The 72089-nt window shown below is 40.3% G+C and overlaps 1 long non-coding RNA gene across 1 annotated transcript; it reads left to right on the top strand.

Moving 5' to 3' along the window:
• The first annotated feature begins 27554 nt into the window (after window positions 1–27554).
• Window positions 27555–33815, top strand: LOC138826284 (uncharacterized). Its single transcript, XR_011371634.1, has 3 exons — window positions 27555–27837; window positions 31436–31546; window positions 33687–33815. It is a non-coding gene; the product is annotated as an uncharacterized lncRNA (long non-coding RNA).
• Window positions 33816–72089: the final 38274 nt, after the last annotated feature.

Raw genomic sequence — 72089 nt, forward strand, 5'->3', positions numbered from 1 at the left:
GCAGGCTGGGGATGGTGAGGTCACAATGTCTGCTCCCCACAATGTCCTCGATTGGGGTCATCACCCTGGTGAGATGCAACAGCTGCCAGAGAAAGGCAGTCAAGGCACAACGTTCAAAGCAGGAGACAATCTGGCTTGGGAACTCTGCCTGTGCTGCTTTGAACATCATTGTTTGTTGGCTGAAATCATCCATCTAATTTGATCCATAATCCCAGGTATTAGTGGAAATTGCCAGCTTAAATTAAAAAAAAAACCCTGGAGAATGTGGTATTTAATTTGTCCCAATCAAACTTAAAGGGTTCCAAAATCAGTGGTCCCCTTTTCCTTCCAGACTGCCTATAACACGTTACAGAAACTGGCATTCAGCCAGCCCTAACTAACTGCCACCTCCTGATACCGAGCGGGCTCCAGCAGGGTAAATGGACTTGCCTACCACTGCCCAGCTGGAAACAGCCCAGGTGGGACACAGACTGGATTCTGCAGGACTCCAGGGAGGATTGACACTGAGCACTGCCCCAGGAGGGTATCCTCACCAACAGTGGGGGCCCACAACGCTGTGCCAGAAATGCCCACAGAGACCGTTAATGCCCTAGATATGGTTCCCCTCTCATCCATTGTCATGGTGAACCATCTGCCATGTCACACCATACGCCAGTCCCTAAAACCTCATAGCTTCACACCCCCTGCCTTATCATTTCCCTCATCTCGTTCCCTAATTATGTTGGGCAAACACATTCCAAACCCTTGAATTACCTCCAACTAAACACACAAGAGCAGAGTGTCTGGCTTGAAGAATGTGGCTGTGATCTCATTCGCCTCATGAAACTTCTGGCTGGGGATAGAAGGACAGGTGACCACTCCAGTCCAGGGTTCACACAGTTCTAGAGGAGGCCCACTCTGGCCCAGCAGCTACTGTGGGCTACAGGAAAGGGGGAAGAGAGAGGTGGAAAGGGGAGGAAAGTAATGCCTACTGAAATCTTCCATAAAGGAGCCATGAAACTGTGAAGGAGAAAACAAAAAGTGTGGCTGGGCTTGTACTTGGTATTGATGAAGAACAACAACAACAAATACACACACACACAGAGAAATAAAATGTTTTTGCTGTTTTTAGACTTGGTGACTTAAATATATTTTCATTGTTCTCATCTCCCTGCTCTCCCAACACACACACACACACACACACACACACACACACACACACACACACACACACACACACACACACACACACACACACACCTCCAGAATGGTGACATATGACACTTCCATGCAGCACCTGCAATTTGCCAACTGATCACTCACCTGAGGACAGTCAGGCTGTACAAGGAGAAAGATTCTCTCTCTCTCTCTCTCACACACACACACACACACAGACTCAGAGTAGTACTTCTCCTAAGTTTGTTGATTACTCATCAGAGCACGCGGGTTCCCATTCTCCGTTCCCTGGTCAGAACCAAGAGCTCCCATACAAGGGGAGCACCACTCTAATGACACAGCACGACCCCACCTCTCCCCTTCTCCAGGGCCAGACCCTTCCCCTTGGGAACAACCAGCCTTAACTCCCCATTCACCAAAACCCTACACCAGGATGCTGGGTGAAGGAATCCCCAGACAGGTGGGTCCTCAGAGCAGGACTGTGAAACAAGCAGTGGGTCATGGAGTACCAAGGGGGGTGTCTGACCCAGGGTGGGGGCGGTGTTGAGGAAATGGATGGGGTCCTAAAGGCTACATACATGCACAGACTCCTACTTCCAGCCTAGATACTTCTGGGCAACTGGGCAGATTCTTGGGGAGGACAAGGAGACCAGATGGACAGGGAACACCAGCAGACTCTGGCAGAGCTGGGAAATGTGATCACCCTGTGAGTACTGTTGACAGCTGGGGTGGGGGGATAGGCCGGTTATATGTGTCTGAGGGTGTGTGTTCCTCCCATATATTCACCTAGTATCTGACCCCCGTGCCCTCAACTCCCTAGTGGGCTTTTCTGGGACCCTCCTCAGATGAAAGGGTGACTGAGCACAGAGGACAAGGGCTCACATAGCAAGGGAGGCCTATCTTCTGCATCCAACATCCTCCACTCCCAGAAAAAAAGGAAAAGACCCAATAAGGCAGGTGCAGAGGTGATGTTCCTCACCTCTGACTAAAGCCACCAGGTTCCCACCAGGTAGAGGAAGGGTGCAGATGTGGGACTGTGTGGCTCCCACTGCTCCAGCCAGGGGCTCAGTGGTGACCCCTTCTCACCCATTCCTGCATCTCCCCATTTCCAGGGATACTGGCCACTAGGGATGGGGGTGAGTCCCCAGAGTCAACACTCACTCCCCAACCCCCAACTCCTGGGGCGCATTTGTGGCAGAGTCAGGGCTGGCCTGCCTGGTGCTGGGGAGGCATGGTTGGGACACAAGAGGAAGGCGGGATTTGCGGGGGGGGGGGAGTGGGAGTGGTAGGGGGAGGTCGCAAGGTGCTGACCTGCGATCGGCCACTCACTTGTGCTGCTGGGAGAATCTGTAGGCTGTAGTTCTGTGTGCAGTGTGCAGCAATGGTGTGAGGGATATGCCTGATGTGCTGGCTTTCTGTGCTCTGTACTCCTGGCCCAGCCCAATGCTCCCACAGCAGCAGGTTTTGAGGCCGCCACCCCTGGTGCATGTGCCTGCTCTTCTCTCTGCTCTCTCTCTGCCCCCACTTCTCTCCAGGGCTGACCTGCCCCTGTTGCACAAGTGCTGCAGTCCATGTGTGCCCCTGGCTGCAGCAGATATGTGTCCCCTCAGCCACGCCCTGTCCTCCCCTGGGTCACGCCTCCTCCCTCCCTCAGCCATGCCTCCATCCCTGGCTTTGTGCTGTCCTGACTCTGCCCTAAGTCTACCAGGCCATGGCAGAAGCAGCCTCACCTCAGGTCAGGGCTTCCCCCCAACCTCAGCAGCTGCCAGGGGGGAGGGATCGAATCTCCACTCAGCCCAACAGAGGACTCTTCCCCATCCACCCCACACACCAAGCTGGTGCACGGTGTCTCTTTATGTTTGTGTGTGTGTGTGTGTGTGTGTGTGTGTGTGTGTGTGTGTGTGTGTGATTTTTGGGGATATCAACCTTGCAAGGACTCAGAACGATTTTAAAAAATAGCAAAAAGAATCCTGTGTAATGGACTCAGCACAATAGCAACCTTTGGGATCCTCATGGTAATCTAATGACTAGTAAGATAAGACATGCCATTTTAACATCACTAAACTTACATATCATAGTATTATGACATCATATGTCATAGTGACATTATAGACATATTGTGAATGCCTATAATGTGATTTCATTCTATTTCAAGTGAGCAATATTGGTGGATTTCAGAAATCCATTGTGACCTCAAAGCCATTGTGCTGTGAAAATCCCTTTGTGACATCACAGTGCCATTGAGATAGTAACCTGTTGTGACATCACAAACTGGTCCTGTCCATTGTGACCTCATCACCAAGGTGACATCACAAAGCCATTATGATATCACATTGCTGTTGTGACAGTACAATCACCTTGAGACCTCCCAAATCCATTATGATGTCTTTAGCACCTTTAAAAAAACACATGGCCTTTGTGACATGACAGTCCCTTTGTGTACCCATATCCTCATTGTGAAATGTCAATTGAGATCAGATATGCCAAAGAAATATCACAAAGTATTTACAATATAATCATAGGTGTGACATCACATTGTCATTGTGACGAAATCAGCTCATTGTGACATCACAAATCTGTAATGACATCATACCTCTATGACATCACATTGTCATTGTGACATCATATATACATTATGAATGCCTATTAGGTGATTTCATTACATTTCCAATGTGGCATGTGGATTCATATCAAAAACACATTTTGACTTCATAACCATTGTCACATCACAAACCCTTTGTGATATAACATTGAAATTGTGATATCTCTAAACAACTGTGACAACTCAAACATGTCCTGTCCTCAAAAGTTTTGTGACATATTGCCACTGTGTTATGTTAGGCCCTTTGATAGCTCAATCTATTTTCGACCTCAAATTATTTCAGGAATGACATGAAATATTAGAAATATACTTTGACATCATGAGCATAGTGACATCACACTGCTAGATGTAATGACCATTGTGTCATATTGTCACATCACAAATCTGTTTTGACTTCATTACATTTGTGTCAACAAATGCTTTGGAAGCCTCACAAGCCCATTCTAAATTTATATACTCATTGTGAGTTAATTACAATTGAGGTCTGGAATGCCATTGTCACATCATCAATCTACTGCAACATCACAAAACAATTTTGAACTCATCATTATTATAGAATCACCAATTAATTAGAATTTGACATCATATTGCAATTGTGATATTACTGTACCATCATGCTTTCACAAACCTATTATGACTTAATCACATCTTAGAAAATGCATGGCCTTTGGGACATCAAGATCCTTCTGTGAACTTGTATCATGGGGAACTTGTAGCAATTGAAATTTGACATAATATGTGATATTACAAACTAGTTTTGACATCATTAACCCATTTTTATATCATTACCATTTTGACAACCAAAACCTGTTAGGAACTTTAGCACTTTTGACAAAAAACATGGCGTTTGTGTCATCACAGTTCATTTGTATATGTCATGGTGACTTCATTCTCATGTCCTCACTGTAAACTAATGGCAATTAAGATCTGACATACCATTGTGACATCACAAACCATTTGTGCCATCATCACCAGTGTGATATCAGTCATTATGACACCATCAGCACATTGTGACATTAACAAGCTACAGTGACCTCATAGCATTATGACACCACATTGCCATTTTGCTGTCTTAGACACATTGTGAATGTATATCCTGTGATTTCATTCTATTTAAAATGTGGCATGTCAGTTGATATCAGTAACACATTGTGACCTCATAACCATTGTAACATTATAAACCCTGTGTGACGTCATAACTTGTGTAACATCATATTGTTGTTATGACATCTTTAGCTTATGGTGACATCACAAAATGGCAATGACATTATAACATTTGCCATTATGTCATTGTGATATCATAGTCACATTATGAATGCCTAATCTGTGATTTCATTTTATTTGAAATGTGGCATGTGAATTGATATCAGAAACTCATTCTGATTTCACAACCATTGTCACATCAAAATTCCTTTGTGACATTAATTTGGCAACGTAACATCACAATGGCAATGTGATGGAATTAAGACATCATGATATCAAAATGGTCATCAACACACAATGGGTTTCTGATAACCGACATGCCACATTAAAAATAGAATCAATAACATAATAGGCAAACACAACGTGTCTATGACATCAGAATAACGATGTGATGTGGAAATGCTATGATGTCATTGTAGTTCAAAATGAGCTGATGGTGTCATAATGGCAACATGGTGTCACAATTATGATGTCAGAAAGGATTTGTTATGTTTCCTTGGTATGTGTGATGTCAGTTGTCATTAGTTCCCCATGAAGTTATGGATACAAAAAATGTTCTGTGATGTCACAGAGGCCATGTGTGTTTTCAAAGGTGATTATAAGTCATAATAGTTTTGGAATGGCACAATGTGATCCATAATGTCACAATGGAATGAGATGTCCCTTTCGGTTTTTATGTCACCATGGTGATGAGGTCACAATGGCTTTGTGATGTCACAGTTTGTTTGTAATATCAGAATGATCCAATTTCAATTACTCATAATTCAATATGAGGATACCATTTGATAGAAGAAGCTTCATAGTGTGAGGTCATACTATGTGAAAACCCAACGGGACAGTGATTTCACAATGAGAATGTGATGTCTCAACATCATGTTATAATAATGTTCTGATGTCACAATTCGCGATGCCATACTGATGAGGAGGTCATAAATTAGTCATAAATTGTGTGAAATGCTGCCATTAGGATATTTTGGCTTTTAGTAAGCTTATAATCTGTTTTGAAACATAATAATTCAGGTATGACATATGATATCAGAAATTGACTCTGACATCATGAACACTGTGACATCATGAACATTGTGACATCACACTGATAGACATCAAGATCATAGTGGCACATTATGAACTCACAAATCTGTTAGGACTTCATCATATTTGTGAAACACATGACTTTAGAGACAACACAGTCCCTTTGTAAACTCATATCTTCATTGTGAATTAATGACATTTGAGATCTGGCATGCCATTGTGACATTTCCAACCAATTGTGACAGCACAAGCCTATTATACTAGAAACACATTGTGATCTAATAGTCATTGTGACATCACAATCCCTTTGTGACCCCACATTTCCATAGTGATAATACTAGCCCACTGTGAAATTCCAATCCTCTCAAGCCCAATCCAGGTATGAAATGTGATACTCGAATCCAGTGTGACATCTAGATCATGGTGACATCACACTGATAGATGTTATGAGCATTTTGTCACATTCTGACAACACACACCTGTTAAGACTTCATCACTTTTGTGAAAATACATGCCTTAGGAGACATCAGAGTCCCTTTTTGAGCTCATGTACTTATTGTGAGTTAATGAAAATTGAAATCACATGTGTCATTTTGATTTCACCAACCCATTGGGACATCAGACACTTCTTGTGAACTCATCAGTGTGGCATCACAAATTATGATATCAAAACATTTTTAAGTCATCATATTGCAACATCACATTGCCATCATGATATCACTATCCCATTGTGTTTTCAAAAACCTAGTATGTCTTCATAGCATTTTAGAAAATTCATGGCCATTTATACGTGTCTTCTTCTGTGAACTCATATCCTCATTGGACATGTGAAATTGGACATGTGATTATGACATGTGACTTCACAAGACTATTTGATATCATCACCAATGTGTAATCACAAAACCATTGTGAGCTTTCATTGCCATTTGACATCACTATAACATTTTGACATCACAAACCTATTAAGACCTCTTATCACCTTTGAAAAAACACATGTCAGGCTGGGAAGGTGGCTCAGTGGTAGAGCACTTGCCTTGCATGCACCACATAAGCAAAAAGAAAAAAGCCGGAAGTGGCGCTGTGGCTCAAGTGGTAGAGTGCTAGCCTTGAGCTGAAGAGCTGAGGGACAGCACCCAGGCCCAGACTTTAGGCCCCACGACCGGACCCAAAAAAAAAAAAAAAAGAAATCCCCGGTGACATCAAACTGCCAGATGACATGACCATTTTGTCATATTGTGACCTCACATTTCTAACAAAACATGCCTTTGGAGACATTACAGTCCCTTTTTGAACTCACATATTCATTGCCAATTAATTACAGTTGAGATCCCCCATGCCACTCTGACATCATGAACCCATTGTGACATCACAAACTTATTGTGACCTCATCACGAGAATAGCATCAACAACTAATTGTTGTATCAAATCATTATTTTGACATGATATTGTGGTATTACTGTTGTGATATCACTATCCCATTGTGTTTTTACAAACCTGTTATGGCCTCATCAGATCTTAGAAAATTCATGGACTTTGAGACTTCAAGCTCTTTCTGTGTACTCATGTACATATGACCTCTAAGGCAAGGAGAAAATCCATCGAGTCACATTTAATATAATAAACCATTTTTCACTAGAAAGGGGACTGTGATGAACTTATCCAGGACTAGATACCCAGGTTCAAGAGCAGCCTTTGACCACCAAACCTCAGACCTCCAATGGGCAGCTCCACCCTTTCTTAATTGTTCTGCAAACCACCAACCACAAAATTATGATCTCCAAAGCTCCAAAGCTCATTGGACAAGGCTTTTTTCTTTTCCATTCTTCCCTCCTTCTCTACAGACGTGTCATTCCTTCCTCATCTTTCCCTTTTTCCCTTCCACCACTTCCTTCTTCTCTTTAGGCCTCTCCACTCTCCTCAGGCCTGCCCTACTCTGCCCCAGTGACCAATTGCCAACCTTCTGCTCTCCCTCAGCTTCCCCCCTTCTCAGGTTTTTCCTTTCCTGCTGTCTGACAACTTTCTTCCATCCAGGTAACTCCCATTTTTATCTCCCCTTACAATGCCCTGAAAATGCAACATATATATAGGTTGTACCCCTCCTCCCTCCAACGGATCTCAATACTAACAGATTTCAGCCATCACTTCCAAAACTGCCCAATGCTCAATCACTTCTTGACAGCTCACCGTGTGAGGCTTGACACCTCCACCTTTGGCAGCATTCCCCACACTCTCCGGTGGGCCAAGCCAAGAATTTACAATGAATATCAGCTCCCACAGATAATTCTGGCCCCACTGGTTATTTTAGTATCCTCATAGTGAATTAGAAGAAATTGAAATTGTCTATGTCACTGTTATATTACAAACTTGATGAGACATCTTTAACTCTTTGTGACCTCATCACCTCGGAGACATCACAAACTCTTTGTGTTATCACGTTGCCATTGTACCAACATGATCACATTGTGAAATCCCAAAACTATTATGACTTCAGAAGCTTTGAAAGAAAGCATGTCCTTTGTGACATGACAGGCCTTTTGTATACTCCTATCCTCATGTTGAGCTAATGACAATTGAGATCAGCCATGCCAATTAACATCGCAAAACCTTTGTGACATAATCACCAGTGTAACATCACATTGTCATTATGATAACATCAGCCCATCATGACCATAAAACAACAATGACATCAAATCACATGTAATTGTGATGTCACAGATACATTGGAATGCCTATTGTGTGATCTCATTCTATTTCAAATATTGCTGGTGGGTTGATATCAGAAATACATTGTGACCACATAAGCATTATAATATCACCATACCTTGATGACACCACGTTGCCATTATTGTATCACTAATGCACTGTGACATCACAAAACAGTCTTATCCACATAATTTTTTTGACATGCTGCCAGTGTGATCTCTTTGGCCTCCCTGAGTTCATAAGTTGTTTAACTCATAATACTTCAGGCATGATATGTGATATCAAAAATCCACTGTGATATCATGACCACTGTGACATCACACTGCCAGATTTCTTGACACTGAGTCACATGAGACAACACAAACATGTTAAGACTCATTACACTTGTGCCAACATATGCCTTTGGATACATGATTATCCATTGTGAACTTATATAGTCATTGACAATTAGAGATCTGGCATGAGATTGTGACATCACCAACCCACTGTCAAATCACAAACCTATGTGACATCATCACGTGTATGGCATCACCATTTGTAACTTCAAAACCATACTATCTCATGTAATGGTAGCATCACATTGCCAATGGGATATCTCTATCTCATTGCATTTTCACCAGCCTATTATGTCCTCATAATATTTTACAAAATTCATGGCCTTTCTGACTTCTAGCTCCTTACCTGAACTCGTATCTTCATTGTGACTTAGTAGAATGAAATTGGACATGTAATGGTGATATTACACATTCATTGTGACATCACTATCCAAGTGTGACCTTATTATCACTTGACATCACAAACCCATTGTGACATCATATTGCCACAGTGATATCATGATCACCGTGTGACATCCCAAAACTGTTGTGACCGCTTAGCACCTTTGAAAAAGCACATGGTGTTTGTGATATCATGGTCCCTTTGGGTAACCATGTCATTATGAACAAAGACAACTGACATCAGACATGCCAAATTACCATTACAAATGCATTGTGACATCACCTCCAGAGTGAGCTCACATTGTTGTTATAATACCATCAGCCCATTGTTATATTCCAAGATGACAATGACATCATGGCATTATGACATCACATTTTCATTGTGAGGTCCTAGAGAGTATGCGATTGCCTATTCTGTGATTTCATTCTATCACAAATGTGGGATATAGGTTTATTTCAGAAACCCATTGTGACCACACCATCATTGTGACATTACAATCCCTTTTTGACCTCATATTTATATTGTGATATCATTAATGCAATGTAACATCACAAACCTGTCTTGTCCTCATAAGTTTTGTAAGAAGCGACTACCTTGGCCGGGCTAGATGCGGAGATCTAAATTCAGTCTCAACCATGAACCTTCAGACCTCCAAAGAGCAGTTCAGCCATTTGTTAACTGGTCTGCAAACAACCAACTGCCAAAATAATGATCTCCAAAGCTCCACACTTCAAAGGACAAGGCTTTTTTCCTATCTCTTCATTCTCCTTCTCTACAGATCTGTCCTAACTTTCAGCTCTTTTCATTTTTTCCTTCCAGCATTCCATTCTTCGCTTCAGGCTACTCTGCTCTTGACAGGCCTGCCCTGCCTTGTTCAGGTGGCCAGTTGCCATCCTTCACCTCCTTCTCTCTCTCAATTTCCTCTCCTCCCAGGTCTTTGCCCTCCAGCAGTCTCAGCACTTCTTTCCCTCCAGGCCTTTAACCTTTATCTCTCCCCTTCTCTTGCTCTGAAAATGCAGCTTATATATAGGCAGTACCCTTCGCCAACTGCAATAATTTCTTGCCTTCAAGTTTTCAATTATCACTTACCAAATGTCCATGCCCAATCACTTCTTGGCAGCTCACCATGTGGGACTTGACATCCTATCTCCTTCAGCAGCATGTCCTGCCCCCTCCAGTGTCATGCACCCCCGCTTTCAATTGGTCCAGATTAGGAGGCCATGATGACTATCTGTTCCCATGGATTATAGGGGCACTGCTGGTTATTACAGTGTCCTCATGGTCAACTAGTAGCAATTGAAATTGGACAAATAATTGTGATATTACAAACTCGTGACATAACTAACCCATTGTGACCTCATCACCACTGTGACATCACAAACCCATTGTGACTTCACATTGTTGTTTTTGATACCAAGATCACATTGTGACATTTCAAATCTATTATAACGTCTTATAACATTTGAAAAATACATAGCTTTGTGATATCAGAGTCCCTTTGTGTACCCAAAGCCCCACTGTGAAATATTGACAATTGAGAATCAGACATGACATTTTGACATCCAAAACAGTTTGTGAGATCATCATAATTGTGACATCACATTATCATTTTTATACCATCTACTCATTGAGAAATCACAAAACTATAATGATAGAATTATAACTTCACATTGTCATGGTGATATCATAGACACATTATGAATGCCTTTTCCGTGATTTCATTCTATTTCAATTGTGGCATGTAGGTAGATATCATAAAAAATCAGGAACTCATAATCATTGTGAGATCACAATCCCTTTGTATATCATGTTGCCATTGTGATATTACTAAACCACCGTGATATCACAAACCTATCCTCTCATGATAACTTTTGTGACATGCTGCAAGTCTGATACCTTAGGCCTTATTGTCCTCATAATCTGTTGTTGACCTCATTAGTTTTCATATATGACATTTGATATCACAAATTCCCAGTGACATCATGACCATGTTGGCATCATACTGCCAGATGTCATATCCATTTTGTCAAATTCTGACATCACAAAACTTTTAGGATTTCAATATATGTGTGACAACACATACTTTTAGAGAAACCACAGTCCCTTTGGGAACTCATATACTCATTGTAAGTTAGGACAATTGAGAATCATAATGTCATTGTGACATGCCCAACACATCACCAATATTTTGTGACCTCACAACCAATGTGGAATCATCAACTAATAGTGACACCAAAACAATATTTTGACATGATGTAATGAGTTGACATTGTCATGGTGATATCACTCTCCCATTGTTCATTCACAAACCTAAAATGACCTCCTAACATTTTTAAAAATTCATGTCCATTAGTACTTCCAACTCATTCTGTGAACTTGTATGCACATTGTGAAATAGTAACAATTGAAAATGGACTTGTGTTTAGATATTACAAATCATTATGACATCAAAAACCCATTGTTACCTCATCAAAACTGTGTATAATAAAGCTATCATGACCCCTATGTACCTTTGAAAACACACATGGCATATGTGACATCATAGTCCCTTTGTGTACCCATATCTTCATTGTGAATACTTGACAATTGAATTCATATATGCCATTGTAACATCACAAACCTTTGTGACCCCATCACCAGTGGGACAACACATATTCATTATTACACAATTACCTCCTTGCAACATCACCAATTTAAAATGACCTCATAGCGTTATGACATTTATTGTCATTTTGATGTCATAGTCACATTGTAAATGCCTATTCTCTTATTTCATTCTATTTCAAATGTGGCATGTGGGTTGATGTCAGAAATATATTGTGATCTTATAAATATATGGCATCACAATCACTTTGTGACATCACAGTGCCATGGTGATATCACTAACACACTGTGATATCACAAACCTGCCCTGTCCTCATAAGTCTTGTGATGTAGAGCAATTGTGATGTCTTAGGCCCTTTATGAGCTCGTAATCTGTTTTCAACCTTATAATATTGCAGTTATGATATATGCTATAAGAAATCCACTGTGGCATCATGACCATTGTGACATCACACTGACAGACATCATAAACATTGTGTCACACAGTGACATCACAATCCTCCTCTGACTTCATAAAGTTTGTGAAAACACATGACTTTGGAGATACCACAGTCTGTTTTGAACTCATATTCTCTGTGATTTCATGACAAATGAGATCCGTTATGCCATTTGGATATCACTAATCAATTGTGACATCATAGACCCCTTACCGTATGGCATCACCAATTAATTGTGACATCAAAACCTTTTGTAATGTCACAATGTGACAAGATGATCATGACATCTGTCAGTGTGATGTCACAATGGTCATGATGTCACAGTTGATTTCTGTTATCTCAAGTCATACATGAAATATGAGGTTGATAACAAATTATGAGGGCAAAAAGGTCTAAGATATCACAATGTCAGCATATCACAAAAGTTATGAGGACAGGAGAGCTTTGTGATGTCACATTGTGTTAGTGATATCACAATGGTACTGTGATGTCACAAAGTGATGATGATGTCAAAATGGTTTGTAGGCACAAAATTGCGTTTCTGATATCAACTCTCATGCCACATTTGAAATACAATGAAATCACAGAATAGGCATTCACAATGTATCTATGATGTCACAATGAGAATTGTTGTCATAATGCGATTCTGTCATTGAGTTTGGTGATGTCACAATGAGCTGATGCTCTCATAATGAAAATGTGATGTCACACTGTTGAGAATGTCACAAACACTTTTTGATGTTATAATGGCATGTCTGATCTCAATTGTCATTACTTAACAACAAGGATATGGATACACAAAGGGACTGTGATGTTGAAAAGGGCATGTGATTTTCAAAGGAGCTAAGAGGTCATAATAGATTTGAGATGTAACAATAGAATCATCATGTAACAATGACAATGTTGTCACAATGGCTTTGTGATGTCGTGGCGGTGATGATGTCAAAATGGGTTTGTGATGTCACAACGAGTTTGTAATACCACAATCAAATTTCCAATTCCAATTGCTACTAGTTCACAAGGAGGATACTGTAATAATTAGCAGTGCCCGATAATCTATAGGGTCTGATAATCAGCATGGGCCCATCTCCTGGCCAGCTGGGGAGGACAAAGAATGCCACCAAAGAAGGTGAGACATCCTGTGGGAGGGACTGGTGCATTAATCACCATATGTTGAGCTGTTAAGAAGTGATTGGGTTGTGGGCAGTTTGGGTTGTGATAGTCGAAAACAGGCAGTTGGAGTGGAGAAGGGGTACAGACTTTACAAAGGCTGCTTGTTCAGGGCAATAGGTGAGAGAAAAAGGAAAAAGTCCTGGAAGGAAAGAACTGGTGTGATAGCATAAGGGGAAAGACCTGGGTGGAGAGGAAGTTGAGAGAGGGTAGAAGGTGAAAAGGATGGCAACTGACGAGCCCTGCAAAGCAGTTCAGGTCTGTGGAGAGTGGAGAGCCCTAAAGAGAAGAAGGAACTGGTAGAAGGGAAAAAGGAAAAGACCTCGAACGAAGTATAGGTCTGTAGCAAAGGAGAGATAAAGAGAAGAAGAAAAGAGGCTGTCCCTTTAATGTTTGGAACTTTGGATATCATAATTTTGGGGGTTGCTGGTTTGGAGAACATTTATTATATAAAACGTGTCTCAATGGATTTTCTTGAACTACAGAGGTCTTAATTTTTGAAGACTCCATGGAGATAATCCATTTGGATTGCATCAGGCCTTGGCCCCAGGGAAAAATCCCCATAGGTGTGAGTGTCAGCCTTCAGGGTTGAGAGTCTACCTCGAGTGTTTGTCTCCGGAGGTCCAACATGGACAAAAGACATTTATGTACCTCTAGAGGTGCATGTTGGCAAGCTTGCCAGCTTGTTTAGGACCCCTCTGGAAGCAATTAGTGGCTTCCTTGGGACGCCATCTGGAACTTACTTGAGAGATAATGTAGGGCTTCCATGGGAAGCCATCGGGAACCTCATCAATAGTACATCTGCAACTTCCTTGAGAAGCCATCTGAGACCTATGCTGGAGGTCATCTGGGGCCTTCTCCAGGGGCCATCTTGGACTTTCTCCAGAAGTCATCTGGAGCTTCCTCAGGAGGCCACCTGAGACCTCTTCAAAAGTAGTCATTGGGGCTTTCTTAACAGGCAATCTAGGACCACCTCCTGAGGTCATCTGGAGCTTCTTTGGGAGGTCATCTCAGGCTACCATGATGAGAAATCTATAACCGTCTTTGGACATCATCTGGGACTTCCTTGAGAAGCTATATAGGACCTTCCCTGGAGGTCATCTGTTGCTTTCTCAAGAGGGTTATTTGGAACTTCCTCTGGAGTTCATATGTGGCCTCATTTGAGTGGCCATCTGGGAGCTACTTGAGAGGTAATGTCAGCCTCATTGAAAAGACATCTGGAAACTCCTTTGGAGATTATCTGACACTTCCTTGGGAATCAATTTGGAACCTCCATGAGAGGTCATCTAGGGCCTACTAGGGAGGACATATGTGAAATCATCCAGAGGTCATCTGTGGCCTCCTCAAGACACAATCTGGGACATTCTCTCTGTCATCTGGGACCTCTTGTAGAGGTCAACATTGAGAGGTATGACACATATTGGTTAAGTGTCTGTGGCTCTTGGTCTTTGTATATATGCGGATAGTTCTATCTGTGTCCTGCATACACCTGTTTACTTCTTTTCTCAGAATGGGAGAACAAGGCCTTAGGTTGTCATATCCAAAAAAATATTCTCCCCCAGGCTTACAGAATTCCTCAGAGGAAGATGCACTGATGTACTCTCTCTCCTATTCTTTGCCATCAGCACCTCTAATGTTAAGTCTTCCCATACCAAAAGTGGTTACTTGTACTAGTCTGAGGTGGTACAATGTGGTATGTTACCCTTATTACCTTTGAGAAAGGAACATGGAGGAGATGGTGGGCAAGCCCTATTTCTAGTATATGTTCCCTTTACAACTAGTGACCTATATAAGTAGAAACAGCAAAATCCATCCTTTTCAGAAAAAAAGGGGTTCATTACTTCATTAGAGACAGTAATTTTCACACACAAGCACATCTGGGATGAGTGTCAGCAAATTTTACATGCACTTTTCACCTGGTAGAAAAGGGAGTGAATCCTTCTTGGTGACTTGAAGGTGGTCCTTCGACCAGAGAGTAGCCCCACTATTGATACAGAAAGTCTTTCCATAGACTTACCCAAGCTTAGACTAACAGCAATTGAGGTATGGAGGTGCTTACCTATAATTACCAGGTTCTGTTAGCAGGGATACCGCAGTGGCTAAAAAGCCAAATCATCAATCTAAGGTGGGTGAGATGGTACAGTTCCCCAGTGAGTACCCTAATGCTTTTCTGAAACTTCTCCCAGAAGCCTATAGGACATATAGGCCTATAGATCTTGAAGCCCTGGAAAATGAAAGAGCCCTAAATATGGCATTTGTTACCCAGACAGCCCCAAATATTAGAATAAAACTTCAAAAGTCAGAAGGTTTTGAGGGAAAAAGTTTATTCTAATTTGGAAGTAGTCGCCCAGAGGGTGTTTGTTAACAGAGATACCCGGGAAAAAGAGTCTAAGAAGAGGGTTTGAGTTTTGGTAGGAGCACCAGAATAGGGATCAAGAAACTCTTGGAAAAGACAGTACAATTCATTTCCAAATGGCAATAGGGAACCTCTAAGAATACATCAGTGTGCTTATTGCAAACAAAATGGACATTGGGAAAAGGAATGTCCAAGGAGGAGAAAGATAGAAAATGACAGGTTAATTAATCACATTAACCACCTGGAAAATGTCTTCATATCTCTGGAGAAACATGCAAAGGAGCTTGGGGCTCTGAATTCCAACTATGTTCAATTTAAAAACAGCCCTCGCCGGGCACTGGTGGCTCACGCCTGTAATCCTAGCTACTCAGGAGGCTGAGATCTGAGGATCACGGTTCAAAGCCAGCCTGGGCGGGAGAGACCGTGAGACTCCTATCTCCAATAAACCACCAGAAAACCAGAAGTGGTGCTGTAGCTCAAGTGGTAGAGCACTCGCCTTGAGCTGAAGAGCTGAGGGACAGCGCCCAGGCCCAGAGTTCAAGCCCCACGACCGACAAAATAAATAAATAAATAAAAAGCAGCCCTCTGAACTTAAGAAATATGGCAAAGAAAAAATTCCACCCTTCTATCTCAAAACATAGTCTTATAAAAGACTGTGTCTCCAATATGTGCCAGTCAAAACCCACCAAGAGATTAAAAGCACATAGAAAAGCACATTGGAGAAAACAGAGAGAATTATTTGACATGAAGAAAAGATTTGAAGATATAAATTAGGAACTTGTGAGAGTCAAAAATGAGAAGAAAATCCTCAAAAGGAACCTAGAAAACACTCAAAATCAAATGAAATTCAAGTACATTAGCCTGGGTGAGCATGAGGCAAATTAGGGGACCACAGGTCAGAGGCAAACAGAAGCACAGGACAGCAATTTTGCCATCCTTGCTAACCACAAGTGAGGCCAAGAAGAGATCCTTATGCTGCATTAAGAAATCATTGCCATGCAAAAGGAGCTGAACCTCATATAAGAATGTATTTGGCTGAAGTACATGTCAATTATTAGCTTTGAAGTGTGTCACCAGAAATTCAAAGCAAAAGAGAAAGAAGGAAAGGGTAGTTAGCAGAGAAGATGGGGAAGTGCTGTGTCATAGAAGATGAGGCCAAGAAAAGTGAAAAGGAAAATATCAGGCCCAAGTTCTCAATTATTAACTAATGCCCTAGGAATAAATTGGCAGTTACATTCCATTTATAAGCCTCAGAGTTCAAGCACTAAAAAGAATGAATATGACCTTAAAGAAAACTTTAACTAAATTAAAGTACAGAAACTGGCAATGTCTAGGTAAGCCTCCTCCACTTCACTCTCCTTTGAGCAAGATGTAGCCCTTATGTTAATGGATTCAATCCCTTGAAATACTTTAGTGTAGAACACCCCCTTGGGTTCCTAAAATTAGGAAGGCTATATTAACAGAAATGTCTAAATACAAACTGCAGGTTTTACAACGTATTCTTTTATGTACCTCTCCTTTAGTAACTAAGGCCCAACGGCTGGATAAGAAAAAGTCCAACTGAAGGGGAGGGACCAAGAAAGTGATGGAACAGCAGGGAAACACCACAGCTCTCTCCAACCAAATACTGAGTTTGGATTTCAATGCTCTGTTTCTCCAAGTGACCCACAAAAAAGGCAATTACTCAGAGAGATAAAGGAAGTGCAAAAAGAAAAGGGAAAAACCTACAGAGACAGTAAAGTGGGAAGACCCTTCCCCCACCCTTTGTTGGTGATGGCGCTCCATGTTGCGCAGCTTAAGTGATGGGGTTTTGTGCCAAGTTGCTTAAGTGCCCCGGGACTGGACCCTATGAGGACCACACACCCACAAGCATCCCAAGTCTCCCAGGAGACTCCCAAGAGCTGGGCCAACCCAGAATATACAAACAGAAATCTCAGAAGGCAGAGCTGGAACAAAGACTCCCCTCACCCTCCCTGGTACAGCGCCTCTGCCTGGCTGGTACAAGTAGCCCATCCCAGTCAGGAGCAGTAGCAGCTGTCAACAGTGGCAAATGACCCTAGTCTTTCAGGGTGGCACCTCTGTCCTGCTGGTGTAAATAGCCTAGCCTAACCTGGAACAGCAGCAGCAGCTGGCAGTGCTGGCAAAACACCCAGAATTGGGGTACAATGCCTCTTGGCACTTGCCCAGACCAGCCTGGGGCGGCAGCGGAGGCTGAGGTGGGGACAGCTACAGTGAACAAGTCCAGACCTGTGGTAGTTTGTGCCTCTCCATACTGGCCTGCATAAGTGGCCCAGCCTAACCTGAGACAACAGCAGTGGTTAACACCTGACTTGTAGTGGGGTGCCTGGCTTGCATAAGTGGCCCAACTGATCCTGGGGCAGTGGCAGCAGCTGGGGTAGTGACAACAGCTGTGGCAACAGCAGTGGGATCAAGAGTGGCAGCAAACAACTCTGGAAAGGTAGTGGGTGTGGCACCTCTCCATATTGGTTTGCATAAGCAGCCCATGGTGGCAAAGGTGGTGAACAACCCTAGACCTGAAGCAGGGTGTGGTGCTGAGCAACCCCAGAAGAGAATCCCTGGGCTGGCTTTGAACTTGAATACACAGATCTGAGCCTCCTGAGTAGCTAGAATTAAAGGTATTCACACCAGTAGGGTCTTCCTCTTGCAACCCCCCTAACTTTTTCTAAAATAGATAATTTCTTAGTTCAAACATGGAATTTAAGCAAATACAAGAGGATCAACATAATACTCTGTATTTTATCTGAGCATAGTGGAATCTCCCAGACTTTCCTGCCTGGGCTGGATTTGAAACGTGATCCTCACATCTCAGCCTCCTGAGGAGCTAGGAGGACAGGTGTGAGCCACCTGTGCCTGGATGATCTGGCCTTACACCACAGTGGACTAGGAGCCCCTGAAAGCTTTTCTTTAATTTTCCTGTGCTAGTTTTGGGGCTTGAACTCAGGGTCTGGGCTCTGGTCTCTAAAATTTTAACTTCAAGGTTACCACTTTACCATTTGTGCCACAGCTCCATTTCTAGATTTTGGTAGTTAATTGCCAAGAAGTGTCTCATTAACGTCCTCTCCTGAGCTCGCTTGACCCTCGATCTATATCTCAGTCTCCTGAGTAGCTAGGATTTACAGGGGTTGAGCGACTGGTGGAATTGGGCTAGAAGCTTTTCTAAAGCAGGAGTTTTTCCCTGTGTTTGCCCTGACTCCTCCATTCAAAGGAGGCCTGAGGGTCAGGAGTTGTGAAAACAGGTTTCCAGCCACAGGAAATGGCTTTGGGTCCTTGGTGAAAAGAAAAGCTAATCGTCCCCCAGTGTGCTATTCTGGGACCCCACCCTCTGCCCTGTGACTCAAGTCAACTTTGACCCAGACTTGAATATCCTGCCAGACTTTTCTGAAGCCATAACACCTTCATACCATTCACACCACCTGTGCTACAGCACACCTCAGGACCTTTGCCCATTCTACACTTTCTGCCTGAGGCTCTCTGTCCTGTACCCATATATTAGAAATACTGTGAAATTTTGGCACTGGGTATATCACATCCTGGAGAAAGTCTTTCCTTCCCTTCTCCATCTTTTTTTTTTTAATATTGAGTTGCTAGACATGGAATTTGTGCAGGCTGACTGGCAAATGCTCTATATTGTGTGTGTGTGTGTGTGTGTGTGTGTGTGTGTGTGTGTGTGTGTGTGTGTGTGTGTGTGTGTGTGTGTGTGCCAATCCTGGAGTTTTAATTCAGGGCCTGGATGCTATCCTATCCCTGAGGTTTTGTGCTCCAGGCTAGCACTGTACTACTTGAACAACAGCTCTTCTTCTGGATTTTTGGGTGTTTAATTGGAGAAAAGTTTCTTAAATTGACTTTTCCGCTTGCAATTAGGATCCTTCCTCCTGAGTAGCTTACAGGGGTGAGCCACCAGCACTGCCCTCTACCCTACCTCTTACCTATAACCTCGGCCCTCCTCTGAGTCCGAGAAGAATATGTCTCACCAGGATCAATTTTTTTTGCCCAGTCTTGGTGAGTGAACTCAAATCTCATACTTGGGAGAGACTCTAAACATGTGAAGACTGTGACAAATGTTTCCATTTAATTATGTATCATGTTTCAACACTTAATATAATGTTAATGAAAAATGAGTCAATGTCCTAAATTTTTGTGTATAATTTTATAATAGATGTGCAAAATATAATGTGTATAATAATACTAAATACAACAATCAATAAATGAATCAAAGAAAAATACAATACAAAATCAATAATAAAATTATAATCTGAAATTAACATACATATATAAGTATATATCATGTATTACACATGTATAGAAATATTTATTCCATTGCAGGGCCATCATTCAGGCCCTGGGAACTCTATCCTGAATTTGTTTTCCTCAAGGACAATGAGCTTCACATTCACCCATGGTACAAAAGAGTTACCTGGATGGTGAGCTCAAAAACTAGCAATGACAGAAATACTGGCCCCAGTTCCAAGACAGTGACTTAATTTTTTTAATGGAAGCAGTTATGATTATTCAGTTCCATACTGAGCATTAAAAAATAGTGTAGAGTTTTGTACAGCTATTCAAACATCCTGCCCTTACTTCCAAAGTGCTTCTCTGAGAACTACATTGTTTCTCCTTTTTTGTATGTTTTTTATTGTAAAAATGTTCTACAGAGTGGTTACAGTTCCAGGAGCAAGGTAATGAATACATTTCCTAATGAGCATTGTTTACTCCTCCTGTGTTTTTCCCCTATCATCCCTTCCCTCCCATCTCCACAACTACATCCCCCTGCTGAGGTCAGTGACTTAGTTTTTCATTTTTGGTTGGCACAAGGCTTGAACTCAAGTAATGGCAACTCTTTGCTCACATTTCTACAGATTTACCAAGACCCTGAGTTCAAATCCCAGGCTTTAAATTAAAACTTGCAGAAATTCCAAACTAGGGAGCTTTATTTTTTTTTAATTGTATTTTATTTTATTTGAGAACATACTGTACAGAGGGGCTACAATTACATGGGCAGGATAATGCATACATTTCTTACCAAGCATTGCAGTCTCCTCCTTTGTTTACCCTTCACTTCCCTTCCCAGCCTCCCCCCTCCCTCACCCAATTTTACCCCCCTCCCCCCACCCAATTATACCCCCCTCCCCCCCCCCACACCGACATGGTAAAGCTGGTTTTGACATGACATTTTGTACTTCTCATTGTTGCAACAGGTCCACCTGAATCCTTAAACGACTTGTTTGTCCCCATCTCCTCCACATGTTATACTGACATCAAATATAGTGAAAGCGGGGGTTACACTATGGGGGAGGGACATACAAAGCCACAAAGAAATAATCTTATAAATGCGTTAGAAACACATGCATGAAAGAAACAAAAACATTAAAATACATATTTAAGGGTTCATTTTCCTAACATCACATTATCTGACCTTTTCCGCTTGACTCATACCTATACTAGATATTGCAAATAAGGGAAACCCTGGGACCTATGCTTCTTTGGGCCTGGCTTACTTCACTTAATATTAGTTAAATAATTATACATATATATACATATGTATATATATACATGTATATATATATATATATATATATATATATATATATATATATATATATATGTATGTATGTTGATTTTGGCCAAGCATGGGGCTTGAACCCAGGTCGTGGAAATTCTACTTCAGCTTGGATATGCCTTAGCTGGGGTACAGTATCTGGACCCATAGCCGATCCTGGGCCAAGAGGGCTTTCAGGAAGAAAAAATCGTTGGAAAGCACAAAAAGTGGTGAGCTGCAGAGAGCTGGGGTTTTACGATTTTTTTTCTTTGAACAGTGACCATCCTGGGTCTGAATGACAAAGCTGCAAAGTGGACCTGACCTGCCATTGCTGGTGGCTGGCAGGCTATCAATGAAGCCATAGGCCAACCTGTCAACATAGTCCCTGGGTGAAATCGTAGTTCTGACATCAATCACAGGAGATCACAAGAGACTCATTCTTATGCATAGGAATACTGATTGAAAGAGAAGTTTATTCATCGGTCTACTGTAAAGTTGGATGCAATAATCCTAGAATGCTGATTGAGCTTAATTAATAGTTTATTAAGCATGAAAAGAGCAATATTCCTTCAATTGCGGTTTAATAAATACCTAAGAGTTGGTAGGAACATAGTGGGTGTCATTCTATCATACATAGACGGCTATGGAACTCTTTACAAATATGTATATTTATTTGTATACCTCCGTCTGCCTATCCATGTATCCCTGTTTTGGCTAAACCTGGGGGTCGATCTCAGATCCTAGGAACCACTTGACATCTTCATTGGCTAGAGGCTGCCATGCTCAAACTCACCCAATCATGAATTGGGCCTGCTAGGCACTAAGCTCAGATCCTGGCACTGCCAGGCATAATTGAGAACACATCTAACATCTAGATCTTATGTGACATCTAGATCTTATGTAAACAATGTAATAAATGCTATAGGTGTCATCAGAGTCAATAAAATAAATTCTAAATAAATGAATGACACAAGAAATAAAATAAATAACCACACCGAACACAATATGGACTGATCATCTGTAAGGAAGTATAAATACTATCTTTGAAATATACATAAGGAGGGCTGGGAAGGTGGCTCAGTGCTAGAGCTCCTGCCTTGCATGCATGAGACCCTGGGCTCAATTCCTCAGCACCACATAAGCAGAAAAAAAACCCCGGCAGTGGCGCTGTGGCTCAAGTGATAGAGCACTAACCTTGAGATGATGAACTGAGGGACAGCGCCCAAGCCCAGAGTTTAGGCCCAAAAGTGGCCCCCCAAAAAATTATATACAGAGAATCTTTTCTATGACTGAGGCTTGAATTCAGTCCCCCTATGCGGAGGGAATGGCGGGAGATCTTGAGGTACTAGTTTCTGGCCTGGGAAGAGTCATGGATGTGATTGATCTCATCCTTGAATGAGTAGTTTGTGCATGATGCAAGTAGGAAATGATAGGCAAGACTCATGGAGTATCGATTATTTGTAAAGAAGTTGATGAAGCATGACAATAATCATCACAGTCATGAAATGGAGGCATCAGTAAAGATCCAAGAATCTGTATTCACACAGATTGGATTCCACCACAGGTTACCATCTCTCCTACTCTATACATGCATACTACCTTCAGCTTATGAATGGATGACTGCTGTGCTCACCGCTCTCCCCTGGGAGGGGGGCTCAATCGCAGGTTCCAAAGGCTGGTGTGCTCATGTGGACAAAGTCACCACTTGGTCCTGCTAGGCACCGAGTTCAGATTCCCTGCCCTGCCAAAATATTTATCTTGATGTCAGAAGTCAATCATTGCACCTGTTTTCTTTCTGTGCATGTCCTGGATCTCAGCTAGGATGGACAATGCTTGAGCCACCCTGTGGCCATGGGAATAAGTTGTTATCCATGTCAGCCCAGTTATTCCTGTCATCATATACTCAAGAAAATACACAATACACCCATGAATAGCATACAAAATAAAGAGAATAACTACACTCAATGAACGATGCAGTCCACACACGGATGTGAATATACATCCCATGTTTCAATGATCATTGAGGACTATTTTGGCCTCCCTGGGGCTCGATCTCAGTTCCTGGGAACGGCCCAGCTCCTTAGTGGCTCACAGTCTGGTGTGATCACGTGGACCCATTGGGCAGTTTGGCCTCCTAGGCCAAAAGTTTGAGTCCCAGCACTGCCAAAAATTCACCCTGATGTAAGAAACCAGTCGTTGCACTTGTTTTCCTGTACTGGGCAAGTTCTGGGGCTCAGCTAGGAAGGAGAATGTATATGCAACTCTATACTCATGGGAATAGGTTGTCATCCAGTTCACCACAGTTATATTTGTCATCCTATACTCAAGGAAATACACAATACATCAATGAATAAGACACAAAACAAAGAGAATGACTACACCAAACGCAAGATGCCGCCCACCCATGTTTGGAAATATAGATCCTCTATTTAATTATGAATTTATGACTATATTGGCCCCCACCAGAGCTCCATCTCAGGTCCCAGGAATGGCCTAGTTCCTTAGTGGCTCAAAGCCTGGTGTGCTCACCATGACCCATTCACCAATTGGGCCTGCTAGGTTTGAGTTCAAATTCCTGCACTACCAAACTATTTATTCTGATGTGAGAAGCCTAAGGTGGCACAGGTTTTCCTGTCCTGTGAATGTCCTGGGTCTCATTGAGGATGGAGAATGCTATATTGGTAACTCTTAGCCATGGGAATAGGTTGTCATCCATGTCAGCACAGTTATATCTGTCACCCCATACGCAATAAAATACACAATACATCCATGAAAAAGACACAAAATAGAAAGAATAAATACACTGAATGCAAGATGCATACCACACCTGTAAGTAAAGAAAAATCTTATGTTTTAAAAAGGTGGGCTTGTTATTTTGTCCAGTGCTGGGGCTTCAAATCAGGCCCTGCATCAGGCCTGATATTCTATTCTTCAAAGATGGTGAGCTTCCCCTTCTTCCACAGTGCAACAGAATTATCCAGACCTGAGCTAAAAATCCCAGCACTGACAAAAGATTCATATTGATGTCAGAAACTAAAAATCCCAGCACTGACAAAAGATTCATACTGATGTCAGAAGCCAGTCGTTGTGACTTTTATCCTCTCCTGTGAAAGTCCTGGGTCACAAATATGATGGAGAATGCATGGACAACACTGTCACCTTGGTAATGGGTTCTCATCCATGTCAGCACTGTCATAGCAGTCACCATACTTATTAAAATACACAATACCTCCATGAATTAGAGACAAAATAAGGAGAATAATTGCACTGAACCCAAGATGCTAACCAAACATATATGTCAATATAGATCCTTTGTTAAATTATGAATTTCTGACTATAGTGGACCACCCTTGGAATCAATGTCATATTCTGGGATTGGCCACACTCCTTAGTTGCTCACAGGTTCATATGATTACCTTGACTGATTGGCCAATTTGTTTTGTTCTGCCCTGAGTTCACATACCAGCACTATCAACAAGTGGTTCGTGGAGTAAGAAGGAGAGTGTGAAACTTTTTTTCCTTTTCTCTGAGAATCCTGGGGGTAAGGCATGAGAGAGAACATTTCTACAAATCTAGATGTTCTGTGATAGGTTGTCATCAATGTAATAAACACATTGAGTACATAAATGAATAAAACAGAAGATACTAGGAACAACCCCACCAAACATGTATGGACTGAACATCTATAGGTAAGTATAAATCCTATTTTAACAATATATAGAAATAGTATGATTTCCAGGTCTGGGTCTTGAATTCAGGACTAGTGAACAGACCTGACTTTTTTATTTTCATGTAAGGTGATCTTCCCCTTTATGCACATTGCTGCAGATTTACCCAGAGCCTGAGTTACAATCCAAAGCCTGTAAGAATAAACTGTGTGAATTGCAAGCCAGGGAGTTAATTTTTTTCTCAGCATGGGTCTTGAACTCAGGTCGTGGCAACACTGCCTCAGCTTTGATCACACTAGGATGGGGTGCAGCCACTGGACACACAGGTGCTTCTGGGATTCTACACCCCCACGTTTTGCAAGGAAAACAATGCACAGAAAAATGTGGCCTTTTATGTTTTCTTCCTTTGCACAGTGACCCTTCTGGGTCTGAATGACACTGTTGCAAAGGGTACTTCACCTTGCATTTCTGAAGGCTGGCAGACAATCAAAGAAGCCATAGGCCCACGTGGCAACATAGGCCCTCATTTCAAATCCCCATACTGACACCAACCAATGGCAGGAAGTACTAAGAAACTGGTTCCCATCCAAAGGCATAACACTGGAATTTTGTCAATGTCACAGTTGAATGAGTTGATCGTGAATGATGATCCTATAAAATTAAACAGCATCATTTCAGAAGGCTGATTGATTTTATTTAATATTTATGAAGCATTAAAAGAATATTATTACTTACAGGAACACAATAATTTCAGGACACTGAGTGCTTTCATTAATATTTTAAGGATGAAAACAATAACATTAATTACATGGATGCATAATAAATACCCAGGAATTGGTAGGAATATAGTCTATATAACTGAATAATGTATAAACATCTCTGGCACTCTATAAACACACACACACACACACACACACACACACACACACACACACACACACATATGGCATCTACATGTCAATCTGTTCTTCTTTGGTTAACCCCAGGGGTTCTCAGGTCCTTGGAACAACCTGCACCTCAATTTCCCCCAGGATGGCATGTTTGCACTCACCCATTCATGAATTTGGCCTTGTAGGCCATGAGTTCAGATGTCAGTACTCCCAAACAATGAATTGTGGAGTAAGAGGATGATGGTGACACATGGGTTCCTTTACTGTGCATCTTCTGTGTGTCAGGTATGAAGTGGAATACATCTGTAGACCTATATCCTATGTAGTCAATGTTTTATGTGCTATAATAGTCAATACAATAAATGGTCAATACATGAATAAAACAAAAAATAAAATAACTACTCTGAATGCAATACGGAGTCAACATATGTATAAGAATATAAAACATATATGTAAATTGTACATGAATAGGGTGTTTTCTAGTGCTGGTGATCGTTTTCAAGCCTAAGGAACAAACTTGAATTTTTTGACTTTAAGGAAGCAAGCTTCCTCTTCCCACACAGTGCAACAGAGGTACCCAGACTATGAGTTCCAATCCCAGTCCTGGTAGAAAAAACTCACCTTTATAGTATTTGAGGCCCAATTCTTAGGTATTTCATTATGCCTCCATTTGATGACTGTGATTGATTAAATGCTTAATAAACTATTAACTAAAATCAATCAGTGTCATGTAATATAATTGTGTATAATTTTATCCTAGAATCATTCAAGAACTGTTCGTTCAATCATGACTTACATCACATTACAATGGTAATCATATGGATAGGAACAAGTTTCTTAGGATCTCCTACCATTTGGAGGTGGCACGACCAGGATTTGAATTGTGGGCTCCAGCTCCCACCACTTCAACCCGAGGATCGGGAACTCACCAGTCTGCCCAAGAACATCAACAAGGCCAATGATTAGGCAGGCACCAGTGGATCTCAGCAGTCCTTGTTGATACTTACAAGGCTGTGAATAGAGGATCATGGTCAAGTCACCCTAAGCAGGAAAATCCTTGAGACCCCTGTCCAACTTCAGTGCCAACAAAGCCAGAAACCTTGTGGCTCTAGTGTAGAGGACCAGCCTTGAGCAAAAGCAGCTCATGAACTGTGCCCAGATCCTAAGTTCAAAGTCTGGGACTGGCAAAAAACAGAACTATACAGCAATCTGTGTAGCCATCCAGTTAAAGCAGGTCACCCTATTCTCTCCAACTGAATTGGACAGAATTTCCTGGGAAAAAGGCTGGGAGAACCACTGTCATCTTGACTCCGCCCATGCTGCTTGCTTCACAGGATTCTGGCCACACCCCCATTCTTTCATGCTTCTTTCTGACCAATGGGATACAAGAATGGTGGCCATGCCCACATTCCATGCTGCCAGGTAGCACTGGGATTCCCTCTGTTAGTTTACACCACTACCAGCAGTTCAGGAAGGTAGAAGGGGCTGAGTCCTGAGGAAGAAACTCGAGGTGACTTTGGAGTATAGTAGATAATTGATGCTCCCACCCCACCTGACCCCTCCCCTCCCTTCACGCAGTGCCAGGTTTCAAACCTCAATCAATGTGTAGCTGCCAGCCGGCCTAAATCCCAGACCTGGTCCCTGCCCCTAGTCTTCTGCTCTGGGCCCATGTGTCCACAATGCTGGCGCCATCGCTGCTGCCCCAATTGGAGCAGCTGCCAACAGCTTCTCCCTGCAGCACAGGTGAGTTTCTGTCCCAACAACAACCTACCCTGGGTCAAACACCCCTCTGGGGGCACCATGATCCCCCTGCTTGTTTCCTCTCCATGGCGCTGATGAGCCACCTTTCTGTCTTGAGGATTTCTGAGATAGAAACTACAAATATGCTCAGGCTGGGCTGGATCGCGGTCCTCCTGTGAAAGGTATGCTCCACCAGGCCTGGTCCTCTGTAATTGGGATTATAGACATGTGTCATGCTCAGTCATCGGTTAACATGGATTATCCTAAACTCAGTCCATAGCAGCGGATTCTTGACCACACGTGAAGCTCTTGGTAGGGCCTCAACCATTGGACCTCAGTCTCCTCACAGGACAGTTGTGAGGAAACAAGGGATTTATACAGAGCGATCTCTGGAAAAGAGAGGTAATGGCCTTCAGATAAGGTTTTGGCAATTCTGTGAGCATATGACAGGAAGATACCAGAAAGGGCTCAGGTGGGGCCTGTTATTAATAGTGCAACAGGTGTGGGATTATGAACCGAAACATGGCTCTCTTTCATTACTACCCTATCCCAATAAGGAAGGGGATCCTTCACTTTGTTCAGTTTTGCAGCTGGGGAATCCGAGGCAAAGAGAAGCCAGATGACCTACTTATGACCTCAAGTTCACAGGAAACTAGGCCTGACTTCTCTACCATGCTCCCTAGGACAATGGGTGCTATTCAGTCCACTTCTTGTGGTGGGAAGTCCACTTCTTTCAATCGTGGTTCTTGAACTCTAGGATTGGGCATTGTTCCCGAGCTCCTCAGCTCAAGGCTAGCGCTTTATCACTTGATCCCACAGTGCCACTTCCAGTTTTCTGGTGGTTCTTTGGAGATAAGATTCTCAAACACGTTCCTCCAGGGCTGTCTATGAACCATGATCCTCATATCTTAGCCTCCAGTGTAGTTAGGATTAGAGTTTTATGCCACTGGCACCTGATTCAAGTGTAATTCTGATTTTCTCTCGCTCTCTCCCTCTCTCCCTTTCTCCCTCTCTCCCTATCTCCCACTCTCCCTCCCTCCCTCCCTCCCTCCCTCTCTCTCTCTCTCTCTCTCTCTCTCTCTCTCTCTCTCTCTCTCTCTCTCTCTCTCTCTCTCTCTCTCTCTCTCTCTCTCTCTCCTCTCTCTCTCACTGTAGCTCTCAGGAACGGGTAGAATGGGTGCTGTAGGAGGTGGGCCAACGTCCCCAGGTAGCTGGAACCCAAGATGGCCCACTCATTCTGGAGTTGGGCTGTGGGTAGGGAGCTGTCTCGTTCAGCATGTTGATACATCTCCATGAGATCAGCCCTCTGAGCCCTTGCAAGACTGTCAGGGTTATTCATTTTCCATCTAGCCTTACTGGATTTATTATATTGTATTCTTTTCTACATTATTTTCTAGCACCTGGCCAATATTATGGTACATAGTTACTGAATGAAAATGTAAACTTAAGAAAGTCATTTAGGGATCTGGGAATGTGGCTTCATGATATGATGATTGCCTTGCATGCATGAAACCCTGAATTCAATTCCTCAGTACCACATAAACAGAAAAACACTGGAAATGGTGCTGTGCCTCAAGTGGTACAGTGATTGCCTTGAGCAAAAAAGCAAAAAAAAAAAAAAAAAAACCAAAGCAAAAAACATTTAATTAGTAAATGAAAAATAAAGAACCCATACTTGGAATACGTAATTGCTCCTGCCATACTGACACCTGACAATAGTCCATAATTCATGTACTTTTTCTTATATTAGGATATTGTGTTGAAAAAAAGTTTTGTTCATTAGGTCAGAGCAATTAATGTCTTGAATGTGCTTAGATGTCAGGTGAAGATTAATTCTGGAAATTCAAAGATTCCAGGTTTTTGAATGGCCTCTGCTAATCACAATGAGAAGGGTAGTCTAAGTGAGATTTGGAAATCTTTTTGTTTATTCATGGCACCACAACGGCAGAGGCAAATTAACAGTTGTGACAGAAGAGAAGGAATAACTCCAGAATTAATGACTAAATGATAGTTACTAACGTATACCAGAAACGTTATAGAGAACCATTTTTGGTTATTGAACAAATAGTTATCAACTAGTCTTATTCCGCATTACCTTTAGCATTCTAAATCTCTTAGGCTACTTCTTAATCTCTGTGTAATACATGTATCTCCTTCTGTGCTGTTTTTTCATACCTTAAATTCTTTGCTTTCTAAAAATCTTAGTCTTTCTATATTTCTCTATGAACATTTCCTGATACTAAATACACCTACACAGACTGCAGAGAATGCTAACTAAGGGTCCCATAGCTCATGAGTCATTAATGAAACAACATGGAAAAGGAGGACATATTTATTGTTACCTCAAATTTTCTGAAAAGCTGCAATGCCATCATTTGATTCAAATTTCCGTTATTTGTCTACATAGTGTCATTCAGTGCACATAAATGCAAATATGAGCTGGGTGCTGGTGGATCACTCCTGGAATCCTAGCTATTCAGGAAACCAGAGAATTGTGGTTCAAAGACAGCCTGGTCAGGAATGTCCATGAGACACTTATCTTCAATTAACCACCTGAAACCCGGAAGTGGTGCTGTAGCTTAAGCGGTAGAGCACTCAATTTGAGCTGAAGAGCTGTGCGAGTGTGCCCAGGATCAGAGTTCAAGCCCCACAACCAAAAAAAAGTGCAAATATTACCTTAAGTTTCCCCAAAAGGAAGGACAAGATCAATAATCTTCCCAAGCAGAAAAAATAATTTCAAAAGGATTCAGTTCACCTACTTTTGCTGAGTTATTTAAGTTATGGCTTCTTTGCTAGACATATTCTCTTCCTTTAAAAATTGTCAAATACTAGCTTTACAATAAACTTCATCTAATATTTTTTGTTTCAAAAGAGAAGTCTATACAGTTGATGTCACTTAGCTTTCTTACTATCTTAATTCAAAGTCAAACCAGGCAGGAGAGTATGTCAAACTCTTATCGCAAATTGAACACCAAAAAACCAGAAGTGGAGTTTTGGCTCAAACAGTAGATTTCTAGCTTTGGGGGCAGGTGGGCAGGAAAGACAACTGTTCAGGGACAGGATCCAGCCTCTGGGTTCAAGGCTCAGGACTAGCACAAACTAAACAAACAAGCAAATAAAAATCCCAGATTTATCTTTGGGGCCCTCCTTAAAGGTGAACTGGTCAGAGTAGAGGCTTCTTTTGCTGATCATATTGACTGGATCCTGCTTTTTTGGAATCCTTGTTGCTCTGGAGAACTCAGAACCAGACCAAAGGAATTGATAACTGACTCCTGCATCGAGAATCATCTCAGGGGTGAAATATCCATCTATAAGACACTTTAAAACCTCTATGTCTTTGTTACTTTGCAGGAGAACACTTTTAAAACAATGTTATTTCCTTTTGTTTTATACTGGCCTTCAAATGGTACATTATTTCTTTTTGTAACACTATGAACTAGAAGTTTACAGAAAAAAATTATATGAGTAAAGAACACACTCAAAAAGCCAGGGACAGAGTTTCCTTCAAGCCTTCGGATACTTTTTTGTACAGTAAAAAGGAAAGCACAAGGTAACTTGAACTTTGTTTTTCCTCTATGTTCCATTCCTCTCCTGGGGTCAGTTTCCACATCCAGTAACAGTTACTTCCAGTAACAATCGATGGTGCTGCTTGAGGTATACTGAATGTTTTCTGGCTTCACTGCAAGAAGACTAGAACACCTATGGACCTGAGGTAAAACGTATTTCAGAGAAAATTTAGTAAAGAGAAAATATGAAATTTATATTGCTTATAAATATATTATACATGAGTACATTGAGTTCAAACTTTGTAAGTTCTCTGTAAGTTAAGGCGAATTTTAAATAGGAAGAAGGTTTTCAGAACATTCTTTTTGTGACTGTACGTGCTGTTCATTATTTCCCAAGTATGCATGAGCTAACAGTAGGGAAACAATAGCAATAATAGGAGAAAGAGAAGTTCTGTGTTTAAATATAAGGGTTCCATACAGTATAGAAGACTACAAATAAGCAACATTGAAACAATAAAGCCAAGTCCAGTATGTAGATTTATGAGAGTGATATACAGAAAGCAAGACTCCTATGTGGAACATGAAGTATGAGGCCACTCCCATTCTAAATCATGCTTGCTAATCATGCAACTTTGTAGAAAGTACAATGGAAGAATAATTCTGTTTTCAATGCAAGTCAGATATAAAAGCATGGATTTAACTGGAAAAATGTCCATCTTGTGAGAGCAGGGATTATGCTAGCAATAAACTGGTGCCTAAGATCTCATTTCTTTTTTTTCTTTACACACACACACAGACACACAGACACACAGACACACAGACACAAACACACACACATACACACACACACACACACACATATATATATATATATATATATATATATATATTTGTTGGCGGTGATCTTGGGACTTGAACTCTGGGCCTGCGAGCTGTCTCTCTGCTATTCAGCTCAAGCTAATGCTCTACTACTTGATCCACAGTGCCAATTCCAGTTTTCTTTTAGTTAATTTGAGACAAGAGTCTCTGGGAGTTTCCTACCGGGGCTGGCTTTGAACCTCAATCCTCATATCTCACCATGACCCAGCTTACGATCACATTCCTAACAGTGTACACTCAAGATGTGTAATGTGTCTGTTCATCTATCTTTATAAGAATTCTTTAGTTAGGGATGAAAGGTATCTCAGAGGTACAGAGCTTGCCTCGCATGCATGAGGCCCTTGGTTCGATTCCTCAGTACCACTTAAGCAAAAAAGAAAAAAGACAAAATTGGCGCTGTGACTCAAGTGGTAGAGGGCTAGCCGTGAGCTGAATTGCTGAGGGACAGAGCCCAGGACAAGAGTTCAGGCACCATGACCAGACACCCCACCAAAACAACAACAAAAAAAGAATTCTTGAGTTAAAAATATGGGCTACAGCTTAGACATTACTCTCACAAAAATGTTTGTCGTTTAAAAGTTGATACTCCTGGAGAAATAAAACCTAAGAATGTAAAGGAGTCTGGGAAGTTCTATTGGCATCCAGCCTGGGCAGAACACTCTTTGCAACAGTATATAAAATTAAGCAGTCAAAATCTGGATTGGAAGAATGGCTCAATTGATGGAATATCAGTCATGAGCAAGATTGCTGAATAAAAGCTTGAGGCTTTTGCATATATACATACAGACATACACATACACCCAGAGGCACTTATATATGTACACACAAATACACAAATGAAACAACTCTCAGAATGTGTAGAAAAGTTACAAAACAATAAATATATGTCCTGAACAAGACTAGAATCAAGTGATAATTTTTAATATTTGAAAGTCCTCAAATGAACTTCCTTCAAATAAGTTTGAGAATATTACATTGGTAGGGATCAGAGATAGTAAAAATCAATAATCATTATAAAGGGATCAGATCCATGGAGGAATGAATCAGAGATCTGGCAGGTGCATTTGAAAATGTTCATATCCTCTATCAAATGTTAGAACATCTTTGAAAATAGTAGATAAAGTCTAAGCAGTCACTCTGGTGTATAATATCACTGGAGAAGTTCAGAATTGGTAGTCTATATCTAGATTAAATAAACCAAGAAACTATGGCAGGGCAATGTGATACAAGCTTAGAATTCTAGCACTGAGATTAAGACAGGAGATTAGATAATGGAATTTCATAGTGATACCTTCCCTGGACCAAGGTGTATAATTTTGTCTTAATAAAACAAAACAAACAAGAAAGGAATACATAGTTGGACATTTGGGCTAATTTTGTCATTATGTTTTGAGAAGTCAAATTTCCTGTTGAAATGCAACTCATACTTAATCCTCACTTGTGTTTTAAATTCTCTCTTCATTACAGAACATTCCTAGATGCAAAATGACTCATGATTCCCATCCAAAATTTGAAAAAATAAGTTATCATCATTCTGTTGTAACCCAAAGAAATGATGAAGAATTACACAAGCTTAAGCTTGGAAAAATAGCAAAGTTCATCTAATGAAGGATTTTGAAGATCTTGCTAAATTAGAATTTAGATTTAAAATATTTTGGTTTTGTTTGTAATTTTATATTCTATAGGATTCTACAAAATTGTTTTTAAGTAGAGGGTTTAATTGACATTCACAAATGATTTTGCATTCTATGTGCCTAGAATATTCTTTCAAAAACTTAGTAAATAGATAATTCCAACAGTTCATGTATGAAATGATAATGTGAATGTTGTAGACAGAGTTGCCAACAAATTGATGACATTAATTTATAAATTTAGAATAAGAGGAAATTTTTGGAGTCTTTGGTATAACATGGTATGAAGAGCATAATCGTGTGACATCTTCTTTCTTCTACCTGTATGTAACACAGGAAGCAATTTCCTTAATTATTTGCTACTGTATACACTGAGAAAAATGTTACGTTTGGGGTTTGATTTTATTTTTGTTTTTGTTTTATTGGTTTGTCCTAGGGCTTTTACTCTGGGCCTGGACACTGTCTCTGAGCCTGTTTATGCTCAAGGCTCGTGCCCTACCACTTCAACCTCAGTGCCACTTGCATCTGGGTTTTGCTGAGAAGTTTATTGGAGATAAGAATCTAGGGAATATTCTTGCCTGGGTGGGCTTTCAACTATAATCTTCCAATCTTAGCATCCAGAATTTATATGATAGCTAAAAATTATAAATATAAGTAATATTTGCAAATGTTCTGATCTTAAAAATACCAGTGGGGGGAAAATGATGCAACCCAGTTTATTGTGGTGTTCTTACCAGAACATGAATCGCATCACATTAGCAGAGCTGTATTTTTTCACAATAGAGATAAGCTATTCATCATATGAATTAAGGGAAGTTTGAGATGCACCCTAAATGTTGGAGAATTTTGGGCTAGGATGACTCTATATCATAAATATTGGTATTGGTGGTCATAAAAATAATAGCTTATTGTGATAAACAATTGCTTACTCTTGAAGAATTCATTATTACCGATGCTACATAGTTTTATCCTCTACCAGAACATGGTTATTTTTCTGTTGTCTCTCAATCTGTAACACCCAATTGGAAAATGCATCTATTGCAAAATTACATAACATGCAAGCCGGTATTGTTTTGAATCTCTCAGGTATGGAATCTTCAGAATTTGAAAATGAGTAATTACTAGTCATTGGAATGTTGACGAACACATATATTCTGTCTTCTTAACAACTTATTTACTTTTACAAGTTATTTGTTTCCATAGAATTAAACTGTTTTCGATTTTAGTATGAGAAAGTACTATATTTATTCTTTTTTCAAAATATTGGTAAGTATATTGTGAAAATATTGTCTAGTCGGATAGCATTCAAGTTGATGGTCCTCTGATTAAAAAGGGGTAATTAATTCAAATTAGACACCAAAAGTATGAAATTTTAAAAAGTTACTACATAAAGAGTACTATGTACTTTACCAATACAGTGAAATTTTATTTCATGCAGCTTATTTTTTAAATTTAATTTTATTGTCAAAGTGATGTACAGTGTGGTTACAGTAATTTTAAGGTAGTGAATCCATAGCTTTTCAAACTTGTTACCCCTTCCCTCATTTTCTTCACAGTTTTCCTTCACCCCAGTACCCCTCACAAGTTGTAATGTACATTTCCAACATATTGTCTTGTGAGTATTGCTATTGCATTGGTTTGCCTTTGTCCTTTGTCTCACCATTTTGTAGTTCCTCTTCCCTTGCCTAATTAAGGTAAATATATACACAATACACAGGCTACCAAAATCAAATACAGCAGGGAAAAAAGCATAGGGGAAAACCCCAAAAGAAAATGGAAATCACATAGTACATTAAAAACAACAATCGCAAATAATACTCTCTGTTTCCATATCTTGGAGTTCATTTTGCTTATCATAAGATTATAAGGTTATATATATGCATAACAAAGCCACTGGAAAATAGTAGTTTCATGGACACTATATCATGAAAACAACATGTTAACTGTTTTTGATATTAAAGGTGGAGTTAGGATTGATGAACTTGTGGTTCTAATAAAGGAATTTCAAAAGAGTTTTAAAATTATGACAGGTTTGGCTGGCAAGGTGGCTCAGTGGTAAGAGCGCTTGCCTTGCATGCCTGAGGCCCTGGGTTCGATTCCTCAGCACCACATAAGCAAAAAGAAAAAAAAGCCGGAAGTGGTGCTGTGGCTCAGGTGGTAGAGCGCTAGCCTTGAGCTGAAGAGCTGAGCTACAGCGCCCAGGCCCAGAGTTCAGGCCCCACGACTGCACACCCCCCAAAACTGACAGGTAAATTTTAATTTGTTCAAACTTTTTAACAACTTAGCCTATTATGAAAATTTAAAATTTCTTGGGAAAATAGGCTTTCATGCAAAATAATCAATGGAGACTTAACTGAGAGGGAGCAAAGTGGGTGAAGATGGCTCATGTTCATACTAAACAAACAAACCTCAGAACCCTTGTTATAAGTCCTGTAGGTTCCCTTGAGAATTGTCCTTACCCAGGAAAAATACTCACTGTGTGAAACAAGGTTGTAGTGGAATTTAAATTCAATGTTCTTAAAAAAAATCAAAATTTGTGTATTGATTTAATTACAAAACAGTAATTCTCTGAAAAAGATAATTTGGGTCAAAATATTTAGGGAAAAAGTGCACTCAAAAATGTTTGTAATACGTTCTACAATGTCTTTGCATGTGAAGCACTGAACTACAGAAAAAAACCTGATTGGATACTTGAAACCAATGATTTCACATTTCTTAGTAGCTCAAAAATATAATATCCTTATTAACTTGAGATAGTGAAGACTTCTCTTATTACATAAGCCAAAAAGTTTTGGGATCAGAAAAGAATTGAGCAAATTGAAAAGTCAAGAAAACGCGTTCTTAGAAGCCCTAGCTAAGCATATTGGCTTCAGCAGTGGAGGGAGACCAAACTTTTTGATATATTGTCTTAATATTTTTGCTACCTAAAGTGATTTTACAGAGCCTATTTAGCTCACTACAATTTAGAATGGATTGAATGAAGACATGAAAATAAATTCCACATCCAAATAAAAGAGTTTTAAAAGAGAAACAAACCATGAAGATGTAGCAGTGGGGAAGGACTTATAGTCCTTCAATTTCACTAGACTTGAAGCCAAGAATCTGTGATTAGTTGGAAATCAAGCAAGAGCTAAGAGAAGGACAGAGACATAGGACATAGGAGCATTGTCATTTTGTAACAAACACTGTCATAAAAGGTATGGATGATTTAACTCTATTCTTTTCCATACATCCTTCTGAGCAAATGCAAGACCAAGAGAAAGATAATCTATTGAAATAATTTTTGAAAGAATAACTTCACTGATCCTGATATGGTATCTAAAGAGAGTCTTAAGAGAGAAGATAAAAGTGAAGTATTCTTCGGTTTCCTCTAAGCATTTTGTTAGCAAAGTATATCTTTGTGGTTAGAAGTGATTGAACCAAAAAGTGGTGGAGTACCCATGTTTTTTTAAAATTTTTATTTTATTTGTGAACATACTGTACAGAGGGGTTACAATTACATGGGCAAGATAATGCATACATTTCTTACCAAGCATTGCAGCCTCCTCCTTTGTTTACCCTTTACCTCCCTTCACAGCCTCCCACTCACCCCCCACCCAATCCTTCCTCCCATCCCCCCCCACCGACATTGTAAAGCTCATTTTTGACATGACAATTTGTACTTCTCATTGTTATAACAGGTCCACCTGAATCCTTAAACGACTTGTTTTTCCCCATCTCCTCCACAAGTTATACTGACATCAAATATATTGAAAGTAGGGGTTATACTGTGGGGGAGGGACATACAAAGCAACAAAGAAATAATCTTATAAATGCGTTAGAAACACATGCATGAAACAAAAAAAACATTAAAATACCTATCTAAGGATTCATTTTCCTAACATCACATTATCTGACTTTTTCCGCTTGACTCATACATATACTAGATATTGCAAATAAGGGAAACCATGGGACCTGTGTTACTTTGTGCCTGGCTTACTTCACTTACTATAATTTTTTCCAAGTTTTTCCATTTCCTAACAAATGGGGCAATGTCATTCTTTCTGATGGAGGCATAGCATTCCATTGTGTATATATAACATATTTTCTTGATCCATTCATCTACTGAAGGGCATCTGGGTTGGTTCCATATCTTAGCTATGGTAAATAATGCTGCAATATACATAGTTGTGCTGGTAGCTTTAGTGTGGTCTTTGTAAACATTTGGGTAAATGCCCAAAAGTGGGATTGCTGGGTCATAGGGGAGGTCTATGTGAAGTCTTTTGAGGAACCTCCATACTTCTTTCCAAAGTGGTTGAGCAAGTTTACATTCCCACCAACAGTGAAGTAAGGTTCCCTTCTGTCCATATCCCCTCCAGCATCTGTTGTTGTTAGAGTTCTTGATTTTTGCCATTCTAACTGGAGTGAGGTGGTATCTCAATGTTGTTTTGATTTGCATTTCTTTTATGGCTAGGGATGTTGAGCATTTCTTCATGTGTCTATTGGCCATCCTTCTTTCTTCTTCACAGAAGTTTCTCTTTAAGTCTTTAGCCCACTTATTTATTGGGCAGTTGTTTCTTTGAGGATTTGTTGTTGGGGGATTTAATATTTTGAGTGCCAATTATATTTTAGATATGAGACCCTTGTAAATTGTATGGCTAGTGAATATCTTCTCCCAATCCGTGGGCTTTCTAGTGATCTGGCTAGCTATGTCCTTGGCCAGGCAGAAGCTCTGCAATTGCATGCAATCCCATTTGTCCAACCTTTTTTTTTATTTTATTTTTTGTGTTTTTGGGTCTCTATTAAGAAAATTTCAGCCTGTGCCAAGGACACCTAGGGTTTCTCCTATTCCATCCTGTAATATTTTCAGACTGTCTACTTTGACTCTGAGGTCTTTAATCCATTTGGAGTTGATTCTGTTGCAGGGTGATAAATAAGGATCTAGCTTTAGTTTTCTACAAGTAGTTGATGAATTTTGCCAGCACCATTTACTGAAGAGGCTGTCTTTCTTCCATTCTATTTTTTAGCTCCCTTATCGAAAATTAGATGGCTATGGGACTGTAGGTTCATTTCTGTGTTTTCAATTCTATTCCGTTGGTCACCTTTTATGTTTTACTTCATCTTTCACTATTTGGATTCCCTTTAAATTTGCATCTTGTCTTATTGTCCCAGCTAGCATTCTAATACTAAGTAGTTGAAGAGGAGTGGAGAGAGCAGACATCCTTATCTCTTTCCTTAATTAATAAGAAATGGCTTTAACTTTTCACCTTTAAGTATAATGCTGGCTGTAGGTTCATCAATTCTTAGAAGAAAGAAGAGCACTGGAGCAATATCAGTTCCAAATTTCAAACTATACTAAAAAGCCACAATAATAAGAAGAGCTTGGTACTGGCACAAGAACAGTTCTGAGGACCAATGAATAGAACTGAAGACTCAAAAATAAGCACACTGACATATTGCCACCTAATCTTTGACAAGGGAGCAAAAAAAAATAGAACTGAAGAAGAAAGCCTTTTCAGTAAATGGTGCTAGTAAAATTGGTTATACACCTGTTGAAAACTAAAGCTAGATCCATATACATATTTATATATCATATATATAATGCAGGGTGATATATATATATATATATATATATATATATATATATATATATATATATATATATATATCTTAATAGAGAACCACAAACAAAACAAATCAAAGAGAGGTTGGACAAATGGTATTGCATCAAACAGCAGAGCTTCTGTAAGGTAAAGTTCATAGACAGCAAGATCAATAAAAAGCCCACTTACTGGGAGAAGTTCTTCATGAGTCATAAAACAGACAAAGTCTTATATATAAAATATACTTAGGACTCAAAATCATAAATACCCCAACAACACATCCTCAAAGGAACAACTGTCTAATATCTAAATTGGCTGAAGACTTAAAGAGAGACTTCTTTGAAGATGAAATAAAAAAGAAGAAGTATATATATATATATCTGTAATTTGGAGAGAGGAAGGGATATAGCAGAATGCTTAAATGGGGATTCAGGTTGACCATTGTGACAGTGAGATGTACAGGACACTGTGCAGAAAATGAATTGACAATCTCAGGCAGGTGTCGAGGAGGGAGGAGTTGGAGATGTGGGGAAGGAAAGGATGGTAGGAGAAAAACAAAGGAGGAGGTAACAATGCTGTATACGAAATGTACTCATTACCTAGTCCTGTAACTCTGAGCCCTCTGTACAGTATTTTTACAATAAAAATATATTTAAAAAAATCTCTGCCTGCTGTAGATTTCCAGTGCTGCCCTCGGAATTGCATTTTCTGCCTATTCTGGCTGTGGTTAGGTCCACCTGCACAATGGATCAGTAGTCTTCAAGGCATCTTGGTCTTCCAGTGGGACTTGGATTATCCAGTGGTGGTTGCAATCAGGCCAAGGACAGGACAAAACCACTTCCAGGACATGCCTTCGTCATTACACAGGCAACTAGGATTGCAAGCAGAATTTCTCTGAATTTGACTCCAGAAATCTATCAGTGAACCAAAAGGCAAGTCCACCAAACACCTCACTCTTCCCCCCCATTTCCTCCTTTCTCCTTCCCTGGGAAAGTAGAAAATAATTTTGCAGGTTTTGACACACACACAAAATGCACACCATCTCCCCTGGTAAACTTGGTTTCAAGTCACTGAGTCATGTCAACGGATAATGCTGCATTCATTATTCTGGATAACATCTTCAGGTTGTTTGATGCCTTAATTTGTTGTTGTTGTTGTTGATGTTGTTGGTAGGGGTGCCTGAACTCTGGGTCTGGGTGCTGTCCCTGAGCTGTTCAGCTCAAGGCTAGCGCACTACCACTTTAGCCACAGTGCCACTTCCAGTTTTTTCTGCTTATATGGTGCTGAAGAATTGAACCTAAGACCTCATGCATGCAATATACTGACTCTACCACTGAGTCTTCTTCCAGCCCTAATGATTTAATTCTTTAAAATTTATTTTTGTCAATTATGGGCCTTGAACTCAGGGCTTGGGTATTAACATATCCCAGATTTCTTTAGCTCAAGGGGAGCCCACTCCCAATTGAGCTACAGTGCCACTTTCTGTTTGGAGATAACTGACTCACAGACTTTCATGCCAGGATTTGCTTTGAACAGATGAATTTTTAAATTATATTTCTCCTAGGTGTTTATTGGAACATTACAGTTTTTCTGGAATTTAAAGTTTGCTGTAAACCTTTGTCTTCAAGTAATCCAAAAGTATTAAATATTACATTTCGACGCTATCCTTTAGCACATCCATTTTGAAATTATTATCTTAAGATGAAATTCTAATTCTTTGTAGTCACAACGCATTAAAGTCCAAATGGGAAATATGCTAATTTCAGCAGCCTTGGCTCTCTTTCCTCTTTTTTTCTCTCCAGTATCTTTTCTTGTTTTGGAAAAAGTGTCATGGACTGTCCAACCAAGCAAAAGGAAGATTATTCAATTAATTTAATAGAAAAGGAATCCAGCCTACCTGCATCTCAAGGGAACTTTGAGTATAATGTTAATCTAACAGTGGATTTTCAGTCATTTTGATAATTTTTTGTTTAACCACTCATTAAAGAGGTTCCAAAAGTCTAGATTCAAAAATCATGTTCTGCTTTCTAAGAATGTTTAATAAGCTAGTAATTCAACAAAGATTACATGGTGAAGAATTTCTCTTTTATCATAGCCCTTACCACTGATCCCTTCCCTTCAAACTTGTAGCTTTGTTCAGTTTTCTTGTTCCAGCATTCGTTTTGGTATTTGCTTCAGTAATATCCTTGTAGGATTTGACAATGAAATCCCATTAATTATTAGAGAGCTCAATTCATATTGCCAAAGGCAGACTCATGAGCAGTTCATAAAGCATAAACTATTGAGAATCATTAACATGGTCATATGCAAATATTCCATAAATTAATATAAGTACCACATAAATGTGCATCTTCATATACTTTTAAAAATGCAAAGTAGTTACATATATATGTCATAAAATAATTCAGATCACTGGTAGAAGAGATTAAGCTAAAATTTTTATTTATATCATCCCCAATATTTTGTGAAATTTTCTTTTCTCATTAACATTCACCTTAGGACCTGCTTTTCCTAGCAACAAGTTATAAGTTGATATCCTTAGATTTTAGTCCCCTCTGAGTAACGTCTTTTCTTTCCACCACTAGTTAGTCCCTCATGTTAAATACCTGAGGAATAACGTCCCATTGTGCCTGCAAGAGAAGTACCCAAGTCGATTGTCTGTGCCTACTCTTGCTTTGCTTTGTTTGTGAATGTGGAAGCAGAGACAGGGGTGTCAGAGATCAGGTGGCTGGAACCATGGTGTTAAGAATTATGGGTAGCAAAATGAGTAGCAGAAAATAGGATACCAGGGAAAGGGTAATTGTGACTGTAATTGCTGAGTTGTATTGTCAGTAAATTGGGTAGCAGCAACAGCTTTGCAGGGGTTGGGGCAGCTAATACATGTATCCAGAACAATTTAGCAGTGACAAGGAAGCACAGACAAAATGAAAGATAAAAGTTGTGAGGCATTGTGGGAATTCTTTGTCTACCCATTCTAAAAACATAGAAGATGGTATTTTAAACTAAAACTACAAAAGAAAATTTAAGTTCTTGGTGCTAACAAATCTGTCCAGGTGTTATTACATTAAATAGAGAATGCAAAACGGTTTTTCTTCATGAATACGGAGATCAAAGATATTATAATTCTTATTTCAAAATGCAAATTAAAGGGGAAAATTAGTCAGGAGATAAAATTCATATTGAATGTTAATATTTAAGAAGAAAAGAAGATCCTAGATGTCGGACTAAAGACAAAGCAATATTAGAGCATTATATGTTCAATAATAATTAAGAAACTTTAATTGAAAAATTGAGCTAGAATGTTCACATCAGGAAAAGGCAAGCAATCAGAGTCTACCACCAACAAAGAAACATCATAATGTATATCTCAGAAAAAGGAACCAAGTTCCTTATCCTTGATGTCAATGATACACATAACCCCCCTTACAAACACACACACACACACACACACACACACACACACACACACACACACACACACACACAAATTATGCAACAGCTCAAGCTACTCACATCCATTCAACATGAATCAAAGATCTTCTTGTAATACTTGAAACTTTAAACTTTGAAGTCTTACTCTGAAAACATTACAGGAAGGAATAGGAGGAACCCTAGGTCTCCTTGGCACAGGCCGAAATTTTCTTAACAGAAACCCAGAAAAACAAAAAATCAAAGACAAATGTGACAAATTGGATTTCATGAAATTGCAGAGCTTCTGCATGGCAAAGGACATAGCTAGCAAGATCACTAGAAAGCCCATGGATTGGGAGAAGATATGCACTAGTCATTCAAAGGATAAGGGTCTCATATCTAAAATATACCTGGGACTCAAAAAATTAAATCCCTCAACAACAAATCTTCAGAGAAACTACTGCCCATTAAATAAGTGGGCTAAAGACTTAACGAGAAACTTCTCTGAAGGGGAAAGAAGGATGGCCAATAAACACATGAAGTAATACTCAACCTCTCTAGCCAAAAAAGAATAACAAATAAAAACAACATTGAGGTACCACCTCAGCCAATTAGAATGGCTATACTCAAGTACTCTAATAACAACAGATGCTGGAGGGGATGTAGTGAGAAGGGAACCTTACTGCATTGTTGGTGGGAGTGTAAACTTGTTCAAACACTTTGGATAGCAGCATGTAGGTTCATCAAAATACTCCACATAGAGCTCCCCTATGACCCAGCAATCTCACTGTGGGGCATTTAACCACATGATCACAAACAAGATCATAGTAAAACTATCAGCACACCTATGCTTATTGTAGAATTATTTACCATAGCTATGATATGGAACCAACCCAGATGCCCCTCAGTAGATGAATGGATCAAGAAAATGTGGTATATATACACAATGGAATTCTATGCCTCCATCAGAAAGAATGACATTGCCCCATTTGTTAGGAAATGGAAAGACTTGGAAAAATTATATTAAGTGTAGTAAGCCAGACCCAAAGAAACATAGGTCCCATGGCTTCCCTTATTTGCAATAACTAGTATATGTCTGAGGCAAGCAAAAAATTCAGATAAATGGATGTTAGGGAAATGAACCCCAAGATAAGTATTCAATTTTTTTATTTAATGCAGTTGTTTCTAACATATTTTTAAGATGATTTCTATATTACTTTTTATGTCTCTCCCCCTGCTTTCACTGTATTTGATATTGGTACCATTTGTGTAGGGGAAGGGCATAAACAAATCGTTTAACGACGGGTACAGGTGGACACATTGCAACAATGAGATATACAAGTCATTATGTTTAAAAATGAACTTTACAACTTTGGTGGAGGGAGGAGGGGTTTGGCCATCTACTTTCCAGCTGATCTATAGGTGTAGAAGCAAAACATAATACAAAGCAATACAAACCAGTTCTTACTATATATAATTTTTCTTTGAACATCTTAAAAATCAATTCTGACAACATGCAATAAAAAATCCCTAAGTTTAAAGCATTCTTCTAGACAAATTGAAGAAATACTGAGAACATGTATTTTAAGAATAATTTCAGAGAGCTTGAACTCAGGGCCTGGGTTCTGTCTCTGATATTTATTACTAAAGGCTAGTGCTGCCACTTTGAGCCACAGTGCCACAGTAAAGTCTCACCAATTTTCCTCTCCATACTGGCTTTGAACTATGATCTAGATGTTTCAGCTCTCTGCATAACTAGGATTATAGGCATGAGCCCTTGCACCTGGCTAGAATAATTGCTTACCTGAGACAGAGGCCAGTTAGTATTAAATGTCATTCATGTTTAACTTTGTAAAATAAAGTTAACTGAAATGCCTTCCACTAGAAATAAGGAATTAAATGTGTAGGTGGATTACAAAGTTCTTACCAAAAGATACATATTTTCCTTGCTTTGTTTTTCTTTCAAAATTGTTTGCTTTCCAGAATCATACCTTTTCTTTCCTTGATGGTTTCTTTAGTTTATTTCATACATGCCCACAGCTCCTTCAACTATCAATTCTTATGTGAAGACCTTGCAAATATCTATTTTCAGTCCAAACTCCTTGTGTGCACCTCTCATCCATATATTCAACTGACATAAAAACTTGTGAAACAGTAATAATCTCTTATCATTACTGGATATTAAAGTGTAAGTAAAATTTAAGAAAATAAAGAATAACATAAATAAATATAACATGATTTTAATAGTAATGCTAAACATAAATGCAACGTCGATTATTTTCCGGAGCAATTTAATAAAAACCTCAAGGAAAAGAAATCAACTTTTTTGAGGGCTGATATTATGGTTTAAACTTAGGACCTTACCTTGTCACTTAGGCTTTTTCCCTCAAAGGTGGTGCTCTGTATTTGAATGACAGCTCCCCTTCCAACTTTATTTGGGGGATTATATAGAGATAAGAATCTCATGTAATAAAAACATTTGTGTCCCTATCTTGGGGTTCCTTTCACATAGCATCCTCTTATACAGTACCATGTACAATTTACTCCAAGTAAGATTAACCATGGGACCTTAATCACTTAATATAATTGTTTCTGCGTCTTTCCATTTCCTAGCAAATGGGGCGATGCCATTTTTTCTGATTGGACGCATAGAATTCCAGTGTGTGTGTGTGAGTGTGTGTGTGTGTGTGTGTGTGTGTGTGTGTGTGTGTGTGTATCACATTTTCTTGATCCATTCATCTACTGAGGGACATCTGGGTTTGTTCCATATCTTAGCTATGGTAAATAATGCTGCAATAAACATAGTTGTACCGGTAGCTTAGTATGGTCTTGTTTGTGATCATTTGTGTAAATGCGCAAAAATGGGGACTGCTGGATCATAGGGTGGCTCTAAGTGAGGTCTTAGAAAACTTTATATCAAGTGAAGTAAGCCAAAACCAAAGAAACATTGGTCCTATGTTTTCCCTTATTTGCAATAACTATTATATGTCTGGGACAAGCATAAAAGTTCAAAAGCTCTGTCCATATGACCAGATAAGATGCTGTTAAGCAAAATGAACCCAAGATAGGATTTATAATCTACCATGTGTTTTTTATATGTTCCTCCCCCATGGTTTAACCTTTGTTTTCACTGTATTTACTGTCGGTGCCCTGCATCTTGTATACACCCTTCTCTAGCTTCGGGAGGGGAAGGGACAAAACAAAATAGATAAATAGTGATACAGGCTGATGCATTGTAACAATGAGATGCACAAGACACTATGTTGAAAAAGTATATTTACAATATAGGTGGGGAAGAGGGGAAGGGAGTAGAGGGGAGTGTATTTGTGGAGGTGGGAGGGAAGGGGAGCGGAAAAACAAAGGAGGAGGTAACAATGCTTGATAGAAAATGTACTCATTAACTTGCTCATGTAACTATAACCCCTCTACACAGCATTTTTACAATGAAAACCTCTTTTTAAAGATAGAAGTTGTGTCGAGCATCGTTGGCTCAGGCCTGTAATCCTAGCTACTCAGGATGCTGAGTTCTGAGGATCACGGTTCAAAGACAGTTCGAGAAAAAGTCCGTGAGACTCTTATCTCCAATAAAACCACTATAAAACCGATGCTGGTGCTGTGGCTCAAGCGGTAGAGCACTCCTCTTGAGCTGAAGAGTGCAGGGACAATGCTTGTGCCCAGAGTTCAAGCCCCGCGACCGACACACACACACACACAAAACAGAAGTTGTCATGTACACCAAGTATAGTAGCCCCATCTGTAATCCCAGCTGATTGGGAAGCAGAAATGACAAGGATCTTTTTCTCAGGCCAGGCCAAAGAAATAATTGCCAAGACAGCCATCTCAACAAATGAGCTGGCCATATTAGTTCACATCTTTAATCCTAGCTAATTGTGTGGGAGACAAAAGAAGCAATCTAAGATCATTCAGTCAATCTGAGATCAAACCCGGGAAAAAAGTTCAAGACCTCAAGTAAATAAAATGGACCAGAAGTATGGCAAAAGTAATTGAACTGCTTGTTGCTATACAACTAAAGTCCTATCTAGCAAGCAGAGAACACCTGAATAGAACCCTAGTAATACTCCTCTCTTCCACCAAAAAGCCTAAATAACTTTGTCCTATTTGAACATCTAATTTCAAGGCCACTGACAGATCAGAGATGGTGATATCTTAAAAATTGGGTATTCAAAAGAGACAAAGTTCTTTAGGTTTTGAAAAAGTTGAAAAGATAGGAAAATGCATGTGATGTTTGTTAACTCCATAATTCTTGAAAACATAAAATATACTCAAGTATTTAATATATATCAATATGTGTGCATATATCCATGTATGTATATATATGTGTGTGTATATATATAATCATATATATATATACATACATATATATGTATGGTTCATCTCTTTTCTGTGTAGCAAATTGTTCAAATGAATCTGTACAATCACTACTCAAAGGCATGAATAGACAAAGAGAATGAGCAGAGAACTCATACTCAGGAATCAATGGTTAGCCCATAACCTGAAAATCTTTTACATCAGTTTGCATGTGTCAGTTACTGCAGTACAGGGACAATACAATGGCAAATGAGATACCAGGCAGATGAAATGAGAAATGAGAGATACAAATGGTACAGTATTCTTCTGATGGGTAAGTAGAATTTCCAGGGTGTTTATGAGTGTGTGTGTGTGTGTGTGTGTGTGTGTATGAGTGTGTGTGTGTGTGTGTGTGTGGGTGGGTGTATTACATTTACTTGGTTCATTTCTCTCTTGAGGAGTATTTGGGCTGATTCTGTAAGCATGGTTGTGCTGAAAACGTTACTATATCCTGGTTTGTAATCTTTTGGGTAAATGCCCAGGAGTAGAATTCCTGGATCATATGGAAGTGGGTAGTCAATAGAGGAGTGAAGTGGGAAAAGGTAGAAGATTGAATAGGAGAAAAGGGGTAAAATGCAGAGAGGAATCCAGTAAATATCCTACAAAATTAAGAAGAGTGAAGGAAGAGGTGTATAGGGGAGGGATGGATGAGAATGTTGAAAGAGTTGACATTGATCAAGGTATATTGTACGCATAAACTGTTTTGTTTAATGATAACTGCTTTGCTACTTAATAATTAAAAAATCATGTCCCTACAATGTTATGCAATTAGAAGCAAAGCAGGAGAATCTGCTCAGATAATCTCTAGGGTCAATAAATCTTTTTGATTAGGATAAGTTTTAGAACAACACTAATGATACTTATCATCTGAAGAAAATTTAACGATTTCCAACTATTTAAAATAATCACTTTTGAAGATATGGCTCAAGTGGCAGAGTGCTACTTAGTGAGCAAAGCTGTCAGATAATGAATTCAAGTCTCAATCTCGAACACAAGTAAAAACAATAAGTATAATTTGGGCACTTTCCTGGGCATTAGTAGTACCTTATATCAGAAGGCAGAGATCTGGGGATCTCAGTTCAATGTCATCTTAGATTGGAACGTCTGTGAGACTCTCATCTCCAATTCACTGTCAAAGAAAGCTGGAAGGGGAATCATGAGTTAAGTGGTAGAATGCTAGCCTACAGCAAAAAGCTCAGGGGCAGAAACCAAGCCTTGAGTTCAAGCCTTAGAATAGTGCATATATATACACAGAGAAAGTAAGTCACTCAATTTCTCAACCTTCCATTTCCCTAATCCTAACTCTAATCTTGGACAGAACCCTAAGAGTAACCTTGATGATAATAGTAACCTAATCCTAAAATTAATGGAAAACACTCGAGTATCTAACAGATACTCATTGTCTTTGAAATGATTTGCAGTTTGTTCCAAATCCTACAAATTCCCTGACTTGGACCCTGAAATAGTTCCCTATGATGAATCATTAACCTCATATCTTCATATCATGAAAACTATCTCAGTTTCCACTGATCTTAACGTTTACAGAACTCCTATATCTCCAAAAAGGAGTTAAAGGTTTATTTAAAATATACTTCAATACGTAACACTAACTATATATAAATCTTACTAGAAACCTAAATCTAAATTTAACCCAATTCAACCTTAAAAAGTAAAACTCTGTAGTTTTTGTTAAATCTCAAACTTATTTTACTTGAAAATATTAGCAGAAAACTCAGTTTTACCGTAGAGCTTACCCTTCCCTAAGCCTAAGTCTACCCTGACCTAGAACAGTAACCCTAAATCTAGAACTAATAGCCTTTGGATTCTAAAAGCTATACAAATACATTAGTATTTATTCATCTTAATTTTGATTCAACACATTTTTCTAAAAATAGTTTGCAGTTTTACTCAGTATCTTGCCATTGTTTAAATTTAATTTAATTTTATTTGTGAACATACTGTACAGAGGAGTTACAATAACATGGGCAGGATAATGTGTACATTTCTTACCAAGCATTGCAGCTTCCTCCTTTGTTTACCCTTCACATACCTTCCCAACCTCCCCCCTTCCCCCCAATCCCAATCCTTCTCCTTCCTCCCCCTTTCCCTCCCCCCCACCCGCACCGACCTTGTAAAGCTCGATTTGGACATGACAACTTGTACTTCTCATGGTTGCAACAGGTCCACCTGTATCCTTAAACAACTGGTTTTTCTCCATCTCCTCCACAAGTTATACTGACATCAAATATAGTAAAAGCAGCCATTATATTGTGGGGGAGGGACATACAAAGCAACAAAGAGATAATCTTATAAATGCGTTAGAAACACATGCATTAAAGAAAAAAAACATTAAAATACATACCTAAGGGTTCATTTTCCTGACATCTCATTATCTGACCTTTTCCGCTTGACTCACACATCTACTAGGTATTACAAATAAGGGAAACCATGGGACCTATGTTTTTTGGGCCTGGCTTATTTCACTTAATATAGTTTTTTCCAAGTTTTTCCATTTCCTAACAAATGGGGCAATGTCATTCTTTCTGATGGAGGCATAGAATTCCATTGTGTATATATACCACATTTTCTTGATCCATTCATCTACTGAGGGGCATCTGGGTTGGTTCCATACCTTAGCTTTGGTAAATAATGCTGCAATAAACATAGTTGTGCTGGTAGCTTTAGTGTGGTCTTGTTTGTAAACATTTGGGTAAATGCCCAAAAGTGGGATTGCTGGGTCATAGGGGAGTTCTATGTGAAGTCTTTTGAGGAACCTCCACACTGCTTTCCAAAGTGGTTGAACAAGTTTACATTCCCACCAACAATGAATTAAGGTTCCTTTCTGTCCACATCCCCTCCAGCATCTGTTGTTGTTAGAGTTCTTGATTTTTGCCATTCTAACTGGAGTGAAGTGATATCTCAATATTGTTTTGATTTGCATTGCTTTTATGACTAGGGATGTTGAACATTTCTTCATGTGTCTATTGGCCATCTTTCTTTCTTCTTCAGAGAAGTTTCTCTTTAAGTTTTTAGCCCACTTATTTATTGGGCAGTTGTTTCTTTCAGGATTTGTTGTTTTGGGGTTTAATTTTTTGAGTTCCAACTATATTTTAGATATGAGACCCTTGTCCGTTGTATGGCTAGTAAAGATCTTCTCCCAATCGGTGGGCTTTCTATTGATCTTGCTAGCTATGTCATTTGCCCTGCAGAAGCTCGGCAACTTTATGCAATTCCATTTGTCCAACCTTTCTTTGATTTGTTGTGTTTCGGGGTTTCTATACAGAAAGTTTCGGCCTGAGCCAAGGAGACCTAGGGTTTCTCCTTTTCCATCCTGTAATGTTTTCAGAGTGTCTGCTTTGAGTTCAAGGTCTTTGATCCATTTGGAGTTGTTTCTGGTGCAGGGTGATATATAAGGATCTAGCTTTAGTTTTCTACATGTAGTTAACCAATTTTGCCAGCACCATTTACTGAAAAGGCTGTCTTTCTTCCATTCTATTGTTTTAGCTCCCTTATCAAAGATTAGATGGCTACAGGTCTGTAGGTTCATTTCTGGGTTTCCAATTCTATTCCATTGGTCCTGAGGTCTGTTCTTATACCAATACCAAGCTGTTTTGATTACTATGGCTTTATAGTAGAGTTTGAAATTTGATATTTATATTCCTCCAGCAGTGTTCTTTCCGTTGAGGAGCGTTTTTGCTATTCGGGGTCTTTTATTGTTCCATATGAATTTTTGTGTTGCCTCTTCTATTTCCTTGAAGAATGAGGGTGGAATTTTGATAGGTATCGCGTTGAACTTGTAGATAGCCTTGGGAAGTATTGCCATTTCACGATGTTGATCTTGCCAATCCAGGAGCATGGGAGGTTTTGCCATTTTTTAAGTTCTGTGTTGATTTCCTTTTTCAAGATTTTAAAGTTTTCATCATAGAGGTCCTTCACTTCTTTGGTTAAGTTAATTCCTAGGTATTTTATTTTTTATGGGGGCCGTTTGCTTGGTAGATTTTGTTCCAGGCTTTAACATTGAAAATGTGTTTGTTTTTACGGGCAAGTTGTGACTCCTGCAGGCAGCAGATAGAAGGGTCTTGTTTTTTAATCCAACCAGATAGTCTATGTCGCTTAATTGGACAGTTGAGTCTGTTAACATTAAGAGATATTTGGGAGTTCCTGCCATGTTCTTTGCCTTCTTGGGGGCTGCAAAACCTGGGTTCTTCCTATGGTTCTTGGATTCTCCGTTTGGGTGCAGTTTCTGGGACTTTATTGCGGTCTTGTTGGTTTTCTATGTGTAGGACATCTTTAAGAATCTTTTGTAGGGCTGGTTTGGTGGAGATGTATTGTTTCAATTTTTCTTTGCTATGGAAGGTTTTTATTTGGCCTTCAGTTATGAAGGAGAGTTTATCTCGGTACAGTATTCTTGGTTGATAGTTGTTTGTTTTTAGGGCATGGCATACATCATTCCAGGCTCTTCGTGCTTTGATTGTCTCTGCTGAGAAATCTGAGGTGATTCTAATTGGTTTCCCTTTATAGGTGATTAAACTTTTCTCCTTGTCAGCTTTAAGTATCTTTGCCTAGGTCTGAGTTGATCCTGTGTGGATTATAATGTGACGGTGGGATGTACTATTCTGGTCTTGTCTATTTGGGATTCTAAAAGATTCTTGTATCTGAATAGGCCTATCTTTTTGTATGTTTGGGAAGTTCTCTGCTAGGATCCTGTTAAACAAATTTCCTAGACCATTAACTTCTGTTTCTAGGTGCTCCTCTACAGATATTATTCTTAGAGTAGGCCTTCTGATGGTGTCTTCCAGGTTTTGGATAGATCTATCATATTTCTTGGACTTGTCTTGGATGGTTGTATGTTCATTCTCTATAATATCTAGGCTGTCTTCAATCCCTGAGATTCGATCTTCTGCATGGTCTAACCTGCTGTCAAGACTCTCTACTTTGTTTTTTATCTCTTTTCCTTCTAATTGGTCAGCTTTGATGGCTTCAAGTTCTTTGTTGAAGCTCTGTTTTAGGTCTTGTATGAATTTCTTTACTTCCTTAATTTGGTGTTCAGTGTTTGTTCTCAAATCACTTAGTTGATTGGTTATGGTTTCTTTGGACTCCCATTCCTTCTGTTGGGTTCCATTCAGCATTCCCTTTGTGGTCTCCCTGACTTCCTTCAGCTCTTTGTTAATGGATTCCATGAATGCCTTTAGTGATCTTTGTGTATTCTCTCCTTGGTCTCTCAATTCCTGTATTACTCTATGATTAGATTCCTCCCGTTCGTGGGATTCTTGCAGTTCTCTTTCTTCCCATTCGTGGGATTCCTGCAGTCTCTTTATGTGTTCTCAGACTGCTCATGCCATTCCTCCCTTTCTCTTTGAGTATTCTCAAGTTGTTCACGCAAATCCTGTATCAGTTTTTGAGTAGCTTCCTCACGCTTATGATATTCCTGTATAAGTTTTTGGGATGCCTCCTGTCTCTCCCTATCACGCTCATACAGAGTCCTTTTAAAGTTGTCAAACTTCTCATTTATAATATTTTCCAGCAGTGTTTGTAGAGCTATTTGGGAACTCTCCTCTGGATTATTCATTATCTGTTCTGACCCCTGATTATCGAGATTGGGAATTGAGATACCCAGATTTGCCTTTTTTTGTGTGTTTTTCCAGCTTACTCTGCCCATTTGAGATGAAATAGCACCAGTTTTGTGCTAGAACTCTATTTTAAGGCAACCATCAACCAACGTTTGCATTTATACAGTCAATAGTCTACAGATACAATCTAGTTCAACAGATACATATATTCAACATCAAACAACTATATGTTAATGGGCTTCGAACCACAGAGAAGAATTTGGAAAACCAGAAATTTTTAGGGTTAGGGAGAGATGTGGGTAAAAAATAGGAACAGATTGGTGTGGGGAGGCACAGGGAGAGTTAACTATGTCCTAATCTCAATGCAGGAAATAGGTTGGGTAGGATGCATGTAGAGAGAGAGAGAAAAAGAAGAAAGGGAAAGGGATATGAAAAAAGACCAGAAAAAAATAGAAACGTAAAAATTAATATTATTATGGAGATTAAAAGACCATCTATTTAGAGAGGAATGTGAGTATATTAATAGAAGTGTAGGGACATAGAGGAGAAGTGAAAAACTTAAGAAATGCTTAAAATATTATATAGGTATAAAGAGGTAGTACTGCTATTAAGGAATTTAAGTCTCAGAGGTTTTGAATTGAGTAATAAATTTGTGGATTAAGTGTGTACACAATTGGGGATAGGGTCTACTAGTTAACTACGGGTTTATCTGAGGATGTGCAGGACAAGAGTTAAGTCACATAAGGAAGAACAAAAGGGAGGAAAAGGTGAAAAAGATAAGAATGGGAGAGAAAAAGATCAGAAGTTCAGTAGAGCTAGACAAAAGACAAAAAGATAATTAAGAAAGAAAGAAATAGAGAGAGAAGACAAGAAAAGAAAGGAAAACGCACATTCACGTATTCCTAAAATAAAAATTATAAGAGGAAAAAAAGTTACTGGAAAACAATTTTTTTTCAAAAAAGGCAAAAATTAAAGATTAATAAAAGTTTTAGAAAAGGAAAAAAAATTTTATATATATAAGGTACCAAAAAAAAAAAAAAAGAAAGAAAGAAAAAAGAAAAGGAGAAAAAGAAAAAAGAAAAAAAAAAGTTCTTTGATTTTGTTTTTTGATTTTTTTGGGAGGGGTGGGAAGAATCCTGTATCTCCCTTTTGTCTATAAACTGCCTCTTATTGGAGTCTCTGGTCAGCTTGAGGTCCTGTGGCTTGATTGGTTTCTTGTGTTGGTTTGTTCGAACAGGCAGAAAAATGGTCTTCTTTACCCAAGATTTTGAGATTCCTGCTCCCAGGTTAGTTTAATGGGAGGGTGATCTGCTTTGAGAATTACAAAAGAGGGGGATGCATTGATGAGGCTATGTTCTGGGTAGAGTTGAGGCCTTTCAACAAACAGTAGCTTTTCCCTGGGGCTATTTTGTGAAAAACTCACAGAGCCCAGCCTGGAGCCATTCTCAGGGTTTCTGTTTTTCAATTGATTGTGGAGGCTGCTAGAGGGAGGGGCAGCCTATGGCTCTGGTTACCCAGTGAGGCAAGGCACTCCAATGGCTGGCACCTGAGCTGGGTGACTTTTGCCTGGATGGAGCTGAGTCTGGCAGGTCACTTCACCGTTAAATTCTTGTGACCTGCTAAATGACTCGTTTTATTCCTAGGCCTGAGTTGGAGCTGGCAGCTCCTCTGATCTTTGTTGATATCCAAGATGGAGATCACCAGTGCTGGGGGGGAGGGGTGGCCTTCCCTCCTCTGCTCCCTGAGAAGGAGTGAGGACGTCGGGCTTCTACTCACGCCGAGTCTTGGATCCTGGGTTGTCTCTGGTCTGCAAACTGCAGGATGAAGATGTCCGCTCCTTGTCGGTTCTTACTGGTGTTGAGTAGAATCTGCTCGCTCACTGCGTCTGGCTCCTTAGTCCCGGACTCTGTGGCTTAGGTATGGCTGAGGTCAGCGCCGCGACCCTGTCGCCGCCGCGGCAGCTGCTGACAAGTGCTCAGATGTGTCTCCTTGCCTTGGCTTCCCCTCTCTTGTCTAACTCTCTGTCCTGTGATGGCACACTTGGTGTGATTCTCTGGCTTAGTACTGTTCACTGGAACTCTAAAACTGCTTTCTATGCGAGAGCTTGTTCAGATTCCAGCTTCTCCTCTGCCATCTCCCCGGAACTCCTCTTCCCATTTTTTTAACCCGAACCCTAACTGGAATATTGAGGATAACCCTTGCATTAATCATACCCTAATCTTAATATTATTATCAGTTTCTTATTTCACATTCATCCTAATTCTAACTAGATTTGTTATTCGAAGATTTACTTTCAGTTTGACCCTAAACTTGTTTAATTGGAGATAAAGAGTTCTCATGCACTATGCTTCCAAGGGTGGCATCCAACTGCAGTCCTCAGATCTCAGTCTCCTGAGAGGATAGGATGACAGGCATTGAAAAATATGTTTTGCTGGGTGCCAGTTGCTCATGGCTGTCATCCTAAGTACTCAGGAGTTGAGATCTGTGGATCACGGCTCAAAGCCATACTGGGCAAGAAGGACCCTGAGACTCTTATCTCCAACAAACAACCAGAAACCTGAAAGGGGTGCTGTGGCTCAAGTAGTAGAGTGCTTGCCTTGAGCTGAAGAGCTCAGGGGCAGCACCCAGGCCCAGTGTTCAAGCCCACAATCGAAAAAAAGAAAGAAAGTAAAGCATCTTCGCTGCAAAGATGTAGAGGTATGTGTGGGAGGGTGTTGTGATTGAGAGACCAGGTGCTGGCCTCACTTTACAGACATTTCTAAGAACTCCCCAAGTTTGCACCACTTTGAAGCCACAGTAGAATGGATGGGGCCTTGCCAAGAACTCAAGTGGTCGAAGCCTATGGCAGGCAGGGAGTGGGCAAATGGGTGCAGGGGTGGGATTGTTGTTTCTGTATTCTCCCTAATGAAGGATGGATTTGGATGCTGGGTGTCAAAGCCTGAAGTAAAGAGTTGCAAGAAATTTGTGGCCTGATGAATTTGGTTTCCTCTGGGTATATGAAGATGGATGAATCTGGCGCCTGCTGTGGCTCACAATTGTCATCCTAGCTACTCATAAATCTAAGATGTAAAGACCAAGGTTCAAAGCCAGCTTGGGCAGGAAAGTCTGTGGGTCTTGATATACAATGAGCCACCAGAAAACAGGAAACGGCACTATGGCTCAAATTGTAGAGTGCTCATCTTCAGCTGAAGAGCTGAAGGACAGCTCCCTGACCCAGAGTTCAAACCCCATGACCAACAATAAACAAAGAGGTTGGCTGAGTTTTCCACATTGCAATGTGTATGGTAGGAAATTCCATGCTGGGTTATGAGCATTCCAGCTATGAGAGGCTCAATGCTGTGTCTACAGTTAGTCTGAGTATGATAGTGCCATCTTCTCAGGGGTTGGATGTGATCCTAATAGAGGGAATTCATGGTATTGTTGTCAGGAACTGCTAAGGGCTTGGAATATCCGTGTGTGTGTGTGTGTGTGTGTGTGTGTGTGTGTGTGTGTGTGTGTGTGTGTAATTTTCCCTCGTCTTTTTTTGTCCCCTTCCTGGTTGCTGGTCTGCCTCTTTCTGACCTCAGATGGTGCCCTTCCTTCACACTGACCTTCCTTTTAGCCCCCTATCAGGGTCTACAATGAGTCCTAAATTGCCACAGGCCTGTGTTCCAACTTTTCTCTAGGGCACAAGTCTTGCTGTCGCAATATTTGGCTGCCTACAGGGGATTCTGGGTTAGTGATGCCAGCTGGCATAGGGTCTCCTCTGCCTGAGAGGGATAGCCTCAGTCATGCGATGTCCTATCCTTTTCCTCAGCTAGGCCTCTGACTGCACATCCCTCTCATCAGGCTGGCAGTGGAGTGGGGAATCAGGGATTGCTGGTGGCTCTGGCCAACTCGAGATTGACAGCTGACTGAAGGCTGCCCAAGCAAGGAGGATCTAGGGCTACATGGGAGGTGAGGTCAAGGAGGCTTGGAAGTATAGGTCAGTGTCTAGGAAATGTAAATGTACTTTATAACAGGACAGTCTATCTTCCGGTCCCAACTGGGCCTCACAGATCATTCTAAAAAATTGCAGATGCTCAGAATACAGAGGCACAAACTTTAGATTCCAGGACCAGGGAACTGGGGGATGAGAGGCTGGTATGGCCAATACCTCATTGTTTTGGGGTATTAGTGTTGACCTGGCTATACACCCCCTTGTGTACTTTCACTTCTTAACCCAGTGTTGTCCACACACCGGCCAATTGTGGCAGTACTGTGGAAGTGGCAGGAGTGGATGTGAGGTCTAGGATGACCAAAATCAAGATTTATGACCTTTGGGGGTGGCAAAGGATGACTTTCCAAAAAAATCTTAGAGCTGGGGCTCAGGGCCTAGGCAATGTCCCCGAGCTTCTTTTGCTCAAAGCTAACATTCTACCACTTAAACCAGAACTCACCTATCATGTTTTTTTTTAGTAGTTTAGTGGAGATAAGAATCTCATGGACTTTCCTGCCTGTTCTGACTTCACGCTGCCATCCTAAGATCTCAGCCTATTGAGTAGGTAGGATTGCTGGGATAAGCCACTGGCACCTATTAAGGATATTAGTGTGTGTGTGTGTGTGTGTGTGTGTGTGTGTGTGTGTGTGTGTGTGTGTGTGTGTGTGTGTGTGTGTGTGTGTGTGTGCGTGTGTGTGTGTGTGTGTGTGTGTTTACCGGGACTTGAACTCAGAGCCTAGGTGCTATCCTTTATCTTGTTTTCACAAGGTTGGTGCTGTACCACTTGAACTACAGTAGCGCTTTTTCCCAGCTTTTTGGTGATTCATTGGACATAAGAGGGCCCAAGCTAGCTTTTAATTTTGATTGATCCTCAGGTCTCAGGCTTGAATAGCTAGGATGACAGGCATGAGCCACAGGCGCCCAACTGATAATGGCCTTTCACCACAGTGGACTGGGATCTCCTGAAAACTTCCTTTATTTTTTCTGTGCCAGTACCGGGGCTTGAACTCAGGGTCTGGGCTCTGGTCTTTTAACTTTTTCCCTCAAGGCTGGTACTCTACCACTTGAGCCACAGCTTGATTTCTGGATTTTGGTAGTTCATTGGATAGAAGAGTGTCACTAATTTTCCTCCACTGAGCTGGCTTTGACCAATGATCTCTGATCTCAGACTTCTGAATAGCTAGGATTTACAGGGGTTGAGCCACTGGAGGCATTGGGTAGAAGCTTCTCTTGAGCAAGAGTTCTTCCCTTCATTTGCCTTGACTCCTCCATGCAAAGGGGGCCTTAAGGTCAGGAGCTGTGTAAAATAGGCTTCCAGCCACAGAAATTGGCTGGGGTCTTTGGTAAAAAGTCAAGTTAATCTTCCCCTGAGCCCCATTCTGGGACCCCACCCTCTGCCCTACCTGTGACTCAAGTACAATCCTTGACCCAGCCTTCAGTGTTCTGCCAGACTTGTCTGAGGCCATAGAACCTTCATTCCACCCACACCACCTGCTTTAAACCAACCCTCAGGACCTTTGCACCTGCTCTGCACCTTCTTCCCTAGGCCCTCTGTCCTGTTCCACATCTTAGAACTCTTGTGGAATTTTGGCACTGGTCATATCACCTCCTGGAGCAAGTCTTTCCTTTCTTTCTCTCACTTTTTTTTAATACTGAGTTGCTAGAAATCGAACTAGTGCAGGCTGACTGTCAAATGCTCTATGTTGGTGTGTGCCTGTGGGGGGGTGCCAGTCCTGGGGTTAGAATTCATGGCCTTGATGTTATCCCTGAGTTTTTATGCTCAAGGATAGCATTCTATTACTTGTAACACAGCTCTGGTTTTTTTGGTGCTTAATTGGAGAAAAGAGTCTCATATAGACTTTCCTGCCTGCACAGGCTTGCAGTTATAATCTTCAGATCTCAACTTCCTGAGTGCTATTATTACAGGGCTGAGCCACCACCACCTGCCCTCTACCTCTTACCTACTTCAGCTCTCCTCTGAGTTCCAGAAGTGTATGTCTCACCAAGCTCACATTTTTTTTGCCAGTGTTGTGGCTTGATCTCAGGGTGTAGGCATGTTCCTGAGCTGCTTTTGCTCAAGGCTACATTCTATCACTGAAGCCACAGTGACACTTTTGGCTGTTTCTGTTTATGTGATACTGAGGAATCCAACCCAGGGCTTCATGCTTGCTTGGTAAGCACTCTACCACTTAGCCACATTCACAGCCCAAGGATTCTTTCTAACAGGAACTATGAGGGTGGGATTAATTGGCATACTCTTTTCAGCACAGAAATCGATGGGCATTTCAAATCTTTGCCAGGATTTGGGACCAGAGTGGGACTCGGCAATGAGGAATGATGAATGAGTGATAGCCACCAGGCCCCAGAGATCTAGGCTCACGTCCTACAGAGGGATAGGGAATATGGAGCCAGAAACTTCCACAATACCTACAGCCTAGGAACAGTGGTCTCCCTGGAGGCAGTGGCTGGCTGCTAGATGTCCCAATGGGACACCTCAGCCAGAACATAATGAATCCGTTGAATACACCAGCCAAGGCAAGCCTTCTGGGCTTCAGTTATTAAATGGCAGAGAAGGATGCTTTGTTCAAGCTACTGGCTTAGTACTCTCTGAGGGCTTGTCCCAGCATTCACATGTTGGGGGTCTGTTCATGGGCAACCTGCTGAATGCATATCATCCATACATCATCCATACATACACAGAGACATGAAGTTACTGCCTTCTTTTTTTCTTTGGCAGGTCTCATGTTGAAATATGAACCTAGGCCTTATCCTTAATCTACTCTTTCTCAAAAGTAGCACTCTGCCCTTGAGCCACAGCCCCAACACATGGGGATATTTTCCTGTGATCTCTTAGAAATAAGAGTTTTGCAGACTTTCCTGCCCTGCCTGAATTCAAATTGGCATTCTCTACATCTCAGGCTCCTGAGGAGCTGGGATTACAAACAGGAGCCACTGACACCTGGCTTTCTTTGCTTCTTCTTGTTCTTTTTTTAATCATGACAATCTGAAATCTTCAGTGTCATTCCAATGGTTTGCATTCAAAGTAAACTTCCCAGGCCTGGAGTTTGAACCCCAGGACTGCCACACAGAAATGGAGGGAGATCCTGACAAACTAATTCCTATTTATGTGAAGGATAATGGAATGTTATAAAAGTAATTAAATTTGCAGTTAATTCATGATTCTATTTTAGAAAGCAACACATAAATCATTGGATTTATATCTTCCATTCTAGTACCATGTTATGATTTCCCTAATGGAAGGATATTGATTAATTTTTAATTAATGCTTTCATAAGTATTCAACCATGATACTTCATTAAACAGAGACATAATTTAATAAATAATTATTGGTAACAATATATCATTAAATGGAGACATAACTTAATAACTAATTATTGGTAACTATATATATAACATTTAATAATATCCTCACATTCTCTCTCTCTACATATATATATATGTATACAGCAATCTACACACATACATATATATATGTATATATATATGTATATTTATATATATATTGGGAACTACTGTGGCTTGATAACAGTTAACAGGTCCTTAGAACTTCCTGGCATCTCAGTTTTCCAGAGGTTGGTGTGTTAAGACTTTGATCCCATTTATGTATTGGACATTGTAGGCCGTGAGTTGAAATCCCAGCATTGCCAAAATGTATTCATGTAGTAAGAAGGTACTTTTGACATATTTTTTTCCTAAAAAAATGTCCTGGGTGTCAGTATGATGTATAATTCATATGCAAATATATCATGTATGATAAGAGGTAATAAATGAAATGTTATATGTGTAATAATAATAAATGAATAAGGGTAATAAACATCATATTCGCTAAACTCATGTGTGTATTTTTTTCCAGTGCTGGAGCTCCAATTCAGGCCCTGGGAACTGGTTTGAATTTCTTGTCTTCAAGGAGGGTGAGCTTCCCCTTCACCCACAGTGACACAGAGATACCCAGATGCTGAGTTCAAATCCCAGGCCTGCCAGAAAAATGGTGCAAATTCCAAGTCATGGCCTTATTTTATTTTATTATTTTTTTGCCAAGCACGGGACTTTAACTCAGGTCTTGGCTTCTCTGCCACAGCTGGCCCTAGGATTCTAGGACCCAAGTTCAAATATTGGGGTTGGCAAGCAATAAAATAAATAGGAAAAGGATAAAATGGAGAAATTCAAGAAGGTGGTTTTACTTTTTTTCCCTTTGCATTGTGACCATCCTGCGTGTAAATGACAAAGCCCTGAAAGTGTACATGACATTGCATGCTGATGTTTGGCTGGCTATTAGGGACGCCATAACCAAAACTATAACTTAGGCCTGGAGGTTGAATCCCAGGGCTGCCACTAAATAATTGGCGGGAGATTCCAAGAAACCCATTTCCATGTACATCCTTTCGAATGGAATTTTATAAAAGTAACAAATTAGTAGTTAGTGTATGAGTATACTATAAAATTATACATGACAATTGTATTACATTGATTAATTTTAAATTAATACTTTACTATGTATTCAACCATGATACTTAAAAGTGGAAGGAATAATTTGAATGTCAATAATGGATAGTAATATAATATATGTAATTTCATAATATACAGACACATTTCTCTTGCCTTATACATACATATATGTGTATATATATATGTATATACATATACATATATGCCAATCTACACATTTATCTGTTCATACACTTGTCACTCCTGGGGCTCAGTGATATAATGATAGCTAGTACATACAAAGCCCTGGATTCGATTCCTCACTACCACAAGCACATAAAAATCCAGAAGTTGTGCTCTCGCTCAAGCAGTCGAGCATTAGCTTTGAGCATAAAGCCTAGGGACTGTGTCTAGACTCTTACTCAAGGTCCAGGATGGGCATGAAAAAATATTGAATGTTGTGACTGCAACTCTATAAGGATAGGACTTCAAATACCTCATCACAGAGCAAGCCGGGAGTCTGGTGCTGACAGCTGCCATCTAACCTGATTTATTCAGAGGTATACGACTGCAACTCAGCCCCATAGAACCAGATGCTTCTGGCTTGCTCACCCCTGTCATCCAAGCTACTCGGGAGCTGAGATCTGACACTGGTGTATTTAAAACCCAGTCCTGGCGGGATGTCTGTGAAACTCTGAGCTGTGGATCAAAGTGATAGATCTCTAGCCTTGAGCAAAAGATCTTAGGACAGTACCCCCAACATTTCAGTGCAATCCCTGTGGCTGACTCCCCCCCAAAAATGCTCCTCTGACTCATTAGATGGGAACTTTGTGCAGTTTGTGATGTGTTTCTGAAAGAATGGTGATACTGATAAAAGCACCCTAATACTAATGACAGCTTGTGGGATGCATCTATGTGATGAGTCCTTCCTGGAATGCTTGGGCCCTCACGGGGTGCTGTGTGCTGAGTCCTGCACAGGATGCTATGTGTTGAGTCCTTCACAGGGTGCAGTGTGCTGAGTCTTGCATTGGGTGCTGGGTGATGAGTCTTTCACAGGATGCTGTGTGCTGAGTCCTGTAAAGAGGGTTATTTGGAGCCGGGCACCAGTGGCTCACGCCTCTACTCCTAACTACTCTGGAGGCTGATATTTGAGGATAGTGGTTCAAAGCCAGCCCTGGCAGGAAAGTCGCTGAAAGTCTGATCTACAATAAACCACCAGACAACTGGAAGTGTCGCTGTAGCTCAAGTGGTAGAGCACTAGCCTTGAGCTGAAGAGCTGAAGGACTGTGTTCAGGCCCAGATTTCAAGGCCCATGATTGACAAAAAAAGTGTTATGTATTTTGTTCTTCAAAGGGTGCATACTTTCATCTTGTCCTTGTAAGAACTCCAACTGACATGACTATGCAGAAAAGAATATTGAGACTCAGATCTGTCCCCAGGGCAGGGACAAAATTATGTATTACTGATGACTAGTGAGTTGTCTACACGAGACAATTGTTTTGTCTTGTTTTTTCTAAGTCATGAACCTTGAACTCAGGGATAACGCACTGACCCATACCTCTTGGGCTCATGGCTAGCACTCACCACACAGAGCCAAGGACCCCCTTGCAGCAGAGTGTCACAGCTTAGGGTTCTATAACCGAGGTCTGTCATCCTGCCTTCTCAAGAAGCTGAGGTCTGGGTTCCAAACTATCCCTGACACAAAAGGTACCATGAGACTATTATATCTTATTCACCACTAAGAAACCTGAAGTGGAAGCTAGGTGCTTGTGGCTCATGCCGATCATCCTAGCTACTCAGGAGGATGAGATCTGAGGATCATGGTTCAAAGTTAGCTTAGCCAGGAACGTCCTTGAGACACTTAGCTCCAATGAACCACCCAAAAACTGGAAGTGGCTCTGTGGCTCAAGTGGTAGAGCACAAGATTTGAGCTGAAGAGCTCAGGGACAGCTTCCAGGCTCAGATTTCAACTTATACAATGACAACAACAACTAAAAAAGACAGAAACAAACTAACACACTTGAAGTAGAGGGCTGGGAATGTGCCTTAGAGGTAGAGTGCTTAGCATATATGAAACCCTGGGCTTGATTTCTCAGAACCACATCACTAGGAAAAAGCTTGAAGGGGCTCTGTGGTTCAAGTGGGAGAGAGCAATCATTGTACAAGAGAAACTAGGTACAGTGCTCATGTCTTGAGTTCAAGCTCCAGGACTAGTGTATGCACACACATGCACATACACACACTCACACACAGAGAGAAAGCAGAAGTGAAGCTGTGACAAAGTGGTAAAGCACTAGAGTTCAGCTCTGATCTCATGGTCAGCACCCAGGGCCTATGTTTAACCTCAAAACCTAGCCACCAAAGGCCCAACTAGGAGAGAGCAAAGGTTTCAAAACCTGATGAGCTTCATCAGTCCTAGATGACAGGAAGCTTTGTGATATCCAACATGTGCTTGGATTTCCCAAGGTTCTGGAAACCTAGGAGAAGCATTATAGGCCCATCATTGCCGACGATGAAACGTTTCATTATGTTCAGTGCCCTAGTTGTCTGCCTGAAGGATTCCTGAATTATATTGAGCACTGTATCTGTACACTGGAATATAGTCTCATAGAGGCAGGATAAGAGCACAGAACTTGGCCTGCAATGGGAGGTGGCAAAAATGAAGGTCTCCTGTTAAAACAGAGCACTGGGAAGAGAGATAGCTAAGGGTAAAAACAGGGCTTTTTCTCCTGACCTTCAGAGCCCGCCCACACAGCTTCACTAATTGGCCCAGATGGAGTTATTTGGTACACAGCTGTACAGGAGTGAGGGCTTTTGTGTGCCTGTCCAGACAATGAGGGAGACTTCTTCCAGCAGGCCTGTGATGAAGAGAACCCCTCAGGTTACATTGGGAGCAGTGAGGGGAGCCCTGGAACACGCAATATCATAAAAGCAGTCTCTGTGTTATGAACTCATTGTATTGAATACAATTTTCCCTGCTTGGTGCCACTCATCATACCTACTCAGGAGTTTCACCTAGAGTAATACATCCATACATACACAAAGAAATTGAGGTACAATTTTTTTTGAGGGTGCAGTCCTGGGTTTGAACTATGAGCCTAAGCCTGGTCCAAGAGCTCCTTTTGCTCAAGGGTACTGCATTAAGCTTGAGTCACAACCCCACTTCTGGGTTTTTCTGTGATCTCTTAGAAATAACATTGTCAAGGACTTTCTTACACTGGCTGGTTTCAAACTCAAATTCTCTACATCTCAGCCTCCTGAGTAGCTGGGATTATAGTCAGCAGGCACTTTCACCTTTTTTTCTTCTTTGTTTTATAATCTGGACTTACTTCTTAATAAGGTCATTCCTATGGTTGAGACTTATAAGTAAACTACCCAACGTTCTTTATACCTGCTTTCTCTGAGAGTATTTTCTCTCTTCATCTTACTCTCTGGTCACAGGGTTGAAGCCAAAAGTGAGAAATGAGTGTAACAGGATTTAGGAGCAAATATCCACAGGACATGCCAGTTCTTTCACTTAGCATTGAGCTGCAGTGAATTTACTGTCTCAGGATATGAGGACTGAAAGCTGGAGCGATCCTTATACTATCTGCATTGCTCCTTTTGCCTATAAAATGATTTAATAATTATGATTGTTTTGTATCTCCAACCTTAAGTATCTAGGACACACTAGAAGCATGTTCCTGTTTCCGTTTTTCACTAGTACCTCTCGAGATTTAGACTAAAGGTTTGGGTGGAGCGGCTCCTAGATGAATCCCTGAGGAAATACACTTGAAGCCTCCTCAGAAGATCTCCATTCAAAGCCAGCCCTAGCAGGAAAGGTTTATTGTCTCCAATAAACCACCAGAAAACCAGAAGTGGAGCAGTGGCCTAGAGGGTGGAGCTCCAGCTTTGAGAGAGAAAGCCAAGCAGGCGATACAGGCCAGACCAGGCAGGAAAGCCTGAGAGGTGCTTATGTCCATTGAAGAACCAGATGGCTGGAAGTGGAGCTGTGCCAGTGGTAGAACCTCTGCCTTGTGAAAAACAGCTGAGGAATGCATCACTTCCTCAGTTTAAGCCATAGGATGGCCACAAAAGAAATTCAAAAAGAGAAGGCCAAGTTTATGTATCAGTGTCCTACTTACTTACGGGTGTATATTACTTCCCTAAGTGCAAAGAGGCTGTATGCAAAACTTCTGCTTTTATTTACAGATTTATGTTTTAGATATGCTCATTGTACATACTGCATCATTTTCTTCATTTCAGCCCCATTGATTTTCTCTTCCAGGATTCTAAGCCTGTTTCCTTATATGATGCACACTGAAGCTCTCAGCAGCCTTTATTTACATTTTATTATGAGGCCAATGCAGGAGCAGTCACAAATCAGGCAGGGGAAAAGATCAGAGTTCATAGAAATAAGCGGTATTCAGAAAATTATACTTGGGGACACAAAATGGTAGCATATATATGTAAAAACTACCATTAAGAAAAAAATATGAGGGGGCTGGGAATGTGGATTAGTGGGAGAGTGCTTGCCTAGCATTCAAGAGGCCCTGGGTTCGATTCCTCAGTAACACATACACAGAAAAATCCAGAATTGGTGCTGTGGCTCAAGTAGCAGAGTGCTAGAGACAATGCCCAGGCCTTGAGTTCAGCCCAAGAAATGTCAAAGAGATAACTAAGTAGGTAGTTAGGTAGTTAGGTAGTTAGTTAGGTAGGTAGGTAGGCAGGTAGGTAAGTTGGTACATAGATAGATACATAGAAAGAAAGAAAGAAAGAAAGAAAGAAAGAAAGAAAGAAAGAAAGAAAGAAAGAAAGAAAGAAAGAAAGAAAGAAAGAAAGAAAGAAAGAAAGAAAGAAAGAAAGAGAAAGAGAGAAAGAGAGAAAGAAAGAGAGAAAGAAAGAGAGAAAGAGAGAAAGAAAGAGAGAAAGAAAGAGAGAAAGAGAGAAAGAAAGAGAAAGAAAGAGAGAAAGAGAGAAAGAAAGAGAGGTCGATAGATAGATAGATAGATAGATAGATAGATAGATAGATAGATAGATAGATAGACAGATAGATAGACAGATAGATAGATAGATAGATAGATAGATAGATAGATAGATAGATAGATAGATAGATAGATAGATAGATAGATAGATAGATAGATAGATAGATAGATAGATAGATAGATAGAAAAATGATAGATGAATCTGGTCTTGACTTCAGGAGGAAAGAAGGGAACTATTCCCAGTCATGAAGCTTCTGCAGTGTGCCAGGACACCAGCATCACCTTCACACAACCACAAAGCAGGAAAAATGTCTCTTTACCACTTCTCAGGCAGCCCAATGCCGCAGAGCCAAGAGGGCAGAGCCAGGTTCTAACTCAGCTGCTTGGGGACAAAAGAGAAATTACCCTGCCTCACCTTGGACTGGGGATTAGCATTAATGATGTGGAGAATGATGGAAGGAGAAAAGACTGTCAGAGGTAGAAGAAGGTCCTTCAAATCTGATAGATGTAGAGTAAAACACCCACTCCCTAAGACCAGAGAGCAGGGCTTTTCTACTCTGTTCCCTCTCCCTCCCTAAACTGGCTCTCTATTGGGGTAACCTAAAGATAGCCTGAAGCTCTCTTCACCTGAGTGAGGAAGGTTAATCATTGTTTGAGGAAGCTGAGAAAAGCCTGATCCTGGTGTAACTGTAACAAAGATTTCAGGTTTCCCCCATTGCTGGCTGTCCCTGGAATGAATGAAGTGGTGTTGCAGCTCACTTCCCTGTTGAGTGTGTATATTCTGCCTCCTTTTCTGGCTTTTGAAATTGTTTTCTGTCCTTCAAATATAGTGTTATACTGGAGTTCTTCCTGCTGACTGTGCCAGGACTTGGATCCTGAGAACTTCATTTGAACCCAGGATGGGGCAATGGGTCAAGAACACTAAGAACATTTAGAGTAACTTCTCATCACCAAGGGAAAAACAAGAAGCTCTTGAACATCTGACTTTGCAGAAGTGGAAGTCAGAGTGTCATAGAATTTTCTGCCCTGGCTGGCTTCAGTGTGATCCTGAGACCTCAGCCTCCTGAGCTAGGGTGATGGGCAAGAGCTACTGGTGCTCTGCTAGGTTCAGATGAGTAATGACATTAACAATACAAGTCAACTGCTTATCACAAAAGTGTTTGGGGAGCATATTAAGCCTTTCAACATTGGACCTTTCAGAACCCTGTGGACACAAGGTTACAATGCTAGAGCCAGTGAGGCTGGGCATGTGGATCTGCTACACTTAAGTCTGGAGGTCTGACTCCAATTCTGGTGTATATTAGTGTTGATTTTCCAGAGAATATTCTCATAATTAGCAAATAGGAAAAGTACTTTGATTAACCCTCAATTTTTTCCAGTTGTGTGTCTTGTATCAACCCTGGGCACTGTTTCTGAGCAATTCAGTCATGTCTAACCCTCTACCACTTGAGCCACAGCTCTACATGGGATTTTTTTAGTGGTTCATTGGAGATAAGAGTCTAACAGGCTTTTCTTGCCTAGGCTGTCTTTGAACTGTGGTCTTCAAATCTGAGCCTCATGAGAAGGTAGTTTTCCAGGTGTGAGCCACCAGCATCTGGCCTATTGTTTTTGACAGTCCTGGGGATTTTTTTTCTCAAGGCTAGCACTCTACCACTTGAGCCACTCCACTGCGTCTGTTATTTTTTGAATATGTGGCATTGAGGATTCAAACCCTGGTATGAATGCATGTTGAATGAGCTCTTTAGCACTAAGCCACATTTCTAGCTTCCCCCTTACAATTTTATCCCACAAGTTTCCTGTCCTCAAGAAAGCCTTCTCAGTATAAATCATCTAAAAACACCCCTATAGGAAGGTGTCCAAAGATAAATAAGACAAAGCTCATTCTTGGGAGAGACTCTAAACGTGAGAAGACTGTGACAAATGCCTCCATTTAATTATGTATCATGTTTCAACACAAAAAGTTTTAATGATAAATGAGTCAATGTCCTAAATTATTGTGTATAATTTTATAATAGATGTGCAAAATGTAAATAGGAATAATATAAATAAAATAAACAATAAAAATCAATGAAATAAAAAATAAAATAAATACAAAATCAATAATGAAAATCATAACATGTAATAAACATACATATGTACATATATATCATCTATTACACATGTATAGAAATACTTTTTCCATTGCAGGGCCTTCATTCACTCCATGGGAACTCTAGCCTGAATTTGTTTTCCTCAAGGACAGTAAATTTTTCCTTTACTCATGGTACAAAAGAGTTACCTGGACGGTGAGATCAAATCCCAACAATGGTAGAAATACTGGCCCCAGTTCCAGGACAGTGACTTAATCTTTTAATGGAAGCAGTTATGTTTATTGAATTCCATACTGAACATTAAATAAAAAGCAGTGTAGAATTTTGTACATCTATTCAGACATCCTACCCTTACCCCCAAAGTGCTTCTCGAAATACTACATGGTTTCTTTTTTGTATGTTTTTTATTGTAAAAATGTTGTACAGAATGGTCACAGTTACATGAGCAAGGTCATGAGTATATTTCCTATTGAGCATTGTTACCTTCTCCTTTGTTTTCCCCCTACCATCCTTTACCTCCCATCTCCACAACTACTCCCCTTACCAAGCTCAGTGACTTATTTTTTAGTTTTGGCTTGGCAAGGTGTTTGAACTCAAATAGTAACAAATCTGCACTTTCCCTCACATTGCTACAAGTTCCTGAGTTCAAATCCCAGTCTAGGAAAGAAAACTGGCAGAAATTCAAAACCAGAGAGCACTATTTTTTTTTAATTTAGTTAAATAATCATTTTTTTCTTTTTTTCTTTTTTGTGGCTTTTTTAGGGCTTGAACTCAGGTCGTGGCAACTCTGCCTCAGCTTTGATCACCCTAGGCTAGGTGCAGCCTCGGGACCCATACCCAATCCTGGAATCCTAGGCCCAGAGGGCTTGCGGAAAGAAAAAAAAGAAGTGGGATAGCACAAAAAGTGGCAAGCTGCAGAGGGATGGGGGTTTAATTTTTTTTTAATCTTTGCACGGTGACCATCCTGGGTCTGAATGCCATGGGTGCAAAGTACACCTGACTTGCCATTCCTGAGGGCTGGCGGATTAGCAGGGAAGCCATAGGCCAACCTGTCAACATAGGCCCTGGGTTCAAATCCAGGTCTTGACAACTACCAATGGCAGGAGATCACAAGACGCTCATTCCTATGCATAGGAATATCAATTGAAAGAGAAGTTTGTGCATTGGTCAAGCCTAAAATTGGATGCAATAATCCTAGGACACTGATTGATCTTAATTTCATGCTTTATTAAGCATGAAAAGAATAGCATTCCTTTAATTGTGTTATAATAAATACCTAAGAGTTGGGAAGAATGTAGTATATGTCATTCAATCATAGATAGGAGGCTATGGTGCTTTTTACCTATATATATATATATATATATATATATATATTTTTTTTTTTTTGCCAGTCATGGTGCCTGAACTCTGGGCCTGGGCACTGTCCCTCAGCTCTTCAGCTCAAGGCTAGTGCTCTACCACTTGAGCCACAGCACCACGTCCAGCTTTTTCTGCTTATGTGGTGCTGAGGAATCGAACTCAGGGCCTCATGCGTGCAAGGCAAGCACTCTATCACTGAGCCACCTTCCCAGCCCCTTTACCAATATATATTTATTTGTATACTACTGTCTGCCTATCCTTGTATCGCTGTTTTGGCCAATCCTGGATCACTATCTCAGCACCTAGGAACCACCTCACAGCTTCATTGGCTAGAGGCTGTTGTGCTCACACTCACCCATTCATGAATTGGACCTGCTAGACCCTGAGTTCAGATCCCAGCACTGCCAAAAATTTAATCTTGGAGTAAGAAGCCAAATGCGACACCTGTTTTCCTTTTCTGGAAGAGTTCTGTGTGTCAGGCATGATGGAGAACACATCTACAAATCTAGATGGTATATGATAGCATGTAAACAATGTAATACATAGTTAGGATGCATAAGTGTCAGTAAAATAAACGGTAAATAAATGAAAAAATAAAATATATAATGTTTAACCACACCAAACATAATATAGACTGAACATCTGTATGGAAGTTCAATCCTATCTTTAAAATGTATATAAGGAGTATGTTTTTCCAGGTCTGGGGCTTGAATTCAGGCCTAGGGAATAGGCATGACTTACTGTTCTTCAAGCAGGGCGAGCTTCCCCTTCCCTGACAGTGCAATAGAGTTACCCAGACCCAGGGTTCAAATTCCAGGACTTGCAGACAAAATATGGCACACATTCCAAGCCAGGGAGCTTCATTAGCATTTTTAATATTTTTTAAGTTCACTTCACCTTTATTTGATACGTATTGATTTTATCATATGAGAATTTTTCAAAAAAAGGGGTCTAAACTTTTACATTTCAGCATAGCACATTGGTGTTTCTATTTTGACCATCTGCCCTGAAGAGTGAGAATGAAAATAAGGACATTTCTCCCTAGAAGATCAGGACAGTTGAATTTATTTCTATTTAGAGTTTTTTCTACAATTATAAAATCTCTGCATTTGTGTCGTATGAGTTTTCCTCAGTGCCTACCATGAAATACACTAGGGGAGTCCTCATAGCACAAAAGGTAGGATTTCTGAATAAAACCTCACTTCTGTGAGGACAGTAGGTACTTCTAAGCATTTTGGGAATAAACTGGATTGTAAAATGAAAAACGAAAACAATGGGACTGTGATGTATCTCAGTAGTGGAGTACTTTGCTAAAGAGCATAAGAACCTGGCAGAAAAGTTTCCTAAAGCTCAGAATGTTAGAATTTTATGATCTGCAGGAACAAACATTTCTTGGGGGGTCCTGTGGTTTGAACTCAGGGGTTATCCCTGTGCTCTTCAGCTCAAGGCAAGCGATCTACTGCTTGAGTCACAGTACCACTTCGGTTTTCTAGTGGTTTATTGGAGATAAGAGTCTCACAGACTTTTGTGCTTGGGCTGACTTTGAACCGCCAGACTCAGATCACAGCCTCCTGAGTAGTTAGGATTATAGGCATGAGTCACTGGTGCCAGGCACATGAAAAAACTTCTTAAAGATGGATTCTGAGAAAAGAAACTTGGAAAACACTTTTAGTATAAATAATTTACAGTGCCGGGGCTGGGAAGGTGGCTCAGTGGTAGAGCGCTTGCCTTGCATGCATGAGGCCCTGGGTTCGATTCCTCAGCACCACATAAGCAAAAAGGAAAAAGCCGGAAGTGGCGCTGTGGCTCAAGTGGTAGAGTGCTAACCTTGAGCTGAAGAGCTGAGGGACAGTGCCCAGGCCCAGAGTTCAGGCCCCACAACCGGACCCAAAAAAAAAATAATAATTTACAGTGCCATGGTTAAGGCACTAATTCAGAAGTATTTATTCATTGGCTGGTTTCTTAGTTTATTTAAAATTATATATATATATATATATATATATATTCATTATTAAATTGTATATGTATATATATTATTAAAAACATAGCTTTGAAGTGTACCTAAGAGCATATGTGCTCATGTAAATTTATACAAATGAAAAAGATTCATTTTTCTTTTCAGTTTGGTTGGTACCATAAATTAGGTGGGATTTGTGTATTGTTTTGTTCTGTGTTCTCCCAACCCCCTCTCCTCACATTTGAACACAGCTTGCTCTTCCTTGGCTTCGTTGTTCATAGCTGATTTTCTACCACTTCAGCTATACCTTAGCCTGGCATTTTGGCACTTAATTGGAGATGATGTCTCTCAGGCTTTTCTGCCTTCATTGGCTTTGAAATTTTATCTTCCAGTTCTCAGCCTCCTGAGTAGCTAGGATTAAATATGTGAGCCACTGGGGTGCCTAGGGATAATTTAGACTTTGGTAAGTGTATTCTTTGTGTTTTTTTTGGCATGGGATCATTTACTATAAAATTTCTGTGAATGACCTGGGTC

This window comes from Dipodomys merriami, unplaced genomic scaffold (genome assembly GCF_024711535.1).
Source record: "Dipodomys merriami isolate MVZ:Mamm:240054 unplaced genomic scaffold, mDipMer1.0.p SCAF_141, whole genome shotgun sequence".
Classification (NCBI taxonomy): Eukaryota; Metazoa; Chordata; class Mammalia; order Rodentia; family Heteromyidae; genus Dipodomys; species Dipodomys merriami.